Here is a 72089-nt window from a genome sequence, read left to right as displayed (position 1 = left end):
GAATTTTAAAGAGAATTAGTATAGTATATAAAATATCAATTTTTATAGTAATCTTCTAGTTTTTTAGTTGCAAAATCATTTATCAAGATTTGTATAATCAAACAATTTTAATTTAGGTGGTTGTATCACGTTGTCACAGTTGTCAATTGTATCTATAGGTAGTTGTTCCATCACGTTTTCACAATTATCAGTATTATCTATAGGTAATTATACTATCATATTTTCACATGTTTTTTTATATTTTAGTTGGCTAAAGTTTGTCAATAAGTAGTAACTATTTTTTTAGGCCTAAGTAAAAAACAATTGGGACCTAAGTAAGTATTTTTTCGGGTGGGGGCTTAGGTCATTGCCTATTTGGCCTAAGGCTCTCCACGGCCCTGATCTTCCATAAAGATGAGGTACATGGCCTTTTGACTCGACTGACTCCAAGATAAGGAGATGCATGACCTTGATTGATGCCTTGATGACCGACCGAGAAAGATGGAACAACATAAAATTGATTTTGATGAAAGATAAATTATGATTCATTATAGACTCAAAATTTTAACATAACAATATCATTGAAATTTCTAAGTGATTAACACGTGAAACCAATGTGTTCAATGATAGCCTGGAAAATGTAGGGCAAAATGGGGTTAGAAAGTAAAGGGTAAACACCATGGTCACACGTTTTCACTTCAGACATATTGTGTAATATTGTGTGTGTATTTTGTAATAAAGAAATCAAAGTATTTATTTTTTTATTTATTTCAGAAAGATAATTATATTCTTCATGGAGTGATTTCCGGATCTTCCTCTTCTTAACACTCAGCTCATACTACTTGAGGTATTGAGCTATCCATCAAGATGAAACATTTATATTTGAATAATGAAATAGGAAATTATTAAAAACCAATTCATCATGAGGGGATATGAGGATCGCTTCCCACCACATTGAACAATTAAAGAAGACTAGGAAAAAACAAATACCACATCTTTATTGAAAATTTGAAAGAATTGGGTTTTTGAGTATCTCTCTTATATAGTTTTCAAATCTTTGACTTCATCCAATTTGAGATGTTCTCATTTGTGAACAATAATATAGCCAAATTCTAACTATCACTTCAAAATTTTGTCTATGAATGAGAAAAAAAAAGCAGAATTTTGGAAGAAAATCTTCTATTTGTCCCATTATTGATAAAACACATGTGACAACTATGGACTTATACATGGTCGTGGTCGTCCAACTCCAATGTCGATTCCACATTGTTTAGTTATTCAATATTCACACATAACGTGTGCGGATGCCGTAGATGGTAAGGTTTTCCCTCACAAAGTTTTATGTTTTATTTTTACTGCATGGCTATATGTTAGTGAACAATTTAAAGTACATTATGTTACGAGTGTACACGGTCGGGTAATTTAATGAACCCGCTCAATCCAATTTGATCCAATAGAAAAAAATACGAGTTAATTGAATTCGACAAATGACTTCTAAAAGCAAATTATAATTTTTGGGGGGTTTTCTAAATAACCCATGAGCAGTGGCGGAACTAGAATTTTTAGGAAGCCTAGGCAATTTTATGATTAAGTCCCTAAACTTTGTCTTTCCTTATAAATTTTGTCTTTTCTCTAATTTTTTTTGGAGCAAAAAAACCTATCTAGTCCAAAGAAATTTTTATTTTTTTTGCTTTGAGCCAGGGCATTGGACCTACCAAGCCCTGTGGTAGGTCCGCCACTGCCCATGAGAAAGGTTGGGTTAAATAATCCATCATTCAATCACATTAAAGATAGGTGAGTTGGAATTTCTATATTTTATTTATTAATTTATTTCCAACTCACTTATCTCCAATTCGATTGGATGTTTGAGTTCTCATGGGTCATTTAAACAACCCCTAATTTTTTAGGTATGATCAACTTCGTTATTAGAGTATACTATATAGTTAGATATAGTTTATGATAAGTAACTGTTAAGTTACTGTTATGAAGTTAGTTATCCTAGCTGTCAAGTTAGTTGTTAGCATAACAGAATTAGTTGTTAAGCTTAGCTGTCAAGCTGAGCTGGCATAACTGAATTAGGTAGCTTTCTATGCAAGCTTGTTAGCTCTCTATAAATAGAGAGATCATCACTTGTATAATTCAGTTTTACAATCAATGAAATTCAGTTAAACATTTCAGTGTTTTCAACATGGTATCAGAGCTCAGTACGATCCCTGAGATTTTTCTTTGGTTTTCTCTTCTTCTTCTTCATCACCATGGCTGATGAAGAACCTGCTCAGGAAATTGAGATTCGTGCTACTCCAGTCTAATTTATGTTGGTGCGAGTTCTTCTTCTCTGGTTCACAAGCTTACTCTTCAAGCTTACTTTGAAGCTTGATGACACTAACTTCCTTTCATGGAAGCAACACATTGAAGGCATTGCTCGCACTCATCGATTGCAGAGCTTCCTCAACAGTCCAGATATTCCACCTCGCTTTCTCAACGAAGTTGATCGCATGAACGCAGTCGAGAATCCTGCGTATCTTGTTTGGGAGCAGCAAGATTCTGCTCTATTCACATGGCTTCTCTCCTCGCTCTCGCCATCAATGCTTCCTACGGTGGTCAATTGCACCCGGTCGTGGCAGATCTGGGAGGTGATGCTTGATTTCTTCCAAGCGCACTCACTGGCGCAGAGCACGCAACTCCGATCTGAGTTGCGATCCATAACCAAAGGATCAAAGAGCACATCAGAATATCTCTAACGCATCAAATCGATCGTGAATGCGTTGATCACCATCGGTGATCCAGTCCCCTATCGCGTTCACCTTGAAGCTGTCTTCGATGGACTTCCCGATGACTATAGTCATCTCATGACGATTGTGTACAATCGTGAAGCTACGACTCCTGTTTCGCAAGTTGAGGCGATGATTATCGCACATGAAGCGCGTTTGGATCGTGCTCGATCTCGTCAGTTGAATGCGAATCCACCTTCAACGCTTTTGACTCAGGCTGCGCCGCTACCAGCGCCTCCGCCAGCACCGTCGACTGCGATGACTTAAGGGAACTATGCTTCCAGTGCTGTGGATTCCTCCTTTGATTATCGTTCTTACGAAGATCACAGTGATGATCGCAACCGTGGTGGTTACAATGGACGTGGCGGTGGTCGTAACTCTCGCGGTGGCTATGGTGATGGACGTGGACGTGGTAAAGGAGGTAATCGTAGTGTTCAATGTCAAATTTGCTATAAATATGGTCATGATGCAAGTATTTGTTATCTTCGCGGTTCCTCTTCAGCTTCTACTGGAATGGTTGGTGGATATCGCATGAATTTTCCATTCAATATGCCTAATATGTCTGTGCCTTCTCCTATGATGCCTCAGTTTGGTTTTTCACCTTTCTATGGCATCCCACAATTTGGCACACCTACACAGTTTGGTCACCAAGCTGGTTGTGGTTTTGGCCAATAGTTTGGTCCTGGTTTCTTCTATGGACAAGGCTCTGGCATGGGACTTCCTTCTCAGCAGTTTGGATTTACTTCTGCTCCTGGTTCACAGTGGAACAATGGAGATTCACAGTTTTCTGGTGGAGGCCAAAGGCCTGCAAATTCTACAGCTAGGCCTCCTCAAGCTATGCTCACTGGTCCACCTTCATCAATTGGTACCTGCTCTGCAGCAGCTAATCTTAGAACCTGGTTTCCTGATTCTGGTGCAACTCACCATGTCACAAATGATGCTTATGTGCTCTCTGACAGTGTATCACTTACTGGTAATGATCATATTCTTATGGGGAATGGACAAGGTTTGCCTATTCTCTCTATTGGTTCAGCTTCCTTTCCTTCTCCTTATCACACCAACACCACACTTACTCTTAGTAAACTTCTCTTAGTTCCAAATATTACCAAGAACGCTGTTAGTGTTAGCAAATTTGCTAAGGATAATAATGTCTACTTTGAATTTCACTCCTCTTATTGTGTTGAAAAATGCTAGGAAACTTCTAGGGCTCTCCTTCGAGGTAGTGTTGGTCCAGATGGCTTGTATATATTTGAGGGCATGCATACTCCCAAGCAACCTTCAGTCAAAGTGTCTTCAGTTCCTTCAGCTGCTGTTTCTTCAGTCCCAACTATTGATATTTCTTCTGCTTACTCTACTGTTTTACCTAAGTCTGATGTATCTAGCACTATTAGTACCTCTCTTGTATGTTCGACCTCTTATGGTTTGTGGCACTCTAGGTTAGGGCATCCTCATCATGAGGCTTTGCATTTTGCTTTGACTTCTTGTAATATTTCAGTACCTAATAAAGCAAAATTTCAAGTATGTTCAGCTTGTTGTCTTTCCAAATCTCATAGATTACCTTCTGCTACTTCTACTACTGTCTATAATTCACCATTAGAACTTGATTTTGCTGATTTATGGGGACTTGCATCCCTTGAACCATCTAGTGGTTTTTACTATTTCCTTACTTGTGTAGATGCCTATTATAAGTTCACTTGGATTTTTCCAATGAGAAGGAAATCTGATACTTGTTCTACTTTTCTCCAATTTCAAGCCATGGTTGAGTTAAAGTTTGGTGTGAAACTTAAGTCTGTTCAAACTGACAATGACACTGAGTTTAAGCCTCTTACCTCTTACTTTACAAAGTTAGGTATTGTTCATAGGCTTACTTGTCCTTACACACACCATCAAAATGGTAGTGTGGAAAGGAAGCATCACCATATTGTAGAAACAGGTCTCTCATTGCTTGCACATTCCCATTTACCCTTTCAATTTTGGGATCATGCTTTTATGGCTGCTACATTTCTTATCAATAGATTGCCTACTTCTGTTTTGGGGAATGTAAGTCCTTATTTCAAGTTGTTCAAGACTAAACCTGATTATAAGCTTTTGAAGGTGTTTTTGGTTGTGCTTTCTTTCCCCATCTCAGGCCCTACACACACTCAAAGTTGTCTTTAAGATCTAAGGAGTGTGTGTTTATTGGGTACTCCTCATCTCATCAAGGATATAAGTGCTTGGATAGTGATGGAAAGATTTATGTGTCCAGAGATGTGGTGTTTGATGAATTTAAGTTCCCTTATTCTGATAAGGTTTCTCCTTCTCCTCCAAGTTCTTATGCACAGGGTATCACTTCTGCTATACCAATTGTGCCTTCTAGACCTATTGTTGTTCCAACTCAGCAGCCTACAACAGTACCTACCACTTCGATTAGTTCATCTCCTCCACATTCAGCTTCAGAATAGCATAGTTCTGTTCAATCTCCACTGGTTTCTCAGGCTTCTTCAGGGCACTCACAATCTGTTCCACATGTGCAATCTTCAAGTTCTGCAACTCCACCAACTAGGAATGCTCATCCCATGCAGACAAGGTCTAAATCTGGCATTGTGATGCCTAGATTATTTCCTACATTGCTATTAACTCAAGCAGAACCTACAACAGCCAAGCAAGCTCTCAAGGACCCCAAATGGCAAGCTACCATGCAGGCAGAATTTGATGCATTGATGGCCAACAACACCTGGAATTTGGTTCCCCTTCCCAAGGACAGACAATCTATTGGCTGTAAATGGGTTTTTAGGGTGAAGGAAAATGTTGATGGCTCTATAAACAGGTATAAAGCCAGACTTGTGGCCAAGGGCTACCATCAAGTTAAAGGTTTTGACTACTCAGAGACCTTTTCTCAAGTAGTCAAACCTGTTACAATTAGGATTATCCTCTCTTTAGCCATTACCAAGCAGTGGCACATCCATCAACTTGATGTGAACAATGCATTCCTCAATGGTGCTCTTCAAGAGGAAGTCTACATGACTCAACCCTCTGGTTTTCAACACTCAGATAAGTCCTGTAAGACCAAGATTTGGTCATGTAGTACAACTCTATGTTTTGATGATTACAAGTTAATTATTGTATATGAACAATTATGGTACTCTGACGTGAAGGTATGAAAAACGATAGAAAGGGGGGGGTTTGAATAGCGTTTTCAACTAAAAACTTTTCCTTCTTGAGATTTAGACAAATCTCTCGAACAAACAACACAAGGTATGTAACATCCCGATCTGACGACTGACCTCACGGTAACAACACGAGTCTTTTCAGTGCGCTTTGTCCTCACTCGCACACTTCCCGGGAAAACTTCCCAGGAGGTCACCCATCACGATATTGCTCCAAGGCAAGCACACTTAACCATGGAGTTCTTATCAGTTGGGCTCCCGAAAAGAAGATGCATCTTGTTGTTATGGGTAGTACAATCAAATCATATATGCCTCCTCAACTGTATAGTCCATCCCTACACAGTCTCGGAATACCTCTTGTTCGGGGGTGAGATCGGCTCATTTCTGTGACCCTCTGCCTAAAAGCCTGCCAGGAGCCGCTCCTTGTCCATGAGTCACTGCACTGGCGATCACTCCCCGCCCTCGTCAGCCCCGGGTGTCACAGGCCCACCTGTTTCCGCTTGGTTCGTCCTCGAACCACACCGTACTGGGAGAGGTTGGCTCTGATTCCACTTGTAACATCCCGATCTGACGACTGACCTCACGGTAACAACACGAGTCTTTTCAATGCGCTTTGTCCTCACTCGCACACTTCCTGGGAAAACTTCCCAGGTGGTCACCTATCACGATATTGCTCAAAGGCAAGCACACTTAACCATGGAGTTCTTATCAGTTGGGCTCCCGAAAACAAAATGCATCTTCTTTTCAGGAGTCCAACTCATAAACACAACCAAAAGGATGAAAATAAGAAATGTTGGGCTTTATATTCTTCCACAATTCATAAGGAGTCTTATTCAGAATTGGTCTGATAGAGATCCTGTTCTGAATGTAACATGCTGTGTTTACTGCCTCTGCCCAGAAGTGTTTTGCCATGTCAGTTTCTTGGAGCATGGTTCTAGCCATCTCTTGGAGAGTTCTATTTTTTCTCTCAACAACACCATTATGTTGATGAGTTCTAGGACAAGAGAAATCATGTGATATCCCGTAGGTATCAAACAGACTCTCAAACTTGTCATTTTCAAATTCTCCACCATGATCACTTCTGACACGCACAATCCTGCAACCCTTCTCGTTTTGCACCTGGGCAATGAAGGTAGAGAATACAGAATGAGACTCATCCTTGAGGCTTAAGAATTTTACCCATGTCTAGCGGCTGAAGTCGTCAACAATGACCATCCCATATCTCTTGCCACCTGTAGACTCAGTTTTCACTGGTCCAAATAGGTCGATATGCAGAAGTTCCAACGGCCTTGAGGTGGAAACAACATTCTTTGCCTTGAAAGGGACTTTTGTAAATTTGCCTTTCTGACATGCTTCACAAAGAGCGTCTGAAGAGAACTTCAGAGTGGGTAAGCCCCTGGCAAGGTCAAGCTTACTCAACTGAGAAATCTTTCTCATACTGGCATGCCCTAACCGTCTATGTCATACCCATTGCTCTTCATTAATAGAAAGAAGACACTTTACTTTCTGAGATTCCAACTCAGATAATCTGATCTTATAAGTGTTGTTCCGCCTCTTGTTGTTAAACAGAGTGGAGCCATCAATCTGACTTACAGCCCTGCAAGACTTTTGATTGAAAATAACATCATAACCCTTGTCAGCTAATTGACTTATTGACACTAAGTTATGTGTTAAACCATCTACCAACAGAACATTATCAATGCATGGACTATTGTCAATACCAATAGTACCAGAACCAACAATTTTACCCTTCTCATTGCCTCCAAAACCAACTTCGCCTTAAGTTTCAGGTATTGGAACATACGTCTTTCTCCCGTCATGTGTCACGAGCATCCACTGTCCAGATACCATGATTGGTGTTTCAGTGGAGCGATCAAGGATATTTGCAACATAGATGATCTTTTCCTTAGGTACCCATTTTCTGGGTCCTTTCTTGTTAGTTACCCCAGAGGTTCTGACGAACTTGGGTTTCTCAACATGGTAATGCAAAGGAATCTGAGCATGATATTTAGACATAGAGAAAGTTCCCTTTTTGAGAGGGGGGGTTAGCAATTTTATCAGGCAATGGTTCAGGCAGTATAGTACCAGAGGGTACAAAATGTTCATATAAAGATTTTGCCTTAGGCATAGGAGGCTCACTTCTACTGGGTTTAGAATAACCAATGCCATACATTCCATTTCTGCTTACGCCATAGATCATTGAAGCCATTAAGCTTCTATCTACGCTCTTAGCTAGGAATCTTTGAAAAGACTTTTCATATTTAGATTCATTCTTAACATCAGAGGCATCACAAGTAACAACTTCTTCTAATTTAGCAATTTGATTTTTGAGCACAGAGTTAGAATTAACTAAAGCATGATTACTCACATTTAATTCAGAAATCTTTATCTCATGTTTAACAGAAGTTTCAGAGGCAGCAGATAAATTCTTTTTCAACTTTTTATGCTTTGTCAAAAGAGAGTTATATTTATCCATAATATCAGACAAGGCAGTTTTAAGTTCAGAAGTTGAGAAAGAAGCAAATACCTCATTTTCATCGTCAGAGTCTGGCTCTTCCTCTGATGCAGATTCAGCATTAGGTGCATCCTTAGACTCTGCATCTTTGTTCTTGACAATTGTCATGAGTCCTTCAACGATCTCGCCATCAGAGTCTACTTCTTCTAACTCTGAGTCATCAAAAGTAACCATGAGGCCTTTCCTTGCTTTGAAATGCTTCTTTGGCTTTTTGTCCTTTTTCAGCTTTGGACAATCACTCTTGTAGTGTCCTGATTCTTTGAATTCAAAGCAAGTGACTTCTTTTGATGAGGACTTCTTCTGACCAGATGAAGATTCATGCTTTCCTTTGTCCTTTGATGAGCCTTTGTACTTGCTCTGCCTGTGCTTCCAGATGCGGTTGAGCTGTCTGGAGATCAGGGTTAGCTCATCTTCATCAAAATCACCAGAGGTTCCTTCAGACTCTTCAGCTGCTTGGAGAGCTTTTGCCTTTTCAGATTTTGATTTCAAGGCTATGGACTTCTTTCTGTGAGTCTTATGCTCTTCACGATCTAACTCATGACTCTTCATCATGCTTATGAGTTCTTCCAAACTCAACTGGTCAAGATCTCTTGAAAACTTCAAGGAAGTTATCAAGGGTACCCAGTTTTCAGGAAGACCTCTAAGAATCCTCTTGACATGATCAGCAGTGGTATAGCTTTTGTTGAGAGGCTTTATTCCAGCAATAATCAACTGGAATCTGGAAAACATACCTTCAATGGATTCACCAGGTTCCATCTGGAAAGCTTCGAACTTCCTGATCAAAGACAACGCCTTTGTCACTTTTACTTCTTTGTTTCTTTGATGAGTCATCTTTAAGGAATCAAAGATAGACTTAGCATACTCACGATCTGCTATCTTTTGATATTCTTCAAAAGAAATAGCATTGAGAAGAATAGTTCTAGCTTTGTGATGTTCTGAGAATTTCTTCTTCTCCTCAATCCTCATATTTTCTCTTGAGAGTTTTTTGCCATCAGCAACAACTGGACGCGTATAGCCATCCACGATAATATCCCAAAGATCAGCATCGAAGCCAAGAAAGAAGCTTTCGATTCTATCTTTCCAGTACTCGAACTTGTGTCCATCAAAGATAGTAGGCTTTGCACTGTAAACATCCTTTTGCGCATCACTGGTGGTAGCCATCACAGTTTTTCACACCGGCCCGAATCACTGAACACTGTTAGGTGTGGTAATCAGAACTTGCGCTCTGATACCAATTGAAGTTATGAAAAACGATAGAAAGGGGGGTTTGAATAGCGTTTTCAACTAAAAACTTTTCCCTCTTGAGATTTAGATAAATCTCTCGAATAAACAACACAAGGTGCAAAGATAAGAGATGAAGAGAAGCACACAAGTATTTTATCCTGGTTCACTTGATAATCGCTCAAGCTAATCCAGTCCACCCGTTAAGGTGATTTCTTCCTTCTTAGAATGAAGGCAATCCACTATTCAATGTTTGTTACAACTGCACTAGCAACCTGCTCAGTGACTAACAATACAATGAACTAGCAAACACTAAGATTCACTCTCTTAGTCTTCTCAAGGAGCTGACCAACCTTGGTCCCTTAAGGAAATCAAACTAACTGTTTGAGGGTTTTGGGTTTACAATGAGTGCTTCTGAGAAAGCTAAGGTAAACACAGTAAGAACGATTGAAGAAAGATTGCTAAGAGAATATTGAATGGTTGCTTAAGCTTGTACAAAGTTTCTTAGCCTCTTCTTCCATCTTCAGCCTCTATTTATACTCCAAGGATTAGGGTTGTATTCGTTGTTTGAAATGCTACCGTTGGAGGGCAAATCCGGAACTTCCAGATTCTGTTGTGGCTGAACATCTTAGGTAAGGTCGTCAGGATAGTACAATTGCTTTTGTACTTGGACAGCGACGTGAGCCTTATCCTAGTTGACTTCTGATCAGACGACGCTTCATGTTTGAACTTGTGAAGCTTGATGATCAGAGTCAGAGGGAAGCTTGGATCCTCTGACCTTCGTATCTTCTACTTCTGGACATCAGAGTTGGAAGTACTTGGTCTTCAGAGCCAGCTTACTCTTGGATTTCAGAATCTTCACTTCTTAGCTTCTGGACCTTCAGAGCCTCTGGACCTTCAGAGCCTCTAGACCTTCAAAGCCTTTGGACCTTCAGAGCTTCTGGTCTTCAGAACTTTAAGTGATCTGAATCCACATCAGAGCTTATCATCTTCAGAACTTCTGAAGCATTTACTACTGTTCAATCAGAACATAGTGAGTGCGAAAGCGTTGCGTTGGTTACTCTTGGGCTAAATGCTTCTGATAATTGTGAGTATTGACCAGAGTCAGAGTCTGTCATTCAAACACTCAGAAAACAATGTTAGAGTACCATAATTGTTCATACACAATAGTTATCATGTAATCATCAAAACATAGAATTGTACTACATTACCAAATCTTGGTCTTACACCCTCCACTTGAGAACCGGTTTCTTCTTTCACCTTTTTAATTCTCCAATTGCTAAAAATTGAGAATTTAATGCTTGTGGTCGTTTTGAGTACTTGCGAAATCTCACTTGGATATTAGATGAGAGAAGAGTAATGAAAATAATAAACAAATAATTTTTTGTACTTTTCTTTCTCATTCCATGAAATCTTCAAGAAGACCTTGTAATTTCTTCTTGTTTGTTTTATGAGTCCATGATAGATATCACTGTAGCTATGACTTTATAGTTGTATGTTGTGGATTTGATCAGAGACGGACTATAAGACAAAAGCATAATCTTTGAAGTATTGGACGAATTGAGCTTTGTAGCTTGATTTCATCAAGTTCTTTTTGGATTGAAGAAGATTCTTGCTTTGCTTATCATGTTTGGCCATCTTGAGATTAGCATTGATACAAGGAAATGATGATGAAGCGGAGTAGCTTAGAAATGTTTTTTCACTTAAGTGCAAACTAAGGATTGACCGGAAGTAGTGTGACTCTTTCATCTTTGGATAGTTCTTCACTTCTTTGAATATTCCTGCATTTCTTTGGCCTTTTGTCCTTGTAGTGCCAAAGAGTTGGATGAAGCAACTCTTTCGTTTCTTCTTAATCAACTAAAGAAATGTAATATGTGAAAAAGTTTGAATAACAATAAATAAGGTGTAGGTATAGTACTATAGTACTCATACACATACTCTATATATTAGTACTCCAACTCATTTTCCTGCATTTTAGTCATCTTGAATATCCAATAACGTGTTTCTTTAACAAATTCAAAAAAACATTAAAAATTAATAAAAGTATATAAGTATTAATTTAAAAGTATAATTTCAAGTTGTAAAAAAAATACAACATATAATTCAATTAACAAAATAAACATGTTTTGGCTCGAGCTTTGTTTGCTAGGAGCTGGGACGTAACGCTTAGCTATGTACCCCGGGATCGGAATGTTGTGGCGGATGCGTTAGCGAAACTTACAGTTTAGGAAGGATGAGATTGGAAAGTTTGGAGTTTACCCCCATCATCGGTGGTGCCTTTGCTTTGCCATGATTTAGTTTCTTAGTTGTTGTTGTTCTTTTCTTTCATTGATGTAACAAAAAAAAAACATGTTTAAAAAACAAAATAAACACAATAATTCCACTAAACTAATAGCTTGATCAAAATATTTTAAATTCTGGCTATATAATAAGAAAACGTATAGTATCGGAAAGATCTGACCGAGAAATATACCCTTGATTAAGCTTTTGCAGTAATATAGTATTGTTATAAATAACGGGTAGTTGGTTCAAGTAGTACATGTTTGATTCTCCTTAACTAAGGTCTCGGGCTCGAGTCTTGTGGATAGAAAAAATTCCGCAGGGAGAGTTAACCTCACCATGATGTGGATGTTTCCGACTCGAACAAGACTACCTCCGAAGGAAGACACCTGTCTTACACCAAAAAATAGTACTGTTATATTTGGACCCAAAATTCTTTTGACCGATAAATACCATTCACATACTATGAGTAAATTTTGTAAGTTTTTTTTTTTTAAATCAACTTTTGTAAGTGATATTGAGATAAATGAGTTACATGTGATTTTCGATCCTACTTGAATGCATAATTAGGCCCCGTTTGGGTAAACAACTTAATTAAGCACTTATGGTCACTTATGACCATAAACGCTTATGACATAAGCGCTTATTCATAAGTTATTTTAAAATTTTTATTAAAATAAATTGAAAATAAGTTATATATAAGCATAAACTCTTTTTCATGACCTATCTTGAGTAGTTTATGAAAATAAGCTCAAAACAGCTTATGGTAGGTCATAAACTGTTTGTATAAGCTCTCTCAAACATTTGCACAAGCGTTTATGCTATCAGATAAGTTTTCTCAAATAGAGCATTAATGATTACGTTGTGCTGAGCTTTACGAGGTTTGAGTTTGGTTTGAAAGAATTGAAAAAAAAAACTAATCTATATATCTATATATATATATATATGTAAAGCACACTTGAGTTTTAGCATTAAATACTTAAGTAAAACTCAAGTGTTGCATTGTATTAAATGCATTCAAACAAAAATAATTTTAAAAAATATATTAAAAAATAATAAAATAAAAATTGAAAAAAATTACATTGTCAAAAACTATTCAACTACTTACATTAAATAACAACATTCATAAACTTAAAATTTACTTGAGTTTTTTATTTCACAAATATTAAAAATTAAATTCAATAAGAATAATATTTATTAACAAATAATTTAGATAAAATATTTTTCAAATTAAAAAACTATTTTATATGGAAAGGAGACTTGATTTTTTACATCAAATACATTAAACCATAAAGCTCTCATACATTTATAAAATACAAATAACAAAAAAATTAAAAATTGTATATATAAATTTCCTTTGTAATTAAGGAGTTTGAGAGTTCTTCAAGATATGAAAATTATTTTGATATTTATTATTTATATAATTACACTATAGTATTTTTTATATAATATTTAAAAATATTACAAATAAACTTATGCAACGCACGAGTATATGTAAATGAGACTTGAGTATTACATTAAATACATTAAACCATAAAATTCGCATACCTTTGTATTGAAATACATTAAAAAATAATAAATTTTCTTTGTAACCAATATATTGAAATAATTAAAAACTGAATAAAATAGTATTGTAAAAAACTATTCAACTACTTACATTAAATAACAACTTCATGAACTTCAAACTGAAGTTTTTTAACATTAAAATAATTTTTTCATAAATAATTTTGATAAAATAGTTTTAAAATTAAAAAATTCCGCTAATAGGTATTTAATATTAACTATAACATATATATGCATTATCAAAAGAATATTTAAATATTTATTTTATATCCATGATATATTAGTAAAAATTACTCGAGGAAGCATAATACTATAAAAATAATAATAACCAAAGATGTATAAATTTTTGTTGTGAGAGACCTATCAACTTAATATGATCGTAGAGTCTCGAGGGATCAGTCCCATGACTATCAGCGGTGAGGAAACATTCAGAAATCAAATAACTTGATTAAATTTAAATTCGCTAGATAATATTTTACGCTATTTAAGTTAAAACTTATTACAATTTCAAAAGTTAAAATTAATTTATTCTTCTTGGTCTTGACGGGTCACAACAAATGACTTTTACGATAAAAATTATAAAAGATTATACTAAAACTTATTTCACGATATTAAAAACTTATTACTTAACATTTTATTTACCTAATTTAAAACTTAACTTCATAATTTTACATATTATAAAATAAAGGCTTAATACATCAGAAGGCTCTTGAAATTATAAAGGGAATCAGTTCCAGGGCCTGTAAAATTTTCGCATCAAATTGGGTCCCTAAGAATTTTTTTTTTAATTCAATTAAGACCAAATCTCAATTTTGTCCTAGTCATCAGTGACACCTGGCTTTTATAATTTTTTTTAATTAAAAAATATTAAAAAAATAATTTTTAATTCCAAGTCAACAAAATCATCAGAAAAAAAAATTTAAAAAACTTAATAAAAACCTAATCTAATAATCCTAAGCTAAACAACCTAATAATCTAATAAACCTAATTTAAAAATCTAATCTTCAACACCATCATCTTCATCCTTCTCATCTTCAACACCCAACACCTTCATCTTCTAAACCCAGCAACATCCACCCCACCTGCAACCTCAACATCCACCTCTCTTTTTCCACAAAACTCTTTCTCTTTCGCTGAAACCGCTACCACCTCTCCGATCTGAAGACTTGAAGCGAAGGTGAGGATTCGATTTCCCCTTTCTCCCAGAAACCGCTACCACCTCTGAGATCTGAAGCTTCACGTTATGGTGATGGAGATTACATGAAGGTGATGAAGATCTGAAGCTTCGCAAATGTTCTCTCTGTTTCTCCACTGCAATTTCGTTTCTGGTTCTGGAATTCTCATCCCAACGTCACTTGAATTGTGAAATCTGAAATTTTCAGTTTCGTTTTGTTGAAAAATTCTTCAGAGAATCAGAGATAGAAATTGCAAGAGAGATAATAGGGTTTTTGTGCAGAAGAGAGAAAGGGGCATTTCCATTTCAATGTGATTTTAGCTGCATACTCTTGGTTGGGGTGGTGGTTGGGTTGAAGCTGCAGGTTGGTGGAGGGTTAGGGTTGAAGGTGGTGTCGGGTTGAGTTTCTTGGTGGGGTGGGGGTTGGGTTTTTTTTTGTTAATTTATGATTTGGAATAAAAAATTTAAGTTTTCAAAATTTTCAATTAAAAAAAATTAGAAATGCCACGTGGAAAAGCTGAGTAGGCTAAAGTTCGAGCCACATCATCTGTTGGACCACTTTGTCCTTAATTGAATTAAAAAAAAATTTTTAGGGACCCAATTTGATGCGAAAATTTTTCAGGCCCTGGAATTGATTCCCTTTACAATTTCAGGGGCCTTCTGATGTATTAAGCCTAAAATAAATAAATTTTAAATTGTTATAATTATTTCTATGCTAATAATTAAATATCAATAATTAAATTTGAGTAATATTAATAATTTACACTAAAAAGAACTCTAATCATATTTATTAACACACATTTTTATATTTATAAATAAAAACTATTTTAATTTTTATGTATTTAATTCAAAACCAAAAGATATTTTGATAGGAAAGTGACTATGAAATACAACCCTCTACAAGAGGACCAAAAATTAATTTTTAATTTTTATTTATTTAAAATGTATTAATTTTTATAGAATATTAAATTATATTGTAAGTAAACCCGTGCAACGATGTAAAGCTCACTTGAGCTTAGTAGCTTAGTATTAAATAGATTAAGCAATAAAGTGTTTTTAAGCTACATTAAGCAATGAAGTTGAACAAAAGACTATTCATCTTAGTATTTCATAATAGCTTCCATAACTTGCATTATGAAAAAAAACTATTAAAAGGCCGTAACCTTCATTATGTAATAAAAGGCTATTAAAAGGATGTATTTATAGAACACATGTTTGAACGGTGAACCATTTCGTAACAACTTCAATAACTAAGCTATTCAACTTATTAATTAAAAGATTGACATTTCTAGAACAGGATGTGAACCATTTCTTAACAATTTTTGTAACTGAGACGGGCTATTCATATATTAACAATTACCTCCTTGAGGAAATCACTCAGATTTCGTAACCTGCACTATACAATTATATGGCAGTACTGCAACTTCCAAACTGATAAAAAAAATTAAAGACTTTTTAGCTACCTACATTAAAAAAAATACAATGGATTAAATTAAACTATGCATCTATTGTATATCTCTATATAAACAAATCACTCACACACTTAAGTCATACATATCGACTCCATCAAAGTGAGAAAAAAATGGAAACCGTCACTAGCTATTTCAGCAAGTATGTCATATTTTATAACATTAGTTGATTGAAATTGAGAAGATTTTGATCAAGAATCGTAAGTAATATCTCATTGATTTTGATGGAATTCCATTGCCAGAACTCAGCAATAGAAACATTGGACAACACACTTGTTAGAGAAGAGAAGCACGAAAGATGTCACTCATTACCAAATGAGCAACAAAGAGAAATATACAATCATGTTATAAATTCGGTAACCGCCAATACTGCAGGGCTCTACTTTGTTTACAACATGGAGGTACTAGAAAAAACTTTCTCTACAGGACAATAATTGCAAGGCTAAGGGCTGGAAAAAAACAAATTTGTGTTTGCTGCTTCATCAGGTAGTTAACTACTTTATAGTCTCTCTTATGTTTTTCTATACTATTTTGTTCATCCAATTGAATCATTCAAATACATCATCATTTGTGTATCTATGTGACACAACTCATTAACATAAAAAAAAAAAAACTAATACACAACACCTAACAAAAAGGAAACTTTTGCCAAGTTACCTTTCCAGCCAACAACAAAATGTGAATCACAGAAATTTCTATGATCACTGAATTTGTAAGTGTAAAATATAATACATCACTGTACTCTTCACTTAGGATTTCATAAGAATATGAATCTTTCACTCCTCAATATTGTCCTACATATTTGTCATTATGGCTAAGTGGCTTGGTTACTATTTATTGTTTAACCTATTTGTACTTGGGTATAGCACCCCTTGTGCTATTATATATGAATTTTTCCTTTCAAAAAAATGGACAAAAAAATAGCAACCCAATTCAATCCATCAAAGAGAGCAAATGTCCAACAACATAGAAATATACTTTAGAAGTTGGTGCAAGTGACTTTAAAAGAACTTCTATCTTCATGCTACCAACACATCATTGGCCAAATTTGGAAGTACGTACCACTCAAAATATTCCCTAGCACCAAATCTGGATCTATAAATAACTACAATGACCATAAAATGAATGAACAATTATAAGAGAGAATAGGAAACAAATTTTAAAGATTTCAATCAATTGAAAAATATGACTTCAAATTGGCTCCAATTACATAAGTACTGAAGATACTTGCTTGGATTGCCACTGGCATAAAATTAGAAAACCATGCGGTCTCAATGCCCCAAACCCAAAAGTAGTTACTTTTTTTTTTTGAAAATCCAAATTGTATAAAAGAAATTAAAGGAAGATCCAGTACATTAGATGGTGGCATCAAGCACACCTAGCAAAGTAGAAAAACAGAAACTAACAAGTTAGTTTTTCTTTTTAATATGCCTCTTCAACCAACTAAAGTATGAGTTGTTTTTCTTAACTTTCCAAAATATGGGAACTGGAAAAAATAAGAAAAGAGGTAGCATCCTTACACTGACTACACCTGTAAGAGTAGAAAATGATAACGTAGCTAGAAACTTTAGTTGAGTTTATGTTTTTAAGACAATGGAGTGAAAGAAATTGTTACAATAATGGCACATTTTGACAAGGGAAGTTATTAAAGCACCTTTTTCAACTATGTTCTCAATAAGTAAGAAACTAAATATATAAGGGGTACAAAACCGTGGCATTTACACATCAGAACATTGAAAATGAAGGTTTATCTGGGATTTAGCAAAATGGGTTGTAAGAAATGAGACTAAGGGAAAATAGGAATAGAGAAACTTAACATGGATGTAGAGGGAACCGACAATGATGGTGCTACCAGGTATTTGAGGTACATGTTGATGGGTTTGGAAGGGTTTTTGGATTCGATGAAGAGGAGCAGAGCGATAACGACGTGGGTGGTGTCGTGGGAGACAGATCCTTCGATGCAAATGATGCGCACCTTGATTCCAGTCGATTGTGCTTGTGCAATTCAGTTCTCCTTCCATGTAACACATTTCTTCCAAATAGTTGCGTGCTTTACAGGATGCCTCACATGGCTGCCTCACCACCACTAGATTGAGGATTTTTCCGCTTTTTTATTTGATTAGGGCTTCTGTTGTTTTCTAATTCTATTATGTATTTTTCTAATGCTTCATTTACTTAATGATTTGTTAAAAAAATCAATAGTTAAGCATTTTAAATTTTAATATTTGATAAATATAGTAATTATAAATATAATTAAGAAAAACTAAATTATATCAGTGATAACTAACTATGTAAAGTTATCACCTTGTGTTTTCTAGAGTAACACCACCAAATTGAATATACTTATTGTTGAGAAAGATGAAAAATATGCACAATATACTAAAAATGTAGTGCATAATAAAGTTTTAATGAACTTCTTCAATATAATTATAATTTATATGTATTTTGATAATCCAAAGCTTCTTCCATTTACATTTTTTTTACCTCTACATAAATTTAAATATCACAATTAAAAATTACTATTTAAAAAAAAACCCGTGCAACGCATGGGTTTAATTTCTAGTAAATACTAGTATTTCTTAAGATATGTTTTTTACAAAAAAATAATTTTAAGCTCTTTTAAACACTTGCACAAAAGCTTACACTATCATATAAGTTCTCCCTAAGAGGGCCTTAATAATTATATTGTGTTGATCGAGCTTTATGAGGTTTGAGTTTGGCTTGAAAGAAATAAAAAAAACCATCTTAAGATATTTTCTTTACAAAAAATCAATTTTATATTAACCTACAAAGTTCCAAAAAAATAATTGACTGGTAGGTTGATTAGTCAATTCCCACCATAGAAGATACAATGGTTTTTCTCTCATTCTAAATTTCTGAGCCAACAAGTACGAGTCCATTGACCTTATATTCTTCGTACCAATGGCACCTCGTCAGCCAAATGGCCAAAATCGCATCCACAATCCAGAATCAAGAAAAACGCTCTTTTATGACTTTGGGTCATTTCTTCCACTACCACCCAAAGTCAAAATTCCTATTTTTACCTTACCAAACGTTAAACATTATCAGTTCATGGGTGAACATAACAAACACCTCAACATTTATAGAATTATGTAAACTGCTGCATGTTGTGGCGATTGTTTTTTACAAGCAAGGGGATTGACCCTTAGACCTCCCCCGTCATGGTTTAACGTTTTTTTAAAATTGGTTTAACGTCTTTAAAGTGGGTTTAAAAAATTAAGTTATTTTACCATTGATTGAAGTTTTTTATTGACTTTTTAAAGTATGTACACCCTCCGGTCACTATTATAAGCAAAAGTTAGTTTTGTAGGTTCATTCAATAAATGATGTATGTGACCATTTTAATGACTACATACATCATTTATTGAATGAACTTAAAAAACTAATTTTTGCTTATAATAGTGACCGGAGGGTGTAGTCACTATTCATAGTTGTGATGACTTATTTTGCGCGTTAGAGTAACTTTCTCACTTTAAATGAATGAGTCAAACTCTTATAAAAGATAACATCATAATATAAGATACTATCTAATTATTGATTTAGTGATGAAATTGAATCCAATAAGTATAGAAAACTATAGGCAGGAGAAGTTCAATTTTAACACATGAGATTTTTTTATTTTTAGTTACGGTTACTTTAAAAGTTCAAAATATATTAATTATAATTATTATTTTACTTACTATATCCTTGTATTGATTTAATTCTTAATTATTTTACATAATAACATCAAATTAATTAATAACACATATAATGAAACTAAATAACTATTTAATACAAATAAAAATATCAAACCAAAAATTTAAATTAAAAGTGATAAAATTTAGAATCGAGATATGAATCACTTGTATATTGAATGAAATTATTTAGATAAAAGATACATCATTAAATAGACAACTATCTATACACAACACTCTATGTAGGCTAACAACTAGCTGCACAATAGAATAGCACATTCTTGTTGAGCAGTCAAGGCAAAGACTCGATTAATGTTGGGAAAGGGGTTCATTAGCATGATTAGAGAGCGAACTCCAGAGAATTATTCGCTTAATCCCCGGCCAAAATAGATCATGTGATATAAGTTCTAATCTTGCTCAAAGAATCACACGTACCAGTAAGGGCTCTGATACCTCTAATTCATCAATTAGGGTTTTCATTATAGTGATATAGTGCCACTTTGAAGAATCCCCCTGTATGAGAGTGTAAATCTCCTCTTGAAGCTCTGATATACAGAAAAGACCTGCCTGAGAGAACATTTCCTTCAATTCTTTCCACACATCCACAACTTTTTCTCTCTACGTGCAAAAATGATTATGTGTTATTTTTGAGTTCATCGATCTGATCAACCAGCTCAAGACCATGGTATTGCAGCGTTGCCAAAAAGGAAAAATCGCATGGTTCTACGACGGTTCTGCTATGCTTCCATCTATGAAACCTAGTTTATTCTTGGTGAGGTGACTCATCAACATTGATGTGGACCACCTATGATCTAATAATGGTGATGAAACCAAGATCATCAAAGAGTTTTCATTGGGGTGAATGTAAAGGGGGCAACCTTGCTCATTCTCGATCATGTAGGGATAAGGTGCTGCCATGGTTGAATCATAATTTAGGCAATAGAGCTTTCTTTACCATATTGAGATATGAATCACTTGTATATTGAATGAAATGAATCACATAAAAGATACACTCTTGACTGTAAGCTTACAACTAACTACATAACAAAATAATTAATTATGTTCTAACTACTAGTTACTCTAATATTTATAAGACTTTACTTATTTACTTAATTAACATCCGATATTAATTAGTAAGGGTAGTCTAGGTTTTCATGAGTCTTGTACTTGGCTCCTAAGTTTTCATGGGAGTATTGGATTTGTTGAAATTTCAAAGGCTGACTAGGTCATTCATCAAGGGCTTCTTATTTTGTAAGAATGCTAGTTTCCAAAAGATTTTAGCTAGTATGCTCTGATTCCCCTCTAACTATTAACCTCATTTTTAGGAGGTGGATACACTTCACCACTATAATGCTATTTTGAGGAACATCAAGACTTTGGTTCATCTCCTTTGAAAAAGTGTCATTTGACAACATTCATAGGGAAATGCCCTTGCTAAGATGGGCATCCAAACTGCTAATGAGTAATGAACTTGTTGTACATTCAACTCTCAATTGGAATGATTGAGTTGTTGTTTTCAGATGCTCCAAGCACCCCTTCTTTGAGGCATTAAGCTGTTGTTGTTATCTTAGTTTTTAAACCAGAAAAGATAAAAATTACAAAAAGTAAAGACAATGTCAATTGGAAAAGAACAATCCTTAGCCTAGGTAATGTCGACATATATAATAATGATAATAATAGATAAATAACCAATAAAAATAAAATTGATAATAGCAAAAAAAGAAGAAAAAAGAAAAAGGGGCGCTGACAATAAAACTGCGTGGAGTGTCTAGAACGATTAGTTGTTCTCTTCTTCTTTCTCTCATCCCAAATTGACTTTTCTTTCTTTCATTCTGATTTATACGAATCGAATCGCTTCTGAATTCTGATTCTCAATTCTTCTCTTCCTTTTTCGTAACAACTAAGGTAAGGTAAGATCCTCTGCAAACCGTTTATGTAGTATGATCCATCCTTGTCAACTCTCAACTCAACTATGAAGAATCTGAAGAGGTTTTAGGTTCCTTAATTTTTCATCTTTCGATCTATCAATTTCCACAAACAATCCTGATTCATTTTCCATGTGATCTGCTCTTTTGTCCTTTTGTTAATTTTCCCTTTTCATTCTGATTATGATCTTGCTCTCTGGTCAATTCTGATTCTGATTCTAATTACTTTCCTTTTAGTAAATATTGAATCTTTTTTTTATTTTAATTTCTTTTACCTGCGATTAAATTGATGGGGTGAGCTTTGAAATTTCAAATTATAGATTATGATAAGTTAAATGCTAGCTACTGTTTGTTTGGTACATGCACTATATGTTATTGGTTTTGTTCTATGGTGATTTTGTTGATTTGTTACTTTTTGGTTCTGGGTTTGTAGAAAAGTGAAGGACTTTACATAGTGAAGCCGGAGAGACATGGCTAACAATGCAGCTGCGTTTGTTGAGAGAGCAACCAGTGACGCGCTTACTGGTCCTGACTGGGCAGTCAACATAGAGCTGTGTGATGTCATTAATATGGATCCTAGGTATTCTTCTGTTATCCTGGTTTGCTTTTGTTCAAGGTTTTAAATTGTGGTCGCGGTAAAAGTGGTTGTGTTGCGGTTCTTCATATTTTGGAAAATTGTGAACAAATGTGGCTGTCGCGGTCGAAATCGCAGTTGGTTTTGGAAACCTTTAAAGGCTTGACCTTGCGGCCGAAATCATGATTGCGGACCTTGATTTATCATTATTCATTTATAACCATGCTTCTGTTACTTATTTGTGCTTGAGACAAGCCTATTGCTTGGAGAGTCGTTGCATGCTGCTTCGTAAATGCAAGATGATCAGAATATTATTCTCTAATCACTCTAGACTAGTTTCTTAGTTTGACCGTACTATTAATATTATCCTGAAACGTGCTTGTACTGTGGTTTAGTAAGTTCATTGATCATCCTACATTCCAAAGATTGAGTTAGAATTGGGGTTTAAATATTCTGTCACTAAACATGATTCATGATAAGATACTGGGTCATTGTTTGTATATTAGAAAAGGCTTTTTATTGTTATTGTATCATTGCTGACAAAAAAAGGGTCCCTTGAATACGGATAGAACACTGTCAGAAGTAGATGAGAAATTTTGTTGTATCAATTTGAATACTGTGGACATATTATAGTTGGCATTCAAAAATAGGGAGGGATTAACTAGAACTTGATCAATATAGGAAGAGTGGAAGTGTAATAAAACTATTTTTAAATATGACCTTGTTTTGTAGTTTTGGATCTCAAATACATGATTTTGATTCAATTTATCCTTATTTTGATTTTTCTCATTCTTAATCTTCTTCGGTGAACTTATCAAATTTGCAGGCAAGCAAAGGATGCATTGAAGATACTTAAGAAGCGTTTGGGCAGCAAAAGTCCCAAAACACAGCTGCTGGCTCTTTTTGTCAGTATTATATTCTTCTACTTTTGCATAATTATTGCATATTTCATGTACTTCGATATAATAATTAATGAGGAATGCTAGCGGAAAACGCTTTCTAATACACTTTTTAACACACTTTCTATTATTGATCCTTTTTTTTTAAAAAAAGCTCACTCTTTAAAAAGTGATCTATTCACAATGTAATTAAAGTGACATTTTTCAGGGAGTTTGTTTGAAGTTATAAAAATATATTCCAAAAGGAAATACTTTCCCAGGACTTTGTGGTGATAATGATACTCCTATGAATTCAAGAGAAATTTTGTTTGGGGATGTGGTGGGTAATGAAGAGGATATGCGGGTGAAAGTGAGTATTATTGAGATTTTACAGAAAATTTATTCTGATGATGTGGGAATGTATCTTTGCCAACCATTTTCATGGAAAAATGTCTAGTTTTCATACCTGGGAATAATTTCTTTTAACCTTGACATATATGAGAGTATGCATTCTCAACATGTCTGTTCCCTGGAATATGTTTACTTGAAAACAACACCCTCTTACAGAATAAAGCAATAATAAAAAGTGTATTTCTAGCACATCTCATTGGTTAAATTGTGTAATTATTATTTTTTCACATGTAAGTTATGTAAAAATCCTCAAAGTGATAGTCTTTTATTGTATTCTAGTTTGAATATATTAGACATAAAGTACTTTAAAAGGATCTTATCCATAGATTTGTGCTGGAGGTAATGAAGAAGTGATTATCTGATGTGGTGCTTCATATCTGCTGTAGGTTCTGGAGACCCTTAGTAAAAATTGTGGTGAAAATGTATTTCAGCAGATCATTGAGCGGGATATCTTAAAAGAAATGGTAAAGATTGTGAAGAAGAAGGTATTCATTGAATTTAGGCCCTGGAATTTTTTTTTTCACTAATGCCCTTCTGTGAATGTATCTTTAAAGCGGAAGACTTATGACTGTTGCACTTTTATTTAATTGTACAGCCGGACTTAAATGTGAGGGAGAAGATACTGATTTTAATTGATACATGGCAAGAAGCGTTTGGAGGCCAAAGTGGAGTTTTTCCTCAATACTATGCAGCATATAATGAACTAAAGGTGATAGCCCGTGAATCTAGTTGTTACTTTCTGAGGATAGTTTGTACTTTGCAAGCATTAATTATACTGTTAATTAATATGCATTCACATTTCTATTGATGCACATTTTGTATTGTGATATGTTAAACTTAATTAGCTATAGGTCATCATTTTATTTTTCCTGTATTTTCAGTAAGCTGTATATTGTTGCACAAGCTGTATACAACTGTGTACTTGCACTATTCATGTTTTGGCAAACAATTGCGGAAACACCCACTTCCTTAAACACACAATTTAGTAGCACTTACTGTTCGAAGCTAATTTATCATTAAGTTTTTGCTTTTGATATTACCAGTCTGCTGGAGTTGAATTTCCTCCACGAGGAGAGGATAGTGTGCCACTCTTCACGCCTGCTCAAACTCAGCCGATTCTTCATTCTGCTGTAGATTATGAAGATGCTGCTATTCAGGCTTCTCTCCAGTCAGATGCATCTGACCTTAGGTGCTGTTTATTTCATCCCGTTCTTAATGTTCTAATCCATATTTAGGGGCTAACGGTGTTATTGTACATGCGACATATGTGAGAAATTAACATGCTGTTTAAGGACCCATCTTATGCAATTCAATTATATACAAGAGTGTTAGAATATGAAAAAGATATCTTATATATAATATCTTTTTCATATCTTAGATTATTCTTTATTTAATTAGAATAGGAATCTGATTAAGTAAATATGAAAAAGATATCTTAGATTGTTCCTTATTTAATTAGGATTAGGAGTCTAGTCATTGCTATAAATATGGGTAAGTATTTTATCTTTCAATCAAGTCAATTATTCACAATGTAATCTCTAGACTCTAGTGCGTTCGGCTTCTCTTCTTCCTCTTTGTCTTTTCTTTACATTGCTTCTCTTTACAGTTTGACAAATTCTACACAAGCTAAACCTGCTAGGGGATTTTTGGCATGCTTATAATTGATAGTATTGAGTTCTGTATATTATTGGTTTTAAATTTTTTTTATTCACACATTTTTGCACAAGTTCCCTGCTATGTAATGATATTTTCGGTAACTTGGATATATATTTCAGGGCAGTTCACCATTGGTAAGAAACCTGCCTAATTTGCCATGAAATTTTAAACTAGGAAAAATAATATAATGAAACCAAGATAGTTAATGTGCTATTTTTGAACTTTGTTGTGTAAATACCCTATGTCACATTGATAATAATGATGCTATGCTGTCAGCATTTATGCGGTCAATGATTTCTATCAAGATGGAAGTTAAATATTTTCTTTGCCTTGTACCTTTTTGGAATCTGTTCAATTGCCTCTGGTGCCTTCGCTCGTAACATTTCCCTGTTTAATTCTATTTTAATCATTAAAATGTGGTTATTGTGAGTTACTTATAACATATAACTGATCCTGTGGTAGTTACATGTTAACCTATGTATCTGTGAAGCAATCATGTTGAAATTACAATTTATGCCAATGTTATATTTTATTATTTATTTTTCTGTTTCTAAGTTTTCACACCCAGTTAAATATGAAGATCATAGTTATATGGTTTAAAAAGTATAGAAGAATTAAACTTTCTGATAGTTTTCTATGAGCGTACTTGGTTGATGCGCCATTACCTCCATAATTGTTACTCTCCATTTGGATACTTCTCCTGACTAACTTTAGAATGACATCTTGTAGTAAAGCTTTTTCTAATCAATGCAGAGTAGGATCTAACGTTCACCAAATTAATTCTTCAGGCATATCATGTTTTTTTGTGATTTTTTTTTTGGGGTTTCTGGGTTGAACAGTTAGGATATTCAAGTTCCTCTTGGGGTAAGCTTGAGGGTGCATCCCTCACGCTGGCCTGGTTCAGTTAGGAGTATGAGCTCCCCTAGTTGTTGGCTCAAGGTTTAAGATATACAAGTGATTAAAATTTATTTAGGGGACTTTCTCTTAAAGATATATGCATGGGGATTTTGGAGCTTTTTTTTATTATATATTTCTCTTTTGTTTATTTCCAGTTCTAGGATTTTCTTAGGTACTTTTCTTCTTTATCACATTTGTTTTATCCTTCTCTAACTAAATTTGTTTATAATCAGTTTACTGGAGATAAAAAATGCGGAAGGACTAGCTGATGTATTGACGGAAATGCTTAGCGCCTTGAATCCTAAAGACCCTGAGGTGATGTTACTTTTTCATTATTATTTTTTTTTTGTGCTAGCTTCATGCTGGTACCTCTGTTTAGTTTTTCATATTTATGGAAAGCTGTGTTGCACGGGTACGGGTACGGTACCCGGTACGGGTACGGTATTGGGTACGCGGTACGCGATTTTTGAAAAAATAGGGGTACGGGTACGTTAGATATATGCATATTTTTTTAAATATAATATATAATAAAATATATATAATATTTAAATATAAATAAATTATGCAAAAAAAAAGGCAAAATGTCGTCGTTTTGAGCAGGAAAAAAATATATAAAGGCCAAAACGACGTCGTTTTGAGCCAGAAAAAAAAAAGGGGGCAAAACGTCGTTATTTTGAGCCCAGGAACCTTTTTTTTTTTTTTGGAACGGGTAGGTACCGGGTACGTACCCATAGTGTACCGGGTACCGGGTACGTACCCGGTACGGGTACGCGGCCAAAACAGCCGTACCCATGCAACAGAGATGGAAAGTATACTTTCAATACTTTGAATTATGAGTCATTGTACTTCTGCATCCATACTTTCATGTTCTGCTCGTTGTTGTGTTGCACTAGGGAATTTTGGATATGGGATTTATGCCTTTTTATCAAATTGATTTAAGAAAGTAGTTATGAGAATTATAGTAAGATTCTGATGAAGAGTTAAAGAAGTATGCCTATTATTTCTTTTCTACGCTGGCTCAGATGAATTTAGTCTTTAAGCTGATATTCCTCTAAGTTTCTCCGTGACTCCAAGGATTTCTAGTCATTTATTCAATCTTTGGCCGGAGAGGTCATATTTCCCTGTTCTATTTTGAGATCATTCATGATTTTTCAGAACCCTTGTAAGGCAGCAATCCAACATCAAGTTACTTATAATATAATTGGTGTACAAAGATCTTGTAATGGAAATGTCTAATAATCAAACATCAAACATCAATTTACGTAATATGAAAGAATGAAAAAACTCAGGGTACATTCATAGCTTTGAATGGATCCCTGATGGTTAACTATGCATACCTATGGATCCCAAAGCTATTGGTTAATTGGTTTAACCGTGGAAGGTCCGAGGACTGAAGTATATTTTCATATGAAGTGATGTGAAAATGTTTCGGGCAGTAGGGTCCAGAACATATTAGACATATGAAAATGCATACCAAGTTATAATGCAAACCTGATGCTTTCCTTGCTATGATATGTAATATTTTTGTTCATAGAAATTCTGTCATGACAATATGTTATTATTCAGTTATTTCTTAACATTCTGGAAAAAATATGCCAGGGTGTGAAGGACGAAGTGATAGTTGACCTTGTGGACCAGTGTCGTTCTTACCAAAAGCGTGTAATGCTTCTTGTGAATAATACTACGTAAGTTTTTTGCCATGACTAATTTCTTTTCTTTGTGCATTTAAGATGAACGAACTGTAATGGTTGCTTGTGTTGCTTCATTTTCAGGGATGAGGAGCTTTTGAGTCAGGGATTGGCACTAAATGACAGCCTTCAGCGAGTACTCGACCGACATGATGATATCGCAAAAGGAACTGCTAATTCAGGTGCAAGAGAAGCTGATCTGCCTCTTGTAAACGTAAACCATGAAGATGATGAGTCCGAAGATGATTTTGCTCAACTGGCCCCCAGGTGAAAGCTCTAAGTTCTATGTTTTGTTTCAATGGCTGACATTTTTATTTGCTACATTATACTCTTTATACTATACTTATCCGTTATCCCCATGTGTCACCATGAAAAAGAAAACAAAATCCTCTATTTCCCTCCCCTCTCCTTGTCTTTCTCTTTTTCTCTTAAGTTTTATTATTGTAATCAACATTAAGATACCATGATTTCAGGTCATCTCGAGATACTAATGCACAGAATCGGAAACCAGCCTATGATGAGGCAGAATCGGGGAGGGTAAACTCATTTTCCCCCCCACCACCAGCATCAAGGAAACCAGTCTACTCTGGCACTGGCGCGGTTGACTACCTTAGCGGTGATGCGTACAAGGCAGAGGGATCCCGTGAAAACTCAGAACCAACTTCATTAGCAGTTCCCCTAGATTCGAGCCTCAATCCTACCGCATCACTAATTTTTAACAAACAGCCTGTGTATGATGAACCATCTCCTATGAACAAATCTTCAGAACATCTGCCTCCAGCTCCCTGGGACACACCATCTCCTGTCGTCATTCCACCCCCGCCTTCAAAGCATAATCAGAGACAGCAGTTTTTTGAGCAACATGGTGGATCTCATTCTAGTAATGGATCCAGTTCCTCTAGTGACGGCTTGGTGGGACAAACTCAAAATCTCTCTCTGAATTCGTCCACCCCACCCAAACAACAGAAGCCTGAAGATGCCCTTTTCAAAGATCTTGTTGATTTTGCAAAATCCAAAACCTCTTCATCTTCCAGGCCCAATAGTTCATATTGAGATAATAAGTTTGTATTGCTTATGCTGGTATAGTTTATGAATTTATTTTGCTTCATCTCAGTGAAGCGACCATTTCGTGGCTGTGTTTAGGAACCTTCAGATATGACTTGTCCATGCGTGTATTTAGTTCAGTTAATACCTTTTACATAAATTGCATATCTTCATGTATATGTTTCATACTGAATTTGATGGCTGGCTCATGTTTTCGATGAGATCATATTTCTTTGTAACTCAAGTGGCCTCAAACTCAAGTTGGGGTGGTGAATTGAGTTTGAGAACCTTTGGAAAACTTCACTTAAAAAACCATGTGGTGGCTATCTCTTAATAGTATGTTTTGATCAGCTTCTCTTTCCTTATAATCAATTATAACTCTCGGAAGTTATTCATGGAAACTTCTCTTCATAATTGATTTTGTCTTTATCTATCAATTCAACTCAGCATTTAATTCTAAAGCCAAACATCTTAAAATCTGAGAGAGGGAGAGGGGTGGGGGGCATCATCTTCCATTAAGGGCTATGCTTAACCCTCTCTATGCTATTGTCAAGCATTTTGAGACTCTCCTTCATCTTTATCAGATGCATGACCGAAAGCTTATTTATGATTTGTTGCAATGAGACTTCTCTTTGCTCAACCTCTCGGTCCATTTCCCTTTGCATCTCATCTATAAAACTCATCAGTAGGCCCATCATTAGTACATTTCCAAACTACCATGAACTTCTTAGAGCCTATGAATCTTACGTTATACTAAGCAATATTGTTGTTATGCCTCAGGTCAACCGATTTCATGTCTCATGTTGACACCTGATTGCTTGATAAAAGCAGTAATTAGAAAACGATAGTAATGTATCTTTCATTTCTCTCTGGACATCAAGTGCCAACATATACTTATTCAACTAATAGAGCGTGATGACCTCATCTTGGAGTCAGAATCTGAGTGACGATACATGAAACTAAGCAATTAGTTTATTCAATATGTAACATCCATATTACATAATCCATGAGACTTTGTTATGGCAAGACACACACAGGAGGTAGTTAACAGAACATGCATGGAATATCATATATATGTATAAACACGTCATGTTACTGGTTTAACATGATGGCTACGTTCATCTGACCAGGTAACCAAGGAAGTGCTGGCTGAAGCTCTGCTTTATCTTTCCACACATGGAGAGTAATATTTTCCTCTTGATGCTTCCTCTAACGGGAGGGAATGAGCTTTTCCTATAGCTCTTGTGTGCAGCTAATTGAGTTTGATGCACCAATTCCATTCCCGTTTTCTTTTCCATGAGAATGAGATAGGCAAATCTGAATTTGATAAGAGTGTAATTGAGAGTGAGTTTGCATAAGAAGTGGTAAGTGATATATTCATATATATATGAACACAAGATTTGCTGCAAGTATGAACTATAAAGTTAGAGTAGGAACCTTCCTGGTTCGTGTCATCACTAACGATTTGCTATTAATTACTATAAACAGCCGACATAGCTAGGTTCATGCAAGCCCAACAATTTTCCGTACTCGCATATTTTATTAGTAGTGAGGGTTATACTTTACCCATGTACTCAACGTATAGCTAACATTTGATTCTTGAACATTGTTTATATCATTATTCACTAACTTTATAAAACTAGAGTGAGATCAGAGTAATGCTAGTCACCACCACAATGATTGACAATACAAAACTACAATGGTGGGTATTTAATGTTTGGATTCATGTCTACTTCGTAAAGTTTGTTTGGAGTCTGATTGTTTTTACTTTTTAGCTGTTTGAGGTTTGGCATCAGCTGATCAGGATTGCCGTGACTTAGCTGCTAGTTTTGATTCTTTAGTTTTTTTTTTTTCATCGTCGTACTAGTAATGTTGTGGTGGATAGGTTGGCTAAGCTTTCTTTTTCTTTGGCTACTATGGTTTGGATGCAGGATCTCTCACTGGGGTCCTCCCTTTGATTCACTCTGATGTAATGCCTTCGATGCATGATCCTTCTTCTTAATGAATGTGTTTAGTTAAAAAAAGTCTGGGAGACGAATCCATGTTAGGGCCTATGAGTCAATTGCTCCCACAAAATTTTAATTGTTCTCTAACAGTTTCTTAATACTATATGAAAATTGTTATTCAAACCCCTCCCACATCTATTTCAACTCCCCTTAAAGTGCAAAAATACTAAAATGCCCTTAATGAAAAAAATTATAAAAATTCCTCACTCAATCCACACATTCTCTCTCCTCTCCCCTCTCTCCTCTTTCCTCCGCCACCACCACCGTCACCAACACTGTCACCACCACCACCACTGTCACCACCACCACCACAACAACAACCTTCATCTTCTCCTCTCTCTCTCTCTCTCTCTCCTCTTTTCTGCTGTTACAGTTCGTTTTTAGAATTGTTCTTTTTTCTGCAACCAATCGCACTTTGAAAGTGCGTTAGGTGTGATAGGGGTCGCACTTTCAAAGTGCGTTTGACAGGGGTATTTTTGTGTTTCTGGAATTATTTTAGGTAAAAATAGATGTGGGGGGTCTGAATAACAATTCTCATACTATATACATAGTGTGTATAATTATTTGCCCCCACTAACCTTTAATCTTTTAATGTTTATAAGTATGCATGTTTATTGTATCCGCGAAATCAAGTAGGTTAGCGTAGTGGTTCAACACTTCATCACATAAGCAAGTAAGTAGTTAAAGTTCAATTCCTAAATATTGTGAGTATTTCTCCCACGACTCAAAAGTTCTAGATATGCGACTTCAATGTACACTACATAACAAACAAAATGTTAGGTTGTGTTTTCTTATTATCGAGTTTTAAAATTAGGAAATAGTTGTAATGTAATGGGTTCTAGACTTCATAAGCTGTTTTAAATGCAATTCAACGTACTAGGTTCTAAAATCCGGAAGCTATCCTAATGTATCTGGTTCTAAAATGTGAAAGCGATTCTTATATACCGAGTTCTGAAACCTGGAAACCCTTTCAACGTTAATTTCAAAGCCTTTTAAATAAGCCATCACAATATTTAGAAAACCAAATCGGTCACTGATGAAGGCAATGATTTAGGTTCAAAAATTCAACTGGAATTGAACCGATAGTAATTAAATATAATATTAATATTTATCATAATATGTAATGTATTTACACAAGATATTAAGAAATTTAGACTACTAAAATTGTAAATTATTATAGATTATTCATCTTATATAGTTTATATGATAAAAGTAAATAGCAAATTGTTAAATATATTTTTAAATTTATAAAATGCAAAAAAGGGAAAATAAAGACATATCCGTTCAACCTAGCTTTTTGTACCGATTTAAAATCGTTTTAGGAACAATTCAACTGGTTCTTGGCCAGTTTAATACGATTCTAAAATAAGCAGGTTTTTCCACTTGACTGAACTGGTCACCTTGCCGATTATCGGTCAGGCCTATCGAACCGGCTGGTCTGTAATACTTCTAGGAATTAAATAATGGAAGTCAAAATTATCATTCTTGAAAATCCATTGCCCGATAAAATGTACTCCCTCCGTTTCAATATAAGCGTCCACTTAGAGCAAAAATATTTGTTTCATAATAACTGTCCACTTAGAATTTCAATGTTGCTTCAATTGATGTTATTCCATATAATACCCCTATGAAAACAATAAACGAGGAGAGATAGAAATACACTTTGAGGGGCAAACTAGGAAAACATAATTTAGTTTTAAAAGTTAACAATATTAATTGCATTTCTTAATATGCGTGTTTCTTCTCTTTCTAGATACATATATTGAAACGGAGGGAGTAGACCTGCTTCACCGATTTCGTCGCTGAACTTCTGGCCAAGGGAAAGTGAAGGAAATTATGGTTAGGAAGAATGGTGGGGAGTGATGGTGATTGAGAGGAAATTGTGGGGAATGATGGTGGGGGAAAATGGTGAGAGAAAATGGTGGAGGGAGATGTTGAGAGAGTGATGGTGAGGGTGAAGAGATGAGGAGGAGGCGTAGGGGGAGATGTTGAGTGAAAAATGTATTTTTGGATTTTCTAGAAGAGGGGGTGTAATTTGGGGTGATGTGGTGTAACAACAACCCCTACCATTTTTCTTAGGCCTAGATTTCTGTAGCGCCTGCACCATCCAACCATGTATGTTAACCATAATTGTTCTAGACCTAGATCTAACTAATACCATAGACTAGGAAACTCTAGCAGAGCACGAATATAGCAATATGATGTAAGAATAAGGATATTGTATCATAAATGAGTAAAAGTTACTTATACAATGAATAACCTCCCTTTTATAGTGGGGAGACCCGAAACCCTATACTAATTGGGTAATTGGGCCTTGTATTTAAGGCCCAATTCCTGACACTGTTGTACAATTATAAGTCCACCACCAGTGTGGGCGACCTTGTCTGTAGGGATGAGGCTGTCCTATGTAGGCAACCTTGTCCTGGCCAACAAGCCTGCCTGAGTAAAACCTGCCCGCCCGAGTAAGACCTTAATGTTTTATAGCACTGTCGCAATGTTCATGTCGGGTCCTATGTTTGAAGGGCCCACCCGGTCCAATAACCAAATGTATATTTATAATAAGCATTTACTCTTTCACTTAAATCAATCTTAACTAATAGAAATCTAAATCAATGGTTACGATTCTGTTATAGAGGAGGCAGACAATTGGCACGAGAGGAGATTCATTTTTTATTTTTAGTTAGCTGAGTGTTTACATAGCCAAATGACATGCGACAAGCAACACAGACAAGGGACCGAAATCCTCTGTCTCCATTTGGTATCTCATTCTTTGTGTCATCCATCAAATTGTGATGTTACTTAAAAACTACTTATTTAAGATTATAGTTGTCGTACTCATGCCAACGTGGCAGAATTTAATTGATGGGACAAGGAAAGAGACACAAAATGAGGACAAAGGATCTGCATTCCACAGACAGTTCACTTGACACACAAGAAGTAGTCACATAAATCATAAGTGAATTGCACTTGTTGCACAAGAAATCTGTCTTGGTCCAAATTTACATTTCCTTTTGGGTCTTCCCAAAAGATTTAGTTTTCTTTTTGGGGACTAGTACATTCTAGCAAGCTGAATTTTGCTTTGCCAAAACCTCCTGAAATTGTGAGCTGTGGGAAGAAATGGGATATGAACAAATCCTCCAAGTTATTGATACATTTCAAAGAAGAAAAGCAAAAAGAGCTTGGAAGATGGACTTTGGGCTCCGACACTTTTCAGGAGGACAATCTCTGCTTATTAAACCTTGGATCTGATCCGCTTGTTTTCCCTTTAACACAGAAGACACATAATTAGAAAAGAAAAGAAAAATGATACTAAATTGTATGAATTTGTTTTCATAAAATGACTAATGAAAAAGAGAAAAAAGTGAGAAAAAGTTGTGTTCTATTGAAATCGTGATGGTAGAAATTTTTTTAGTATGTGATATCAAGAATTTTTTGCAAACAAGTAAAATCACTAATCCAAATCATTGCTTATCTCAGCATTTCTACATTACCTCCATTGCATCCTTTAGAGGCCCCCAACATTCCATTCTGTTGTATTTTTTTGAGCTTGAATGAAAATAAATTCGGACTATGGAATCTAGTAATTCCGGGTGCTCATGGAAAAGTACAGAATCTCCATATTGAATTGCTTTGAGTACCTGGCATGCTCAAGACTATTAATTCAACTATGTGTCATACATTTAGGCATAATAACACCCCATAAATGTTTTTGACAAAAAGCACAACTTAAAAGGTGAGAGATTCATCCTTGCAAGTAATAATACAAGGACAAGAGAAGCCAATAATTTTAAGCAATGATTTAGATGTTATCTTCAGAAAACAAAAATCTGAATTAACCAATATGCAATTAAGCAACAATATGTTCATATACCAGATATAACTCAAGTTGCACAATACAAGGTTTAAGTGGAAATTTAGAAGAGAACCTATCATTAGAATCTCTTCCTTTTTTTCATATTCTGTTGGGAATCTCCTTTACAAGGTTTTATGTTCATTTTGACCAATGGCATGGAACAGTCTTAATGGGGATCTTTATGAAACTATTTGACATTTCCATGTAGAACACCTCTTGGACAGTCCTAGTTTACAGATATTTTCTGTTAAGATATTGATGCTGAAAGGGATACTATAAATTAAATGCAAACATACCAAAGGCATTTCCTTGGAGAATATGTGATATCTAAATTCAGCAGCCAGATCCAGGAAGGGATTGGGACCACTGACAAAGCAATGAACATGGAGACACATTTCATTTTTCACTTTCTTCCATTCTGCTACAACATCATCCTTCTCATACCACCCTCTCAACTGCCAGTCACAGAAGGAATGGTATAAATCAAATATGCATTAATTGAGAAAACTTATGTTTCTTTTTAAATGTGAATCATGCACTGATTATGTGCCAATCATGCATAAAGTAAAGACACAAACCTGCTCTAGTTTGATTACATTGGACACAGCTAAAGTCAGATTAGCTGTTAAGTCACAGTGGGATAGAATGTAGGTTCTCGGAATAATACTTGCATATTTGTTCATCTGATCTTCCAATAGAACAACCTTCAGCTTTGAAGCTTCAAATTTTGCTGGAGGAACCAAGAGTCTAACAGCCTAAATTCAAAAACAAAAATTACTCACACAATGATAACCATAATGCATTAAATAACCTTTTGTACAGTTATATGAAACAATGAGGTCCAGAGTTGTAACCTAAAAAGAGAAGGTAGCTGGTATGAATGGAGAACAGCAAAAACTGCATTTATAGAACTGTGCCTAAGTTCTGTCCTTTTTTTATTCCAACAATGAATTTTTACTACCATGTGCAATGACTTAGGTGGATCTCAAATTGCAAGGAATTATCTTTTAAAGCATATTGGTTTTCGGCATGAATGAAGATAAGAAATCATAATTTTGTAAATTAGAACAGGAAGCCAGAAGCCAGGTCATACATCAAAGCTGTTTATCCATAGTTCAATGACAACTTAATGTAGCCAAAGTCAAAGAATGCAATTGCAGCAAGCCAACAAAAATCTAAATCTTCAATAGTATACTATCCCTATAGAAAATATACTGGAAGCATAATTCCAACTACACATTGACATGTGAGATAAGAAATTGAAATAAAAGAATCACTTCAGGAAATGCGAACTTCTTGCATACGAGCTAAGAATTGCCATGTCCAGTGTTTATTATTAAGATGGCCAAATTGACTTCAGATTTGCATATCTGTTTATTTAAGCCTCAAGAACAAGCAAGGTTATTGTATATAAGGAAACCAACTTGCAATAAATCAAATCTTTTCAGTTCACCATTCTGAATTACGACATTTTATCATAGATAGTAGGTAGACTTTTTTACAATAAGAGGGCTCTGAGTGAGTGAATAAAAGGGTTAAATCTACAATATATAATAGAGTTTGCAATTAGCAATGAAATTAGATCAGGCCATTTGCGGAGGCCTATAGCTTAGCCCACATGAACCTTGGTCAGTCGAAGATTATTTAATTAACAAATCAGGCCAAAAACCTATTTTGCTAAAAAGGTTAAGCTTTGACCTATTTAAATATTTAAATAAGAGCCTATATAAAGATTACGTCTATAAGGCTATTTAGCGAAAGATTTATGACATACTTAAATACCTTATTATGAGGTAGGCTTTTAAAAAGGCCATGCAGGACTTACAAAGCTTATCTACATCAGGCCAATAGGCCAGACTTAGACCTTAAGTTTGGTAAGTAGGTCACACTCAGACCATCGAAAACCTAAACCATTGCTAGTTCCATCCAATTTGCCAAATACAATTGAAGCACAATAAATCTGGAATCATATCGAGTTTATCTGGAAATCAATGTCAGGTTATGTCATATTACAGAGTGCTAAAAGCTAGACTTCAGAGAATGTTTTCTGCATTATTTGCAATGCATGTTTCCATCAATACATTCTTGGAATATGCAATTGATAGGATAAATGCATGCATATGTAAGTTACTTCACTCTGTGAACCATTAAAATGGCACATTATATGGTGAAACAGCATTATGGGACCAAAAGAAGAAACCAAAAAAAAAAAACCCTCTTTGGCTCTTTGGCATGAGATACATACAAGCATACAACAATGTCAGACAGACAGAAAGAACATTGCATGACCCTGTACATTTTTTGTTATGAAACCAAGCAAATTCAACAATTCATGACCTAAAATGGCAACAAAACTAGCCACATTAAACAAAGTTAAAATATATATGACCAAAAAACCAACAATATCCTTCAAAATGCTGGAAGCAGGACACATCAAAGTGAAAGAGGGGCACCTCAGAAACAAGGGTGTTGTAGGATGGAGTGGAATTGTTGATGGAGGACAAGAGAAAGGGTCTGCATCTAGCTGATGGCTTCAACAACATGTTATTAGGGTTAGCAGTGGAGAATTCTTTGGTTGATGATGAAAATGTAAAGGCAGTGTAAGCACAATGACATGCCATTGAGGATGCATAACACTGTGCTCCTCTTCATCTTTCAAACGCCATCACCATCATCTTCTTCTTCTTAGAAGAGAAGAATAGTGTGATGGAGAAGAAGCAAAAGAGAAAGCAAAGAGTGATGTGGGAAATTTGTGTTCTCAGTTGCATTCGTTTGTGGACAAGGTTTCAGACCCCACCCACACACACTCTGAAATCTCTGTCAATCCATTTCTTCCACACGATTTATTATTTCTTTGTTTGTTTTGTTTATAGAAATTTGAAATCCAAGTATATTATATTTATAAATAATTTCGTGCCACGACATCAAACAGCTCAAATTTTTGATAGCTTGTTGTGGATAATGTAATGATGTGGCTTTATTTGGGGCCAATAGTTCAGTCTATAGCGAATCCGAGCCTGATTGGAGTTTCCTCTCAATTGCTTACTCTTGCCTACTTAACTAATGTAATGCATTTTAGTTTCAATTCTAGCATTCCTGCATGCGGATTGGATTTTCCAAACACACTCATAAACTTCTTCTAAAATGAGGCGGTGTTTATACTTTGATGACACCAACTCATAACATTCACTCGACATATATGTTTAGGGCCCGTTTAGTGGTCAGGATAGAATATGATAGGATATGATATATGAACAGGATATCAACAGGATAGGATAAGAGCAGGATAGACTCTTATCATATCCTGTGTTTGAGGTGCACATGATAAGGACATGATATGATAAGGAAAAATGTATCAGATTTATATTTGAATAAAAAATACATTTAAAATTGATCATTCTATTAAATTTAATTTCTTTACATTTTCATGAATGAGACTATATTTTAAAATAAATAAAATTAAGGTTTAAATACTCTACAGGCCCCTGCAGGCCCCTGAAATTGTACGCCGTATGAAAATAAGTCCCTGAATTTTTTTTTCCGATTCCGGGTCCCTGAAATTGTTTTTTTAATCTAAATAGGTCCTTACACGTGTTTTAAGCTGAGGTGGCTCTAATTTTGCCTACTCATTGTTTCCACGTGGCCTTTATTAATATTTTTAATTACACATGGATTAATTAATGAAAAATAAACATTTTAACACTTAAATTGACTCCCTAATTCTAATTACCTTTTAATTACACATGGATTAATTAATGAAAAATAAACATTTTAACACTAAAATTGACTCCCTAATTCTAATTACCTTTTATCCCTTCCCTTCTCCCCTCCCTACCTGCTCCCAAGTTACCATTGATGTTCCATCTTCTGCTACAATGGTTCTCCCGCCGACTACCGCCACGACCCTCTTATCCCCCACCCCCACCCTCATTTCCTTTCCGCCCTTCCCCCCTCATTGTGACAGCCCCAAAATCAGCCACATCTGCTTTTCTTGATCTGAACTAGAAATGTTGCAGCAAAAACACAGTGACAACCATAAAATCAGCCACCTTAGGTTTTATTTCCACTAAAAACGCAGCAAGAGGGAACAAGAACAATAGACCCTCTGTCAACACACTCACTCACGTCTAGTCCTTGATTAAAATATGCAAAAACATCCGTAGGTGACTCGTATACAGATAGTCTCCACGTAACGGACCTATGATAACCTCTAATACATTATTAGAATATTAGAGATCGAATTCAACGCAAAAGCTATTTCAAGATGAGAGAATTATATTTCCATACAGTAAGGTCTATCTTGGGTGAGACTTCTCAATAAATCATATATCACATCCATTTCTTAAAATCAAATTGTATATAACATTTATTACTTTTCTCACCAATTGAGTGTATATCTGATATTTACATCTCTTTTTCTTCCATTTTTGACTTTGAATATTTATACCAATTACACCAATTGAGTGATTAAGTTATCTTCACACCTTTTGAATATGTGTAAAAGGTGGAGTAAAGAGAGATATATGGAGAAAAGAAGAGAGAGTAAGATGCGATAAGTGATATGATTGAAAAAGAAGAAAAAGATAAAGAGAAATGAAGATGAAAATGAGGTGAGAAATGTGATGGTATCAATGTATCATAACTCATTAGTGTGTCTATCCGATATTTACCCAGCCAGTTTGATCTTTTATTATCCCACTGTGTTCTCTTTTTCTTCAATCATTGGTAATTAGACACATTACCACCCATGAGTCCCCACAGTGTTTGGCCTAAACAAGCTCCCCCAAGTTCCCTTTCAGAATCAAAATTGCTCTCTCATGAAAACATCATCACATTCTTTCATTTTAGTTTCCTCGGACACTCAGAGAAGCTTTTGAGGAATCTCTGTCTAAAGAGTTCATTCATTCTTAAATGTTTCTTTACTGTCTGTGTAGGATGCCATAGCAATCTCACCCGGGAAACAAGGTAAAGAAGTTCTACACAGTCCCCACCCTTTCCTTGTTTTGCATTTTGCTTCAATTTCACAGTAGGATCTCTTTCAGGTTCTTGTATCTGTGAATTTCTTCATGGTTTCCCTCATGATGCATGTTCTGTGTTGTGCAATTACTGAACTTTGCACTAGATTTTGTTCAGTTTTTGCTCCGACACTCGCACCCTTGTGTGAAATGTTTCTTAATCGTTGTACTGTTGGGATAAAGTTTAGATTTTTTCACAATATAAGTTGACCCTTTTCTAATGATTCGTGAAAAATTCAATTTTTTTCCATTCGTTTTAGGAAACAAGGAAAAAAGTCAAGGTTTAAGATGTCCCTTCTATGAAGCTTGTTAGCTTGAGCAATTTTGGTTGAAACTTTGAAGCTTGTTAGCGTGGATCTGCTGATGATACTTTGCTCCCCTTTTTGTATCCATTTGCCTTGAAATAGGAGTAAACAAACATGGCGCTGGGGAAGAATTCCCGAGGCGAGAGGAGGAACTGCTCAACGGTCTCTGTAGCCGTGTTCGTTGCATTTTGCTTAGTTGGTGTATGGATTGTAATGTCATCCATTGATCCAATTCAGAATTTAGTCATGCAGGTATCTGAGACTGAGACCATAAATGAGGTGAAAGATATAGCTAGTGAAAGTGGTTCCAGGCAATATGAAGAGGGGTTAGGTGAAAATATACCAGAAGAATCAACAAGGGTAGATAGCCAGAACCATAAATCTCAGAGTGAAACTAGTCCAGGAAATCAGGATGACCGAAAAGGAATTGAAAATGTGTCTGATAATAGATCTGAATATAATCAGCATGAGGTTGTAAAGGACGTCTCAGGTAAAACAAATGATTTGGATAAGGGTCCAGGGAGTAAAATTGAGGAGAATGATCAAATTAGGCATGTCAAGCCAAGCATCGACAAGAAGCAGGAAGAATCACATGGATACTTAAATTCAGAATCTAGAGAAACAGAAACACTAGATGGTCAAATTAATGAAGAAGTCAGAGGATCAATGGAAAGTTTAGATGAAAGGGAATCTGATAAGAGCATAAATGGTAGTGAATTAGGGACAGAAAGTACTGCAGGTGAAACCATACAGCTAGATGAGAGGATTGGTGAGTCTGAGGAGGAGAAAGTCAAGGAAAATCTGCGTTCAAAGCCAGAACAAAGTGCTGGAGAGGATAACATGGAAAGCCATGAAAAAAGTCCAGCTTCTAAAGAAGTTTCTATCACCGGTATACAAACTGAAACTTTGATTGAAGCTAGCACTGAAAACACTGAAAAGGGAACTTTTTCAACTCAAGCTGCAGAGTTGCAGCATCGGAAGGATCCACACAAGTCTTCAGTCTCCATTGAAAGCACCAAATATGACTGGAAACTTTGTAATACAACTACAGGATCAGAATACATTCCTTGTCTTGACAATTGGCAAGCAATTAGAAGGCTTCACAGCATAATGAACTATGAGCACTGGGAGAGGCACTGTCCCGAAGAAACTCCCACTTGTCTTGTTTCTCTTCCTGAGGGCTATAGAATCCCAATTAAGTGGCCCAAAAGCAGGGAAATGGTATGTAACACATAAACTGGGTGAAAGCCACAAGTGATTGCATAATTTTGAAATTCAATAAATGATCCTTTGGTGCCTATTGCAGATATGGTACAAAAATGCTCCACACACAAAGCTTGTAGAATCTAAGGGTCATCAAAACTGGGTCAAAGTTACCGGTCAATACCTTACTTTTCCTGGTGGCGGAACGCAGTTTAAAAAGGGTGCTCTTCATTACATTGAATTCATTCAGAATGTAAGAGCCTTCCTCAGCTAAGTAGCAATACTGCAATTCTCTTGCTAATATGTTATTTCTCATAGCCACTTGATCTTACATTTGTTATTTTTATAGATAACATAGAACCAGATTGTTAGTTATAGGAAAAGAAAGGCCTCCTATTTGAGTCATGTGTCGTGCACATAAGTATATCAATGTGATTCTTATTTTGGAGGAATCATCAATGTTTATATTTTTCCTACTCTTGTAAAATACTTTTTCTGTTTTGGGATTGCAGTCAAGCTCTGAATGTTTAAGAAAAAAAATAGTAAAGCAAAGGGACTTTGATATTGAGATGAAGCTATTACTAGTTAGTTTTGTGTCATTGCAAAAATATGAAGTACATTTTCTAGGTTTGGAGAGAAGGATTTTTTTATAAGATGTATCCAAGTCCTTCATTCCAAATTTTGTCGGGAGTGATTGTATTAATTTGATTTGTTTCTAACTAGTCACCAATGGTAAGGATTATGTCATCTTCATATACAATCAATACGTCAACCTTCCTTTCAGTTGAACGTCTTACACACAAAGTGTGATCTGCTTGTCCCTGTGTGACCTTGGCCTTTGATAAATGGGGTGAACTTTTCAAACCAAGCTCTAGGTAATCACTTTAGTTCCTATAGAGACTTATTTACCTTACATATTTCCGTATAACGCACTCTTCAAAGCCAGGAGGTGCACCCATGTATACTTCTTCCTCCTAGTTCCCATTTGGGAATACATTCTTCACATCCAACTGTTGTTGAGGCCAATCAAGGTTTGTTGCTAGAGACAAGTGTATTAGGTTTGACAGTTACTGACTCACCCAGTTAGTAACTGGCTAACTGCCCCATCTCTCTATCTCTCCCTCAGCTATATATTGCTCATTGTATCACTATTTCTCTCTAGTCAATACACTAGATATTCAAATGAAGTGCTCTTTAGTTTTCTGTCTTTCTATTTTCTTATAAACTGCCATGAGGAGAGACACCAGTGGGATGAAAATGAGTGTTAAAAATTAATTATATCAGTTAGCTCTCTTGAAAAATACAAGGCCAATTGGTTTCCAAATGTTTCACTCAAACCTATGGCATAGATTAATTAGAGACTTTCGTATCTTGGCAAAGCTGAAATGCCAGCTAGCCTAACTGACTACTAACTGCCCCAGATCCGCATAAGTCTAGTTTGCATAGTGCACACTCAAGATGTCCAGCCCTGAGCGTAAGGAGTGTTTGTTAAGGTCTCATATTTACAATGGTGACTAAAAAAGTCCTTATAAATGTTAGAGCGTAACTGAATTCACAAGCTCTCTATACCATATAATAAGGTTGAAAGAAAAATAAAGCACTTCATCTGCATATTCAGTGTATTGAATTGAGAGAAATAGAGATACGATGAACTAAATCTAGCTCAGGGAGAGATAGAGGGATGGGGAAGTTACTAACTGAATTGGTTATTACCTGCTAAGCCTAACATATTGCTAGCTGGCCTAACTAACTACTAACTTCCCAGAGCATATGACAAGCTACAGCTAACGATTATTAGACAACTACAATAAAATAACAACACTGACAGCTCCACCATATCCCAAGTCTGATTCTCTTCAAGAGCTTTCATCTCTATCTAAAGACTGATTCTTTTGAAGAGCTTTTGTCTCTTCCGATACAACCTCTTTTTACTCAGTAACCTCTAGAACATCCTGTATGTTTTTTGGAATTTCCTTACATGAAAGCTTTGGTGTAAAGGCACAAAAAGAAGGTGAAAGATTTTCGTATGATACAAAATTAGTCTGCGGATTTTTAGTACATGACCTTACACCCATTTGGATGACAATGGGGAGATCAAAATCAATTATATTCAGAACTCCTGGACTCAAAAACTTAATCTGATCCAGAGTCGACCGACTGTGCAGTTTCATGAACATTATTGTTTGTTGGGTTCTTGGACTCATGTTGGTGCTTGGGTTCGAAAGGATGTTCCTTCGAGTGGTTTGCCTCCTTGAGCAGTGTCAAAGGGTTCTATGCTATTGTGAATGGTACCTGTTGTTAGTTATTTCAGCATCATTGCTATAGGTAGGCATCAAGTTTTCATCATCTAAAGAACTTGATTCACTCTTCAATTTCTCTATTTTCAAGAAAAAATGATTTCTGAATCAGAAACATTAAGTTGAAAGTACTGAGTTGAATCTTCAATTGTGATTTGCCCATGAAGTTGAAGAGTGAAGAGAGGTTTTGACTCATCCATAGTGACAGATTTTTTTTAGTACTATTATTATTATTATTATTCTGGATCTTGGATTAAAGCACTTCTGTTGTATCCCTTTTGAGTGGGAAGATACCTGGTGTACACTTTTTTTTGGCTCAAGGGTCTAATTTACTTTGGTTTTTTTCATCTATTTGGATAAATACCGCTCACCAATTATCTTTAGGGGTAGAGAAGATGGCATCCTATTAGTTGGGAATAAAAACTTAGATCCATATCAAATGGGGGCAATACGGATCGAACTCTAGACGACTTGGTCATGGATGCTTTGATACCATGTCATGAACCAATTATCCCAAAAGCTTATGTTGTTTGATTGAAGAGACATGAATAGTTTTATATTATATTTTTTACTGTCTGTAAAGCACGACCTCACCCTCTAGATTTCTTCTTCCAGTTTGTTGTCCATGGTTTTCTACAGTGGTCACACCTTGGCTTTGTTCGTTTATCTTCTCCTTGGTTGAACCCTTTAGTCACAAGGGCTGAACCCTCAGTATCCTGACTTGTGGCGAGTTTGGGAGTGTGCAACGTAATCGTTCTCCTAGATTCCTCTTTTTAAATTTCAGAGAAGAGTTCCTGGATGGAAGGGAATGGTTGTGGCTGGAATATATCCCAAGCCTTGTCCAAGTTTCAAACAAGACCAGTTAGAAACATGTAGACACCATCATTTCCTTTCCTTCTTTTGTTGTTGAACCGAGCTTCCATCCTCGGGGTATTCAAAATCATCCTTGTAACATTGATCAATTTCTTGCCAAGGGGTCACCTTAAAATTGTAATAAGTTTTGACATCCTAGTCACCTTGTTTGGATTGTCAAAGTCGTGTCTTTAAGTCAAATTTTGTATGAGTTGTCCAGATGTGAAAAGCATTCATGTACAGCTTCCAGGTGTGAAAAAAAAAATCTGAAATTAATTCAGATTTTATTCTATTTTAAAAGATCCTTTAAAATCCTTTACCAAGTAATTCCTAACAAACTAAAATACTATCTTATTCCTGGCTAGGAAAATTGGTTTTTATTGTTTTTCTTTTCCTTTTTTTGTTATATTTACACTCTTCTAATATGGGGCACATAAGTTCCTTGTGTATTATTTTATCATCTTAAGATATGGTGATAGTTTCCCTAACTGACCTGCTTCCTGTTAGTCATGCAACCTTTTCATGTTAGCACCTACTTCACTTTGCATCTGTTGTTATGCTTTGCTATCACAATATCATATCACAATCTAACCTTCTTTAGTTTACAAGCCTTCTCAAGTATATGGTCTACATCGTGAAACAAATCATCTCTCTAATTTTTCTCATTTTTTATTTTTATTAAGTCAACATAAGGCATCCTTGTTTTTTGATAAATATGTTTCCATGACCATATAATCAATGCAGTGAGTTTGACAAACTTGTCAATACCTTGTCTTGAAAATTAATCAGTGTCTTAGTGTGTGTTTGAATACCAGTTAAGTGCAATGTAAACAGACTTTTAACTCAATCCATAAGACGAGTTCCATTCACTTTTTGTCTCGAAGTGAGTGTTAACATCTGAATACACTGATGCTAACGGGTATCCAATCACTGGCTTAGCCATCTTGTTCTCATTTGATTGATATGTCCTTTTTCCCCTAATTCGAGTGCTTGTTTAATGCTACAGGCTCTTCCTAATATTGCTTGGGGGAAGAGAAGTCGTGTGATATTGGACGCTGGGTGTGGCGTAGCCAGCTTTGGAGGCTATCTGTTTGAAAAAGATGTTCTGACCATGTCATTTGCTCCTAAAGATGTGCATGAGGCCCAAGTGCAATTTGCTCTGGAACGTGGAATTCCCGCCATATTAGGTGCCATGGGCACCAAAAGATTGCCCTTCCCCGGTTCTGTCTTTGATCTTATCCACTGTGCACGTTGTAGAGTCCCTTGGCACATAGAAGGTATCGTACTTATTTTGATAAAATTTTATTTTTCTCAAAATTTTTATTTTTGAACTTATGCTTGATACTCCTAGCAATACTCTATTATTTTTACAATGTAGGTGGCAAGCTACTCTTGGAGCTTAATCGTGTCTTGCGACCTGGAGGTTACTTTGTATGGTCTGCTACTCCAGTGTATCAAAAGGATCCAGAAAATGTTGGGATTTGGAACGGTAAAACCATCAAAACCAAATTCCTTCTACTCTAAGTAATGAACTTACTTATTTTATATAAAACCATTTTGTTGCAGCCATGGTTAAAATTACAAAGTCAATGTGCTGGGATCAGGTGGTGATTAAAAAGGACAAGTTGAATGGAGTGGCAGCGGCAATATATAGAAAACCAACTGACAATGAATGCTATAACAGAAGATCAACCAATGAGCCGCCATTGTGCAATGAATCTGATGATCCAAATACTGCTTGGTACTCCTATTTTTTGTTTTATTTTGGGAAATATGTATAAATTGCTTCTTAAATAAGGTGGAATGGAAATAATGTTTTGAAAAATTCCTAATAAGAATGCATGGAAATTTAAAAAAAATGTAATGATTACACTGTAATCCCAAAGAGCTTGAGTCTTTCTACCAAGATGAATGAGATTTGTCATTGCTTATGTTGATATATAATTAAACTCCTTTTCTTCCTTGTCAATTCGTCACAAGCATTCTTTTGTTTGGAGATTGATGGATCTTTGTTAGAAGTTTTACAGCACTAATCTGTTGGTATCTGGAGAGTACCATTCTGCAACATCAATCATCTAGCACAAGATTTGAAATATTTCTCATATTGTTATACCCTAAGTCAGTCAGAGGTTACTCATAAAGATTGTAAAACTCCCTATGATATTGATTTTGTGAGTGTGAAGCTTGAGTAAAAGAATGAGATTCTTAGTAATTAATAGTCAATTGAAATGGAGTATTCGTTTTATTCAAATATTTCTTCCCTTGTCTGGACTTGAGTCACTAGTACTATTTACTTTTTCTTGTTTCATTGAAAAAAGAAATGGGATTAAACATCTCAGAATTTTTGCTCTTGTTGAAATTGCCTTCTATATGCTCAACAAATTCAGGGGCTTTGGTGGTTCTTAGATTAGTTGGTGATTATTCCCTTTTGATAAAGCTACTCTGCTAATTTTTATGTTCCAACTTCCTTATCTTCAGGAATATATCACTACAGGTTTGTATGCACAAAGTGCCTGTAGGTTCATCAGAGCGTGGATCAATCTGGCCTGAGCAATGGCCACTGAGGTTAGAGAAACCACCCTACTGGTTAAACTCTCAGGCTGGTGTTTATGGAAGATCTGCTTCAGTGGAATTCACTGCTGATCACAAGCATTGGATTAACCTTCTTTCCCACTCATATTTGAATGGAATGGGAATCAATTGGTCTTCAGTAAGAAATGTCATGGACATGAAAGCTGTTTATGGAGGGTCAGACATTCTTACTCATTTATATTCTTGGAAAATGATTCTTTGAAATTCTGTGTCCTCTTAATAATGTACTACACTGTGTTTTTTTTTGGGGGGGGGGGGGGGGGGGGGCTTATGATCTTTTTATAAAATTTTAACCCTGTTCACTGTTGTTTTTGTGTTTTCTCATGTCTTCAGGTTTGCTGCAGCTCTTAAAACCTTGAAAATAAATGTTTGGGTAATGAATGTGGTTCCAATTGATACTCCAGACACATTGCCAATAATATATGAGCGTGGCTTGTTCGGTATTTATCATGATTGGTGTGAATCTTTCAGTACCTATCCTAGATCTTATGATCTTCTCCATGCTGATTCCTTGTTCTCAAAACTGAAGGAAAGGTAGGTTAACTATGAAAAGTTTTCAACAAAGAAATCTCTTTAATCCTTAACCTTCTTATCTTTTAATCCTTAACCTTCTTATCTTTTAGCTGATATTTCTTTTTGATTCAGGTGCAACATAGTGGCAGTGATTGCAGAAGTTGACAGGATGCTGAGACCACAAGGATATTTGATCATAAGAGACAATGTTGAAACTATTGGTGAGATAGAGAGCATGACTAAATCTCTACATTGGGATATTCAGTTCACCTATTCAAAACTTGGGGACGGATTACTTTGCATTCAGAAGACATTGTGGCGTCCAACAGAGGTTGTAACCATTATGTCAGCCATTGCCTGATTATGTTGCTTCACTCTTTCAATTTCTAAAGGATGGCACCCTCTTGTTTTGGCGAAATGGGTAACATCTATATTCTTTTACTTCCATGTGTATCATTGAAGAATGTCATATGTACTACTCTATGTTGTTAGTTGTATCTGTAACTATTTATCACTGTTATTGTTATGATTATCATTATTAATGTAAATATGTTGTGTATTATTCTTTTCTCAGACACTTATTTTACTTTTCTCTTATAGATACATGAGGGTTTGAGGAAAAGAATGTTGGGAATGCAAGTGAGATAGAATCCAAGTGTATGTAAGCAGTCTCGCATTGGATTAAAAAAATTTGTTGAACAGTATATACGTGAAATTAGCCATAAATGTGATGTCCATATATTTGTGTGGTTTGCTTTTAGTCCAGTGTGCGGAGATCTCCTTGCCCCCCTCATGAGTGATAACACTGGTAAATTCAGGGACTGTTATTGAACTGAGAAGAGAGTACACTGCAGATGCTCCATTTGAGCTATAACAGGGGATTTTGGGATTTACAGACCATCGATAGGAGAGTACATGTACTACATGACCATTATTTTGAATATAGATTAGCATTTAGTCCTTAGTATGGATGGACTTTTGTCAGGGCTGAAAATTCCAAACAACCATATCTGAATAAAAATACTAATATTTATATAAAAATAGTAACCCAGGGGAAATTTCTTTCTAAGGTAAAATCCTTTTTACCAACTCAATAATCAAATCCTACTATAACCTAAGGGAAATACTCTAATTTATATAATAAACTAACCGACTAAGCAAGACACTGACCCAACATAGACCCAACTCAACTAATAAAACAGACTAGCCACACAGGCTTTAAACCCACTAACAGAAAACACGATCCCAAGGTCACCCAAGCTCAAACGCTCCAAGCCCATTTGCTCGAGGCCCATTCTCTTGGCTCCGAACCCTTTTTATTTACTATAATCATACAATTCATATCAGTTAATCATCTTCCTCCATAATATGACACTTGCAACTTTTTTATGCTATCAAAGGTAGAAGAACTAACGCCACTTCCATCAATGCCACCTTCAACATTGAAAACAGATGATTCTGCTTTGAGCAAGTTTTCAGTTTCTTCTGAAGGCATATTGATACTTCCCCATCGGTGTTGCTCCATAACTATTATTCCCTCAAGTTCCATTGCCACTTCTTTCATGGTGGGTCTATCCTCTCCATTTACCCTTAAACACCTTTTTGCAATATTGCCAACTTCCATTAGTTTCTCAACACTTGCATCATCTATTATATAGGTATCTACAATGTGAAGTAACCGACCCCCTCTTTCATTGAAGAAACAAAATACACTGCAAGGTTTCTATCAACCTCTGGCCCTTCAAAGGAGAGTGCCTTCTTTCCTGTTAGTAGCTCCGCAAGGACAACCCCAAAGCTATAGACATCACTCTTCTCAGTTAAAAGACTTGTATGGAAGTATTCAGGGTCAAGATACCCCCATGTCCCCTGCACCAAAGTTGTCAATTGAGTTTTATCCATAGGAACAACCTTAGAAGCTCCAAAATCAGAAACCTTTGCAGTGAGATTGTGATCAAGTAGTATATTTGTAGTTTTCACATCTCTATGTATGATTGGTGTAGAAGCAGCTGCAGAATGCAAGTATGCTAGGGCTCCAGCAAGTTCTGCTGCTATTTTCAATCTTGTTTTCCATGAAAGTTTCAAAGAGTTAGTTTGATCATGAAGATGCTCATAAATAGTACCATTGGGAATAAATTCATAAACAAGCAATGGAACTTCAGTCTCTAAACAACAACCCAAGATCTTCACCACATTCCTATGGTTAATTTGGGAAAGCACAATGACCTCATTGATGAACTGCTCAATCTGGTTCGGGTCACTGATTTTGGACTTTTTTATTGCTACAGTTCTGTTATCTTGCAATAGTCCTTTGTAAACTGTTCCCTGTCCACCTTGGCCTAGTATCTTGCCTTCATCAAAGTTGTTTGTGGCCTCCTTTAGCTCCTCCACAGTGAAAACCTTAGCCATTTCAGTTGACCCTCTATGGCTAGATATGTGTTGTAGTAACATGAAGCCACCATTTTGTTGAAAAAATCGTTCTTTAAGTTTGATGTACTTTCTTTTCTTATTGACATACAAGCTTCCCACGAGTAGTGCTAGGATGCTTAAGCTCACAACTGGAAATAAACAAGTAGGGACATAGTCATAAAATATTCTTCTGTTTATTCATGTTAAAGATATGAATTTACCAATAATGTTTAGTGTAGATACCTAGAAGAATGAGATATAGAAAGAGATGATATATAGATAAGTGATATTTATATCATATGATGTGATATGCGGTAAGACAGATTGTTCTATGGTCTACTAATCTAAACTAGTTAAATTCAAAACAGTAAGTTACGATATTGATTAATATTATCAGTCACGAATGATTAATATAGTTAGCATTAGATTAGTAATCTTCATTTCTCTTTTCTCAGCCTTGTGCTTCTTTTGTACATGGATTGAAATACTCCTAGTATTTTTTTTAATTCAACTTTGGCTTACCAGAAAAAACGAATGATTAATATTTTCAACCTTCAATTATATAAATTTGAGTCACTTGTTTTTTAGAGTGAAGCTATCACTCTATCTAGGGGACAATTCATATGAGAGTTGGATAAAAAGTGGTGTTTGTGAGTATGGTTCTATGGTCTACTAATCTTAACTAGTTAAATTCAAAACAGTCATTTACGATATTGATTAATACTATCAGTCACGAATGAAACTTTTAGACTTTTAGTTAAGAGATTAATTTCTATGCACCGACGGTGTAAAAAGTTTTACAGCATCATTCAATCACAACCTTCAATTTCCTATTAGTCACAAATGAAACGATGTGATTGAATGATGATGTGTAAAACTTATTTACACCGTCGGTGCATAGAAATTAATCTCTTTAGTTAAATTGAAAACCAATCATGAATGATTAATATTTTCAACCTTTTATTATATAAATTTGAGTCACTTTTTTTAGAGTGAGGCTATCACTCTATCTAGGGGACAATTCATATGAGAATGAAGTTCTCTTAAGTGAAATTTATTTAAATTCAAAGTCAAATATTTGATAAAAAAAATTAAATATTCAGTAAATTAATAATTTTTCTAATTCAAGCTAACAATATTTCATGTGTTAAAATTTAAAATTTGTAATTTAATATCAATATGTAAATTTTATTTATTCATTTCAAATCAAATTGTAAAATATATTTAAAAAAAAGGGTTTATCATAATTTATATTTAAAATTTGGATATTTTTAAAAATACTTTTTCTTACCTTGGACAACCTAAAATAGTAGAAAAGATCCAAAAAAAACCTAAAATAGTTTTAGTAGTTAACTGTAATCACAAACAATATGGGTGAACCGATAGAGAACAGAATGTTTGATAATTCGAAATAAAGCAGACAACAGTATACTCACTCAAAGCAATTATCAGTATGATATCTCTTTTGGATTTGGTACTAGATTTGGGACTACATCCTGCATCTTTTGTTCTATCATTTTTGCCGTCTCCTTCATATCCTTCCTGACACAAACAATTGTAGCTCCCTAAAGTGTTGATGCATTTTGCCCCCTCAACGCAGTCATCAATGGATTCCTTGCATTCATCAATATCTAAAGTAAAGGATAGTTTGTCAGTTGTGGTATCTGTTTTGACAATGAATAGAAGTTCTGCAATAGGTTTTGATTGATTCACATTTTCACAAACTCTATCTTCTAATTTCTCATTTCTCTATCTCTCACTAGACGTGGTAATTGGAATCTCCAGAAATGCAAAAATTAAACTATGTAAGCATTGCCATATCATAATGACTTATTTCAAATGAAAAAAATATTTGAGGGATCAAAAACTGAAATTTGTTTCGTGGGATCAATACAGAGTGTCACCTCTATTTTACAGTAATATTTAGCCATAAAAAATGAAAATAATATATTTTATTTACTTAATTTTATAAAATTAATTATACTACTTAAATAAGTAATTATACTACTTAATTTTATAACTCACTTTTCTAATTTCTATACATCATTAATACTGGTGTGAATGGAAATAGAGAAAAATTTCAATTAAATAGATGTATTTTTATAAAAAAAATGATTAATACACCACAAACTTCAAATTACTTAAGATGTTAATGGTATGGGGAGTATGAATTAATATACCTTCGCAACCCTCATGGAGGTAAGGGTTTCCTCGAAATCCATCAGTGCAGTTACAAAAGTATCCAGGTCCCTCAGTTGAATTGTAACATTCACTGTGGTTTGCTTTACACACATAGCTGGAATTCATTTTTTGAGCTTCTTGGCACGTTTGGTTCCCCACAGTCCAAGCTAACACCACAGGGAACTTTGTCTTCTCAAACTTGGTGAGGTTCATGATGTAGAAGTTGTAGCCTCCATTTTCCACCAGAAAAGCACGCCCGCATGGGTTATAGTTGTCAATTCCTTCTGATTGGTTTAAGAAGGACGAAAAATAATAGTATATTGATCTCGTTAACCCTTTGGGTATTGAAGTCGCAGAACAAGCAGTGCCAGAACAAGACCCATTAGAGATTTTTAGGATAGGATCGCACATAGCCAAGCACGCCGCAGTGGTGAGGGAGCTTCCCTCAGAATCAGATCCCGCTAAAAGTCCAACGGTATTACAGCCAACGATGGTAAACTTGTTTCGACTTGAGGAAAGATAATAAGGTGTCGTCAGGTTAAACCCTTGAGACGACGTTTCATTTGTAAGTTCGTTTGTCTCACTCAAGCAATTGCTTGCAACTTGCCACTCAACGCGAAGCTCGGCGGGGTTGAGGGAGATGTCGAGGACAGTCATGTTATTTGGTGGCAAGAAAGGGGATGAAGTGATTTGGTTGCAATCGATGAGGAACGTGCTGTTAAGGGAACAAGCCTCAGTGGTGCCAAATGGGAAGGGAATGGGGACATTGCCACACTTTGTTTGGCAGTTTGGGAGTGAAATGGGTTGACTTGATGTTCTTAAGATGAAAAGGGTCGAAACAAGTAGCAGCAGAAGAAGCTGCTGCTGCTTCGTCTTTGAATGATGCCCAGCCATGGCTTTGATATCCTGTGGGTGTGGCCGTATCATTATAATATTGATTGTTGATATACAAGTTGCAAGGTTTTGTTCAGTATTTATATATAGAGATGCGAAAATTCAATGTGTTACACAAGAAATGCAAATATGGGGTTTAATTTCTTTCGAGCAGCTTCCTTATAACTTCTTCCGCTTGTAATAGTCAAAATTCCAAACCACGTGTACAAGTCACAACCATGACTTTATATAGTTTCTCAAAAACCAATTATCACAAAACTTAAACACGGTCATAAGAATAGTTATATATTATTATTTTTAATACGCTCTTCCTTATCCAAGAGCTTATTTGGACAACTCATTTGAATTTAAAATGTGAATAATGCATACGATGTGTTGAAATTTAACTTTTTATTTGAAGAATTGAAGGCACAATAACCTATCATGTGTTGAAACCATTTAATCATAAAGACTCTAATATCATGTTAAAAACTCTCATAAACTAAATAACTTTTTGAGCAAGGGATAGGTGAATTTTTAATAGGCTGAAATATGTTTCTTGTCCCTCTAAATTAAATTTGGGGTTCTTTGGTGTAGGTCCCTCTATTATTTTTTTTGAAAAATACCCCTAAATGAAAAATAATACTGAGGTTTCGGCCTCTGTCATCACCTTCCGTCCATTATCTACTGAATCACCTAACTGACACTGACGTGACATGATTTTAGACGAGCTAAACCAAAAACCCTAATTTTAGAAGACAAAAACATATTTAAACCATTTTAATATTTATTATTTCTAAGAGCATCTCTAATGGTAGGAACTTATTTTGGGACTTTACTCATTTTTTGTGGGTTCAGATTGCCACATAGGATTTAAGACACTTATTAGGTCTCTATGCACATTTCACTCTAATGGTTGAGATTTTATTTTACTTTTGACCGGGCCCACAATACCCAATATATTTATATTATTTATTTCCCTCCTTATTTTTCACTTTGGTTATGGACTTATGGTATTTGAGGAGAGAGAAAAAAATATTATTTTATTTAAGATCCCATATTTGAGAGTACCTGAGCTAAGACACGGATCTTAGCTTTTGCTAAGATCTCATGCCATGTAGGATAACTCTAATGGTGAGATCTAATAAGATCCGGATCTTATTTTAAGATCTCAAAATAAGGACTCCATTGGAGATGCTCTAAGATAGTAAGATAGTTGAGCCATGAACTCCGGTCGTTCTTATGTAAAAAAGAAGCAACGATCAAACACGGTTCTGTTCCTGAAATTGACAGTAGCGTCTTTTAATTTGTAACTAGGTAGTTATTAAACACGGTTTAATTAATTTGTACTATGTGTTGGTACTTGGAAGTAAGAAACTTGTGGCATATATATGCAGTTGCATGCAGGGGTGGAGGAACCGGACCCACGCTCCCTATATATTCGTAGTCTAAAACAGAGTCAACTCATCTAAAAAAAGATAAACCGTACACTTCTAGATTTAAATTTTTCTTATGGCCCCCTTCCACAGTCAATAGAACAAAAGTCTAACTCAAATAAGACCCAAATAGTGCTCTTCTGGGTTCAAAACATATGCAGGCTATATCAGGTCTCCAATAGCATCAGTTACTACTAGCATATATGTGTGTGTATATATATATATATATATTATATATATATATATTCTCTCTTTTGGTCTATAGACTAGTGTTTTTTTACCCGCGCGTTGCATGGGGAATATGTCCATTATATTTGATACGTCAATTCATACCTTGATTATTAAAAATATATTAAACAACAGATGAAATAGAAGAGTTAGAAATGCTAATCAAAGTCGACATAAAGACTTCTCTTATAAGCCTGATTGAGATCAACATGAACTCGTTTCACATTCTTCGTGATATGAAGACAATAGCACAAATCATAGATATCAAAAATTATCAACATATTAATCTTAAAAAAATTATTGTGCTAGTAACACAAATCAGGATTGTGAAAGATAAATCATTGTTGGTCAAGAATCAAGTTCAAGGTTGGAAAGCAAATAAAATTCAGTTTTAGGATCGATTGTTGAGTTGATTAATTATAAAGCTAACAAAGATAAGTGTGTGAAGATCAATGGTGAGAAGGCCTTGGGTTCTTGCTTAATTAATTCAGTTTTAGTCAACGTATTCTATCCACAAAACTCTGAGTCTCTCCTTGATGCTCTAGCCTAATTAATCATCTATCGATGCCTCGCATAGACAATCCTCTCAAGCCAAAAAGATAGGAACAATTCCTTGACAACCTAAACATTTGCTAAAGGCACTAAGCATGCAATTCAGGCCAACATACCCCAACCCTTCCTCTATTCCTAGTAGCAAGCATAGAAGGGGTAATCCCACAACAAGTCCCTAATCTATAACAAACTTCCGTTATGATTATAGAAAAGCATAAAGCTAGCACGCGTTCAAGCTTAAAAGATGAAGCAAAGATATGAGATTCAAGGGTTTACTCAGAGAATTCATGAATAGAAATAGGAATTATAACTAAAACATCTAAAGTCTTACAAAGATCCCAAAGCAAGAAGGAAGACTAACCACTCATGGCTAGTGAATCCATACAAAGAAATGTAAAGAACCTGAGAAAGGAAACAAGATGGAAGCCTCTCACAAGCCCCAAGGTTCTCCTCAGCTTCTAAACTTGATCCCAAACGTGTAAAATGTCTAAGTGTATCAAAGAAAATGACCAAAGCCTTATTTATAGGCAAAACATACGAATCTGGGCGCTCAGGCGCCAATTAAGCACGCCTGAGCGCCAATTCAAAGTGAGAAACGTAGCTTCTAGAGGTAATTGGCGCTCAGCGCTCAACAGGAACGCTCAAGCGCCAATTCCTCTCTAGCATGATGTAAACATCGAACCAATTGGCGCTCAGGCGCTCAGCACGAGCGCTTGAGCGCTCTCTACATGCTAGAAAGCCTCTTGACCTTCTTTTTAACTCCTCTTTAAGCCTCCCTTCAATTCTCCAAGCCTTTGACCTTCTTCCTTCATCAGTTTTCAGACCTAGCTGCTTGGGAACAAAGCAAGGAAAATATCTAGGAACTCCAAGAGATTATTAGCACAAAAGACCCTCAATTCAAGTAGAAAAGATATGCAAGTCCTAAACTTACTTAAAATGCAAGAAATGTCCCTATAAAACTATAAAATTATCAAAACAAAGTAAAAACACAAAGAAAGATAAAAATGCATGAGAATGCATGAAACACTACATGAGACTCAATAAAAGACTCAAAATTAACAAAGAAATGACCCTAAAAACACTACTAAAATAGGGTCATCATACCACTATACTCAACGACAACACGTCCTCGAGCGTAAACAGCACTCGCTTGCCCTCAAGCGCAAGAAATGCTCCCGAAACAAGTGCTCAACAAAGAATACTTATAACAAAATCGGGGGATTTAGCAACTACAGCTGGTTCCAAAAGAAAGACACAACAATCCACTTCATGCAACTTTCGGACAAAGAAGAGTGTAGAGTCCATCATGAGAAGCATATAGATCTAAAATTCCTAGGATGAGATATATATTTAGTGCACTGAGCACACAAGCAGTTCATAGGTTCTGGATATCATTCACTCAAGAGCAACCAAGATCAAACATGCACATATTTAATGAGACTTCAAAGGGTTGAAATGTTGGCTTGGTGAAGTACAAGGTGTTTGGTCCCTAAGGAAGACTAGGCTTCAAAACATATTGAGTGTGGTCCAATTAGTAACCCCGGAGCTTTCATAAACAAACTTTACAAGCACAAGTCTCTTGACCCCTTTCTCAATTTTTTTTTTGCACTCCAACTTTGATTAGGAGTTCTTTTCTTTTTCTTTTTCTTTTTCTAACATTTTTTTACTTGGGGCAAGAAACTATTTCACAAATTTCTTCAGCTCCACAACAATTCAAGGACCATCACTCCCCAAATTATGACCAAACATCTGTCCCAAACATTTGGCTACAACAAATTCTCCAATAAGGCTCAAATGGGACGACTAAGGGTAATGTACAAGCCAATAAACTCATAAGCTCAAAAACCTATAGGTCTCAAGAATTGTGAAAGTATCACAAAGCATGCAAATAGTGAAATCCATACAGAATCAAGAAGTAAAAGTGAGTCAGGATCCTCCAGGGAAATTATATGGTGAAGGGTCAAAGATGGACCCTTATGGACTCACACCAACTCTATCCTTAAGAAACAGTCGGAAGACCGAAGTTTCCTCCTCTCTTCCCCAAAGCATGCAATCACTCATCCCCAAAAGACAACACAAGTATTCATAAAAACATTTTCAAAAGCAGCACAAGTAAGAGAGCATAACTACGTGCAAAAACATGTGAGTATAGGGAAGTAAAGACCCAAAAACGACTCTAACAAAACAATGCATGAATAAAAGAAAAATATGCAAAAATGCATGAGCTAAACTAAGGGAAAGAGTCGACCTCCTTTACCAATTACCATGGAGGCCTTAGATACACCTCCTACTCCAGAATTCATGCTCTCATTCCCTGCAAAATGCAACAAACAAACAAGTAAAGAAAAACAAGACTTAGGTTGTCTCCCAAGCATCCCTAAGTTATAGTCTTAGGTGGACTCTCCTTCCTTTGGTGTTAGGAAGGAAATTCCTTACCATCAATCTTTCTTCCACATGTGCAAGGTAGGAACCTTGCACAAAACCTTTGGAACATCTCCTCCCAAGAGAGGGTATCATCTAAACCATTGTACCAAATCCTTGCTCCCCCTTTCAAGGAGTGAGAGAAGAACTTAATCTTGAGCTCATCACTAGTCACACCTTCCATCTTTACAAGGTGACTAGCTTGAGTGAACCCCATGTGGGCTTGGAAATTCTCATCTTTAGACCCCCCCATACTTACTTTCACTAACAAGCTTGATGAGAGCTTGATTAGGCTCAACATCTTTTTCCTTCACTTTGGGGGTCTCTTTTGAAGACCTGGACAAGCTTTTGATCATATCACAAACAAAATCATCATTAAGGTTAGTTTGAAAATTAGGATTGAAAACTGAAAATTTTACCTTGTCCTTACCAACTCTGAGGATGAGCTGACCCTTATCAACATCAATCTTAGCCCTGCCAGTGGCTAAGAAGGGTCGGCCTAGAATGAGAGGAATCTTTTCATCCTCCTCCATGTCCAGCACCACAAAGTCCACGGGGAACACATACTTGTCCACCTTCACCATCACATCCTCAACAATCCCATATGGTGTTTTTAGGGATCGGTCCGCCATTTGTAAGGAGAGCATGGTCGGGGTGACCTCTCCTAAGTTCAGCCTTCTAAACATGCTAAGCGGCATCAAGTTGATGCTCGCTCCCAAATCACACAATGCTTCAACCTCCGACAAACCCTCAATCTCCACTGGAATAGTAAAGCTTCCGGGATCTCTCCTCTTCCTTGGCATTTTCCTTTGCAAGATTGCACTACATTCTTCGGTCAACATCAGCGTCTCATCAACCTCCTTCAACTCCCTTCTCTTACTTAAAATGTCCTTCATGAACTTAGCATAGATAGACATTTTTTCCAAAGCATCGGAAAAAGGGATATCGATATGGTGTTTCTTAAAAACATCCATAAATTTTGAAAACTTTGTATCCAAATTCTTTTTAGCCAATGCTTTAGGAAATGGAACTTTGCCAAGTTCAGGAATAGGACCATTCATCACTCTAGTTTTAATAGGAACACTCTATTCCTCCTCAACTATCTCCTCACTCTTTTCGCCCTCTGCTTTCTTTTCTAACCCATTCTACACTCTACCACTTCTAGTAGTCATAGCAGAAGCACTTTCTTGTTCGAGATTGGGGAAAGTATCAGAAGGAAGTTTACCTTGAGGCATTTCGGCTATTTTCTTGGCTAGCTGGCCAAGTTGGTTCTCCAAGTTCTTGATAGCCGCCTCTTGGTTCTTATAGCTGTTCTTCATGCGGTTGATGCAGCTTTCCAATAGCTCCTCTAAGCTCTTCTTGCCACCATCATTTTCACCAACTTGCTCTTCGACTTGTTGAGAAAGTCCAGAGCTTTGATCTCGGAAACCTTGACTAGTCATGGCACAAAAATTACTAACATGAGGCCCTCCACGAGTCACACACTCCACTTTTGCTACACTAGCACCAACCAAATTGGTCGCCTTTATGTGATTTTGAATCTCCGCCATTCGTTCGGAGAGTTGCTTGTTGGAGGCCAAGAGCTTGTCGTAAGCTTCAACTTCAAACATACTTCTTCGGGTTTGGCGATCATTTTCAGAGTTCATGGCTCTCGCTGCCATCTTTTCTATCAAGTCATACCCCGCTTGTGGGGGAAGAGCATCAAACTCCCCATTAGAAGTCGTGTCCAAACCAAACCTCCAAGAGTATTGTAGACCATCATAAAATGTTGCAACCAATTCAGCTTGGGTGAGATTGTGTTGAGGGCATTTCCTCAAGAGCTTCTTGAAGCTCTCCCAAGATTCATAGAGATTCTCTTCAGCGGTTTGCACAAAAGTCATGATGTCTTTTTTTAATTTCCTCAAAAGGGCTCTTGGGAAGAACCTTATTGTGAATTTTTCAGATAATTCATCCCAAGTAGTGATACTCCCTTGAGGTTGTGAATTCAGCCATTCCTCCGCTGCATACTTCAAAGAAAATGGAAACAAGCTCAACCGAATTGCATCCGTCGGAATATTGTTCACTCGGTAAGTGTTGCAATTCCGGATGAACCTCTCCATAGGTGCGTGAGGATCTTCTAGGGCACCTCCACCATATTGGCTTTGACTCACCAAGTTGATGAATGCCGGTCTCAACTCAAAGTTTCCAACTCCCTCGGGAAAAACAATGCTCCCGGGATAGTCATAACTCATAGTAGCTGAAGTGAGTTCCCGAAGAGATCGGTTGACATTCTCAACTTCTTGTTCTCGTAATCGGAGGGTGATCCCCTCTTGAATTCTTGCCTCAATGTGGGCTTGCATCTCTTCCTCCGTCATATTGCCACCCAAGAAGGTGTCTCCCGTGAGACTAACCTGAAAGTGTCCCGGTTCAACCGGTCCAACCGGCCGGTTCGAGCCGAGTTTAATAACACTGGCAGCAAGCATAGAAGGGGTATGTAAGACCCAAGTTTTTAAGCTTAGAATAAGTGGAAGAGATTTCCATTTACGATTAGGTTTGACGTATCGTGAAGGGAAAACCTGAACAAGAGTTTATCGAATGGAATAAATTTGTGAAGGAGAAATTTCAGGAAAAGTCAAAGGATTGTATCGAAGTCGATTTAAGTTATAGCACGACTAATATTCGTTTTAAAACCTAGGACAAGAACCTTAGGAAATAAGACTATGTTCCACCCTTGGAACACTGTAGGAATTTCTTCCAAAAATCTTCAGAGAAATGTTAGAACTTCTCTTTTTCCATATATCACAATCGTTTCGAGGCGAAACTCTAGAATCTACGAACGTCCGATTCCAATCATCGAAAGTTTTCCGAAACTAAAACCCTGGTATTTCAAAACCCTAGAATCAACCGACGATGAAGACTTTTTCTATTCGGAGCTTCAAATGAAGATTCCACACGCGTACACCCATTTCTCTTGATGTTTTCAATCTTTCTTCAGAAGGAAGTTTTCTATTCCGACATACGATGCAAAAAGTAACTTATCGGGTAAAATAGTTTTTACACCGACTTTGCATTAGTCACTTAAAATACAAGGAGACCTCTGTTGAGTTTTGGTATTATGTCGCCAAAACCTATCTTAGAATTCATGGAGAATGAAGCCGGAAAAATCGGAATCGCGAAACTTTCATTTTCCCGCGTTTTGCCAACCTCTATATGTAAGATCAAGATTTGGTCATGTGGTACAACTCTATGTTTTGATGATAACAAGTATTTATTTGTGGATGAACAACTATGATACTCTAATGTTTGTCTTGAGTGTTTTGACAAACAGGTTCTGATTCTGACACCAGAAGATATATTCGTCAGAAGTTCTGAAGATCAGAGGATCAGAAGATCTGAGGATTAGAGGATCAGAGGATCAGAAGATCAGAGGATCAGAAGATCTGAGGATCAGAAGATCTGAAGACCAGAAGCTCTGAGGGACCAGAGGCTCTGAAGGTTCAGAAGCTCTGAAGGTCCAGAAGCAGAAGTTACGAAGGTCAGAGGATCCAAGCATCCCTCTGACTCTGATCACCAAGCTTCACAAGTTCCAACACGAAGCATAACTCTGATCAGAAGTCAATGGTTAAAGGCAAATGTCTCTATCTAGAAGTACAAGAGCAGTGTACTATTCTGAAAAGCCTACCTACCAAGGTTCAGCCACAGCAGGTTCTGGAAGTTCCAGAAATGCCCTCCAACGGTCATATTCTCTCAACAGAAATATCCTTTGCACCTTGGACTATAAAGGCTGAAGAAAAGAAGAAAGCTGAGTAAGAGAAATCAAGAGCTGCAATACAAGAAAAGATTCAAGCTTCTACTTTCTTCATCTATTCTTATTTAGTTTACACTCAGCTTATTTAGAAGCAAACCTTTGTAAACACCAACCTCAAACAGTTGTTTGATTTTCCTTAAGGGACCGGGTAGGTCAGTATCCTTAAGAAGACTAAGAGAGTGAATCTTAGTGGTGATTCCTTTAGGAGATCAAGGTTGATCGGATCCTAAAGAAGACTAAGAGAGTGAATCTTAGTGGTGATTCCTTTAGGAGATCAAGGTTGATCGGATCCTAAAGAAGACTAAGAGAGTGAATCTTAGTGATAGCTAAGTCAGTGTATTGTTAGTCACTTGTAGGTTTCAAGTGCAGTTGTAACAATTATTCTGATTAGTGGATTGCCTTCATTCTAAGAAGGAAGAAATCACCTTAACGGGTGGACTGGATTAGCTTGAGGGATTTATCAAGTGAACCAGGATAAAATACTTGTGTGCTTCTCTCTTCTCTCTATCTTTATCCGCTGCACCATCTATCTTAGAGAAACCGAAAAGATTTACTTTAAATTTTAAGGAGAAAGTTTTTATATTGAAAACGCTATTCAACCCCCCCTTCTAGTCGTTTTTCACACCTTCACTATATATAGCATTAAAAACAAGCCTCGAAAACCAAAAATCATACCGATATTTCTTTGAAGTATTAGAAGATTCAGCGGGGAGAATATCGTGTCTAGAATACATTGGAATCAGTAGGATGAATCGGAAATCACTCTCAAATTTTTATCTTAACTCTATGAGCTAAATCCTCCGATATCTAAACAAATCTGTACCAGTTTACAAAATATCTTTTGAAAATATCTTTACTAAATATCTATCCATCCTATCCTCATTCTGTCGACATCTCTCTCTCTCATTACACTTTTTCTTCATTTTTCTTCCTTGACCCATTTCCTACTTCTTCTTCTATATATATTATGTCCCTTCTCCTTTCCTTTCTACTTCTTATTCTGCTTATTTTCCAAAAGCTGCAGCAAACACCACCACCAACATATATCAATTTTATCTCCATTCTTTTCTTTTTCCAACGTGCACCCACCAGCGCCCATTCCTTCTTTCTTCCTCCTTGTGCAGCCCCCACACCACCATGGTACCTCTCACTCACGTCCCCTTCTCCCTCTCCACGAGATGCCACCGCTGGCCACCATCACCATTTCTTCTTCCTCTCACCATGGACGAACCACCATGGCAGCACCCCAACCATCATCTTCTTTCTCCATGGCCAAAAGCACCACAACCATCTCCATGGAAGCAACGAAGACAACGTGAAACAGAACCAACGACGCCGTCGACATCGCAAAACTTCAACCTTCGATTCCGGTGTGCTCGGACCTCCGTTCACAGCGAGGTTAGTACCGTTGGAACCCTTGCGGTGTCCACAACAAAACCCATATTCCGGATCGTCGTTCCGTCGTCGTCGACCGCCGCCGCTGCCGCCTTCGGGAGCTCTTTCCGGTCAACTCCGGCGACCGATGGAAAAACAGAGGATACTGCTACGATCTTGCCGTGAGGAGAGCAAAACCCTATCTTCAATTTCGTATTTGGGTCATTTTATTCGACGACCCCGACAACCACCGTCGACCTTCGGCTGAACTTTCTGGGCAAACCGTCGACTCTTTGGGGAAACGGACAGCGCCGTTGAGTTTCTGGCCGCGAAAGGATGAAGGAACAACCTTCCTTTATGTCTCTGGCGACAGTTCCTCCGTCAACCCCGTGAGCCGCAACTTTCTCTGGTGACTCTTCGCCGACAAGTTTCAGAAACTTGATTTTCGTACAATGAACGGAAGCACCTTGCATCGACGCTACACAATGGGAGGAATCGAGCCAACATATGCAAATAAAGATGTAATCGGATCGGAGTTGCACCTTAGTATGGAAATTGGCTAAGGTGAGGGCTTCTCACTGAATACTAGCTAATGCTTTAGGTGTCGACGAATTCGACTTGATTTATTGTTTATGCACTTATTTGTGTTTGACTGATAAATGTTTTCTGAGGCTACGGCTGACAATTGATAATCATTTATCGCTTGAATTGCTTTTGAGTTTGAATCACATGCTATGTGCTAAATGGTTAATCTAGGATGTGTGATATCTGCCCTATATGCTAAGTGTTATGTGGTTAACTTAGGTTGTGTTGATATATGAGCTATGATTGTTGGATTGTGCTAATTTAACTATGCTATTACATTAATACTTGTGATACTGATGAGTGAGAATAAGGGGCAGGTCATGCCGATTTTATTTTGAGAGTTTGAGAAAGTTTGACGGGACGAACGGAGTTCGGGCCTTGTTATTGTTTTAGTGGATCGAGACATTCTCTGGGATTTACTTGGGATTATGGGATCTTTGAAACTCGTAGGAAATACGATAAGACTAAAAGGAAACTATTTTTACAAGGAAAATTCATAAGATATTAAACAACCTCTAAACCTTTAAATAATGATAACAATCTCGGATGCAAGCTTAGGATCAAATCTTAGTTTTGGAAAATGAGAAGTGTCGTCGAGTCCAAGTGTTGAGATATCGATAAGGTTTGAGTATGTTGGTACTCTGGCGCTCTGGGAGCAGTCGTGTTAATGGGCTATCCGAGAGATAAGCCGGGAAATTGATAGTTTCCGAGTATGTCGATACTCTTTGCTCGCTGAGCAGTTTTTGACCATCGGATGGAGATGTGTCGGATGATTTGGAGATCATCATGAGATACAGTTATGCCTTCGGGTACAGTTTATGCCTTCGGGTACAGTTATGCCTTCGGGTACAGTTTATGCCTTCGGGTACAGTTTATGCCTTCGGGTACAGTTATGCCTTCGGGTACAGTTTATGCCTTCGGGTACAGTATATACCTTCGGGTACAGTATATCTATATGCCTTCGGGTACAGTATATACCTTCGGGTACAGTATATCTATATGCCTTCGGGTACAGTATATACCTTCGGGTACAGTATATCTATATGCCTTCGGGTACAGTTTATGCCTTCGGGTACAGTATATGCCTTCGGGTACAGTTTATGCCTTCGGGTACAGTTTATACCTTCGGGTAATTCGGACATCGACGGGGGATATGATCGACCGTGAGGTTAGGATCGACCTGTTGATTGTCGGGCATAGCGGAGGGAAAAGTCGACCCGCAGGGTTAGGACTGATCCGGCTATGTCAAGGTTGTAAGTGACACTCGAGGGTTATGGTCGACACAATGCCAGTGTTAGGACCGACTCGATCGTGCCCAGCCTACTTTTTCCGGAACCGTAGAATTTGACGTTGCATTGACATATCATGCACTTTAACTATATTCGTTGATATATTGCTTATCGAGTTTTCTAGATATAACTTATTGAATCGCTGAGTGTGATTGATAATTGTTAATCTTATCTGATGCATGCTAATTGTTTCGTCTTTTATATTCATTGTGAAATATACAACCCTAGGATGTTATCCCTAGCTATAAGCCTAAGTGGCTATTCTCTTATCTATATCTATTGGTGGTATTATTTACATAATTCTTTGGAGTTGACCCTCGCGTCTTCTGTGTGTGCTTTGGCGGACAAACGCCCTTTGTCAGATGTCTACGGCGGACTGATTCACGATGGTTCACCCTTCGGGGGGGAACTAGGTTCGAGATGCCGGGATAGGAGCGCATCGCGGTAGCGAGAGGAGGACGGATGGTGTACATAGACTTGGTCGTTCTGGATTCAGATTCGGACGGCGATCATGCTAGCACGTAGGTTTGAGTGCTGGTGTGAGCTCCTCGAGATAGGATTAGTGTAGGAGTAGAGTCTTAGCTCTGACCGTCATCATTTTCTTTGGGGACAGGGTAGTTTCCCGCCTATAGCTTTTTGTGTGGTTTCTTTACGGGAATCACAGAAAGTTGGTTGGACTTAGGAGGTATTCTTTCAGACCGTTTGGGCTAACTTATTCTCATTTTTGAGGGATAGTGTTGCGAACACTTGACCTTCCTTTTGGATTTTACATTTGCCTACGGGCGTTACTTTCAACTACTTTCCGTCACTGGAGGTTTACTCGTGACGTGGTTTGCTACTTACAGCGGGGGCTGTATTTATATTATACATTAGTTCTGTTATCTTTTGTTGGGAGTTTATTTCTTTCAGTCTTTGGTTCTATTATAAAAAAAAAAATATAATTCACGTTTTTCCGCTTAAACTTTCTTTTTGGTTACTAAAGTGACGCCACCGAAATCGGGGTGTTACAGGGTAATCCCACAACAAGTCCCTAATCTATAACAAACTTCTGTTATGATTATAGAAAAGCATAAAGCTAGCACGCGTTCAAGCTTAAAAGATGAAGCAAAGATATGAGATTCAAGGGTTTACTCAGAGAATTCATGAATAGAAATAGGAATTATAACTAAAACATCCAAAGTCTTAGAAAGAACCCAAAGCAAGAAGGAAGACTAGCCACTCATGGCTAGTGAATCCATACAAAGAAATGTTAAGAACCTGAGAAAGGAAACAAGATGGAAGCCTCTCACAAGCCCCAAGGTTCTCCTCAGCTTCTAAACTTGATCCCAAATGTGTAAAATGTCTAAGTGTATCAAAGAAAATGACCAAAGCCTTATTTATAGGCAAAACTTACGAATCTGGGCGCTCAAGCGCCAATTAAGCACGCCTGAGCGCCAATTCAATGTGAGAAACGTAGCTTCTGGAGGTAATTGGCGCTCAGGCGCTCAACAGGAGCGCTCAGGCGCCAATTCCTCTCTAGCATGATGTAAACATCGAACCAATTGGCGCTCAGCACAAGCCCCTGGGCGCTCTCTACATGCTAGAAAGCCTCTTGACCTTCCTATTTAAGCCTCCCTTCAATTCTCCAAGCCTTTGACCTTCTTCCTTCATCAGTTTTCAGACCTAGCTGCTTGGGAACAAAGCAAGGAAAATATCTAGGAACTCCAAGAGATTATTAGCACAAAAGACCATCAATTCAAGTAGAAAAGATATGCAAGTCCTTAACTTACTTAAAATGCAAGAAATGTCCCTCTAAAATTATAAAATTACCAAAACAAAGTAAAAACACAAAGAAAGATAAAAATTCATGAGAATGCATGAAACACTACATGAGACTCAACAAAAGGACTCAAAATTAACAAAGAAATGACCCTAAAAACACTACTAAAATAGGGTCATCAATCATAAAATATGACATTATTGTGTTTATTCAAATTCATCCAAGTTTGAGTCAATATTGCATGGTACCTACAGAATCAAATAATAACAAAACTTGATATCTTTATTAGATAATGATAATCAATACTCACTTGGTCATTGTTGTGGTCTTGCTCAGACAAACTCAATCATGCCACATATCCCCATAGGTCGTAGCCCTGACTACCCACAAACGTCATCAGACACATCAACAGTATCACCGCCATACCATTTCAGTGTTAATCTTAAATGAAAAGTTCATTGGTCGAGCTTAAATTATCAATAAGTTTTTTTTTTAGGAAAGGTCAATAATATTATTAAGAAGAAATAGTTGCAACATCCATGGATAGGATTCCCTCCAAACCCGGAGGAGCAAAATTATCAATAAGTTTAAAGAGACACATTTATGTACCAAAAAAAAAAGAGACACATTTGACTAAAATTATCGAAAATTGAGAAACCTCTTCCTCCACTTCCTTCTTCTTCCATCAGATATAAACATATTTTTTGTTGCTTTCAACTAATACATATTAAATCATCATGCCATATTATGTCTAAAAAAATATCAGCTACAAAGGCAACTATCTAACACCTCAAAACTGAGAATTAGTTTCAATTCAGAACAATCTTAAAGAATTCATTCTTGAAATTTTTAGACAATTCAATATCATTACATGAAGCTCTTCATCCTTGCCAAAATCTAAATCTAAAGGTCATTGCGGCTCATGCTCTTATATCTTCATAAATGAGAGGTCTGCTCCAGCAAAAGAACCTTATGTTTCGAATCAGCAAAGTCATTATGTATTAATGTTGGCTCATGTTCATTGCCTCTGGAAAAGCATCACGTATTTGAACCAAGCTTTGAAGATGGTGGAGAATGAAATGCGAGATTGGTGGGGGTGAACTTCTGGCAACATCGCCGAGCTTCAAGCACGTTGAGAAATACGAAAGTTAGGTTTATTCTTTTGAAATCGTATCAACCAAAAGTAAAATTTGAATAGAGAGAACATCGAATCTAAGAAAAGAAATGGAAGAGGAAGCTCACCAATTTTGCTTATTGAAGGAACTGAAGAGTAGTCTGAACTACTATGACCATTTGATCATGTCCATTGTATATATTTTATACTTGGACTACTTTGTTTGATACATCTATATTGGGAAAGTGATAAGAGACCTTTGATGTTTACTCTTATATGACAATAATAGATAAAGGGAAAATGAAGTTGACCTTAAATTTGTGTGTTTCACTTAAAGAATTGTAGCATTTTGGTAAAGGAGTGTGCAACTGTTGGACCATCCTACAGTTACATAGTTGATGTAAGTAAAAGAATTGACCACTGAGTACATAAATGGATCAACAAAAAACCCGAAGCCGTTTTTACAGAATTGGTGTATGAGGAAAAACATAGAACACCTACTGAAGTTCTAAAGGTAAGTTCCATAGATAGAAAAAAGAAGAAGTTAGAGTACTCTTTGCAGATGTTTTTATTCTATTTATTTGCAACTCTTAAAACTTAAAAGTAATGGAAGAATCAAAGAATAGAGATTGAGGTGGTCCTTCTCATGAATTAGTAAATGCTTGACTAACTTCACTAAGTTTAACCAGTTAATAAGCAAGTATGAGCAAAGGTTTTACCTTGTTAAAAACAGGGAACTCGGTTTTGAAGCGAGTTCAAAGAAACTCTTGTAACTGTTCATTATCTCCAGGTTCCTGTGCCCAAAACTAATAACATGGGAATGCTAAAATTTCAAGACCTGAATAAAGAAGACCAAGTTTTTTAGATAGACAAAGAGACCCCACAATTTGTGAGTTGTTTGAACCTTGAAAAGATGAGAAGCTTATATTGTTATGTGGTATATATAGCCAAAATCTCGAATCAATCCATAATTAAAAACTGTCCTTTACTAAGGATGTCAAAACTCAAACAAATGTTAAAAATTAGTAGCAAGCATTGTGTCTTATTGGTGATATGCAATTCAGAACTTGAGTTGTTAGAAAACTGAAGAAGAAGATAACTCAGCAATGAAAGGGACAGCAACAAAGCAACATATGAGAAGGAAAAAAATTACAACAACATAAGGACACATATTAGAAAACAAACCTTTTGATTTGTATAATTAATTTTTAAGATATTTTATTGAATTTTTTGGTTTTTTATTTAATTTAGGTAAATCTTAGATAATTAGGGTAAATCTTTTAAAATTTTATTATATTATGAAAAAAAATTCTCAGACTTAAACATTAAAAGCTATCTAACAAATTGAAAACTATCTAACAAATTGATACGTGAAATTATTTTTATGAGAATTAATCTGGTGATGCAGGTAAGTTCCATAGATAGAAAAAAAGAAGTTAGAGTACTTTTTGCAGATTTTTTTATTCTGTTTATTTGAAACTCTTAAAATTTAAAAGTAATATAAGAATCAAAGAATAGAGATTGAGCTGGTCCTTCTCATGAATTAGTAAATGCTTGACTAACTTGACCAAGTTTAACCAGTTACAGAATCTAGGTGCTTTTAAATTGCTTCTTGATCTTGCTTATACTAATTCTGAAATGACAACACTATTGATAGAAAAGTTTTGCCAAACCTATCCTTAACATCTATATTTACCTATTGACGCTGAAAGCAACTTCCATTGACATATTGACACTGAAAGCAACTTCCATTGATATAATCAATAACATTAGGAATGAAAGCATAGCAGCATCAGTAACATGGTTCAGTGAGCTCTAATTGTTTCTGAAATTCCAACTAATGAACCCAATAAATCTTCTATTGATATATAAATTCTTCCCAACCAAAAGTAATCTGTACAATAAAAAATTGATAGAATCAATTTCAATTGCTTCGAATTCGACTAAACCAGTGCTGGAATCAATTTCAATTACCAAAGAAAAGAAATAACAAATTGAGAATCGGAAAAACGTTTTGGGACACAGGGGTTATGATTATATACACATCATGGTTAAAATTGTACGAAATTGTAAGATCAAAGTTTGATCAGTGGTTGCATCTCTATGTTTTGATGATTACAATTAAGGTTTGTGATGATGAACAATTGTGGTACCCTAACGTTTGTCCTTTTAAGTTGTGACAAACAGGTTCTGAATCTGACCCAAGCCTATTCGTTCAGAAGAAGAAGAACCAAGGGTTACTAAAAAGAGAGCTCATTAACCTACCATGTTCGTCCTGAACAGTGGCAAATACTTCAGAAGCTCTGAAGATGGAAGCTCTCAAGAAGATCTGAAGAACTCAAGTCAGAAGTTCTGAAGACCAGATGTTCCAGTGGAACGGTCCAGAAGCAGAAGACTCAAGTTCTGAAGACTTGCAAGAAGTTGGTTCTGAAGACCCCAGCTATTCTAGCTCTGACGATCAGAAGTTCTGAGGAAAGTGTTCAGAAGCAGAAGTTGCAAAGGTCAGAAGAATCCAAGCTTCAATCTGACGATGATCAGAAGCTTCACCAACGTTCATCTGAAGCTCCTTGATCTCAAGTCAACTGGTGAATGGACAGGTCGCTTTCACAGTACAACGTCGTACATGTCTCAGTCTGTCCGCCACCTACCTTGTACAGCCTAGCAGTCTGATATCACGGAATTGCCACTCCAACGGATAAAACCTAGCAACGGCTACATCACAAGTCTTGGAGTATATAAGGCTGAAGAAAGAAGAAAGAAGTTAAGAAACTTTGCTGAAAATATTCAACACATACGAACCATTCTCTTAGCATTATTTCTTCACTGCTCTTAAACATCTGAGTTTACTATTCGCTTGTTATAAGCACTTATTGTAAACCCGAAACCTTTTACATCATATTGTAAAGTTCATCAAGAGACCAAGGTTGGTCGGATCTTGAGAGGACTGAATCAAGGCTGATTCAGTATTTAGCTAGTCTTAAGAGGATCGGTAGATCAGCTTCTTAAGAGGATACTAGTGTGAAAATCAGTGTATTGTTAGTCACTTAGCAGGTTGCAAAGTGCAGTTGTAACACTCATTGATTTTAGTGGATTGCCTTCATCAGAAGAAGGAAGAAATCACCTTCACAGGTGGACTGGATTAGCTTGAGCTTTTATCTCAAGTGAACCAGGATAAAATACTTGCGTGCTTGACTTCCCATCATTCAGCACTTAGTTTTTATCTTTGAGTTTTGAAAAAGCTTAAAAGTATACCCGTGATTCAAAAACTCTATTCAAACCCCCCCTTTCTAGTGTTTTTCGCACCTTCAATTGGCATCAGAGCTCCGGCTCTGATTTTAACACCTAACAGTGTTCAGTGATCCAGAACCTTGTGTGAAAAACAAACAATGGCCCAAGCCAATACTTCCGCTGACAACAACAACAACAACAATCAACTCAGAGCACCAATCTTTGATGGTGAAAAGTTTGAGTACTGGAAAGATAGAATAGAATGTTATTTCCTTGGCACTGACCCAGATCTCTGGGATATGGTCATTGAAGGCTATACTGATCCAGTAGATGATTCAGGAGTGAAGATCCCTCGTTCTGAAATGACTGACGCTCAGAAGAAGCGTTTCAAGGATCATCACAAGGCAAAGTCTATGCTATTCAGCTCAATATCATATATTGAGTATGAGAAGATCTCTGACAAAGAAACTGCTAAATCCATCTTTGACTCCTTGGTCATGACGCATGAAGGAAATGAAGAGGTCATGGAAACCAAGGCTCTTGCTCTCATACAACAATATGAGCAGTTTAAGATGGAATCTGGTGAAACCATTGAGGAGGTGTACTCAAGGTTTCAAACTCTGATTGCTGGAATCAGAGTGCTAAACAAGGGCTACTCTACTGGTGATCATGTCAAGAAAATTATCAGAAGTTTGCCTAAGGAGTGGAGAGCTTTTGTCACTGCCCTGAAACTCTCCAGGAATTTGAACTCGTTGAAGTTAGAAGAGCTCGTGAGTCATCTCAGAAGCCATGAGATTGAACTCAAAGGAGACAAGCCTCAAAAGAAAGACAAGTCTATTGCTCTTAAGTCAAAGTCTGACAAAGCAAAAGCCTATCAGGCAGAAGAGGAAAATTCATTTGAAGAGCTATCAGATGCGTTGATGATGAAGAGCTGTCTCTTTTCACAAAGAGGTTAAGCAAACTCTGGAAGAACAGACATAGCAAGGGCAAAAGACCAAAGAAAATTTCAGAAAGATATGAATCTTCATCTGGTCAGAAGAAATCATCTGGAAAGGAAGTCACTTGCTTCGAGTGCAAGGAATCTGGGCACTACAAGAGTGACTGTCCCAAGCTTAAGAAGGACAAGAGACCAAGAAAAGTCTTCAAGAAGAAAGCCCTCATAACCTTTGATGCAACTGATTCTGATGAAGCTGAGTCAGAAGAAGATGAAGCTGTGGAGGCTCTAATGGCTACCACTAGCAGAGGTGCTGAAGCTTCAGAAGATGTTTCAGACTCTGAGAATGATGATGAGGTATTCTCTGATTTTTCTCTATCTGAGCTAAGAACTGCTTTAT

General features: G+C 36.3%; 3 protein-coding genes, 1 non-coding gene and 1 pseudogene across 7 annotated transcripts; 3 read left to right on the top strand and 2 right to left on the bottom strand.

Annotated features, from left to right (window-relative positions):
• The first annotated feature begins 21555 nt into the window (after nucleotides 1-21555).
• LOC130739847 (TOM1-like protein 3) lies at nucleotides 21556-29236 on the top strand. Of its 2 annotated transcripts, none has more exons than XM_057592283.1 (10): nucleotides 21556-21723; nucleotides 22172-22318; nucleotides 23139-23217; nucleotides 23988-24086; nucleotides 24197-24310; nucleotides 24645-24790; nucleotides 26388-26469; nucleotides 27754-27839; nucleotides 27927-28109; nucleotides 28316-29236. In XM_057592283.1, exons 2-10 carry the CDS (start codon nucleotides 22209-22211, stop codon nucleotides 28893-28895), a joined length of 1479 nt encoding a protein of 492 aa, XP_057448266.1. In that variant the 5' UTR covers nucleotides 21556-21723; nucleotides 22172-22208; the 3' UTR covers nucleotides 28896-29236. The 2 variants fall into 2 exon arrangements, with proteins under 2 accessions (XP_057448266.1, XP_057448275.1); XM_057592292.1 differs by having other exon boundaries at nucleotides 21563-21718.
• Nucleotides 29237-33830: 4594 nt separating this feature from the next.
• On the bottom strand, nucleotides 33831-37576 carry LOC130739837 (magnesium dechelatase SGRL, chloroplastic). Its single transcript, XM_057592271.1, has 5 exons — nucleotides 37199-37576; nucleotides 35324-35500; nucleotides 35042-35200; nucleotides 34384-34530; nucleotides 33831-34155 (listed from the first exon to the last, which is right to left on the bottom strand). The coding sequence occupies exons 1-5, from the start codon at nucleotides 37364-37366 to the stop codon at nucleotides 34048-34050; spliced, it is 759 nt and encodes a 252-aa protein (XP_057448254.1). The 5' UTR covers nucleotides 37367-37576; the 3' UTR covers nucleotides 33831-34047.
• Nucleotides 37577-39493: 1917 nt separating this feature from the next.
• On the top strand, nucleotides 39494-48282 carry LOC130739816 (probable methyltransferase PMT24). Of its 3 annotated transcripts, XR_009019958.1 has the most exons (10): nucleotides 39494-39710; nucleotides 40021-41286; nucleotides 41372-41521; nucleotides 45424-45694; nucleotides 45796-45906; nucleotides 45984-46158; nucleotides 46896-47165; nucleotides 47343-47543; nucleotides 47655-47943; nucleotides 48123-48282. XR_009019958.1 is itself a non-coding variant. In XM_057592245.1 (9 exons), the coding sequence occupies exons 2-9, from the start codon at nucleotides 40180-40182 to the stop codon at nucleotides 47881-47883; spliced, it is 2514 nt and encodes an 837-aa protein (XP_057448228.1). In that variant the 5' UTR covers nucleotides 39494-39710; nucleotides 40168-40179; the 3' UTR covers nucleotides 47884-48084. The 3 variants fall into 3 exon arrangements, 2 of the variants coding, with proteins under 2 accessions (XP_057448228.1, XP_057448217.1); XM_057592245.1 differs by lacking the exon at nucleotides 48123-48282 and having other exon boundaries at nucleotides 40168-41286; nucleotides 47655-48084; XM_057592234.1 differs by lacking the exon at nucleotides 48123-48282 and having other exon boundaries at nucleotides 47655-48084.
• Nucleotides 48283-48533: 251 nt separating this feature from the next.
• On the bottom strand, nucleotides 48534-53099 carry LOC130739827 (putative wall-associated receptor kinase-like 16; annotated as a pseudogene).
• A 6311-nt stretch (nucleotides 53100-59410) lies between these two features.
• On the top strand, nucleotides 59411-59517 carry LOC130734777 (small nucleolar RNA R71). Its single transcript, XR_009018121.1, has one exon. It is a non-coding gene; the product is annotated as a small nucleolar RNA R71 (small nucleolar RNA).
• Nucleotides 59518-72089: the final 12572 nt, after the last annotated feature.

The sequence above is a fragment of the Lotus japonicus genome, chromosome 1, assembly GCF_012489685.1.
Source record: "Lotus japonicus ecotype B-129 chromosome 1, LjGifu_v1.2".
In the NCBI taxonomy this organism is placed as follows: domain Eukaryota; kingdom Viridiplantae; phylum Streptophyta; class Magnoliopsida; order Fabales; family Fabaceae; genus Lotus; species Lotus japonicus.
Note: the sequence above shows the minus strand (reverse complement) of the source record. Positions and strands in the feature narration are given on the sequence as shown.

Coding starts and splice junctions, on each gene's coding strand:
- LOC130739816 (XM_057592245.1), top strand. CDS start 40,180: ATGGCGCTGGGGAAGAATTCCCGAGGCGAGAGGAGGAACTGCTCAACG. Junction 41,522..45,423: donor ACATTGAATTCATTCAGAAT/GTAAGAGCCTTC, acceptor TTAATGCTACAG/GCTCTTCCTAATATTGCTTG. Junction 47,544..47,654: donor TTCTCAAAACTGAAGGAAAG/GTAGGTTAACTA, acceptor TTTTTGATTCAG/GTGCAACATAGTGGCAGTGA.
- LOC130739847 (XM_057592283.1), top strand. CDS start 22,209: ATGGCTAACAATGCAGCTGCGTTTGTTGAGAGAGCAACCAGTGACGCG. Junction 22,319..23,138: donor GTCATTAATATGGATCCTAG/GTATTCTTCTGT, acceptor TCAAATTTGCAG/GCAAGCAAAGGATGCATTGA. Junction 24,311..24,644: donor CAGCATATAATGAACTAAAG/GTGATAGCCCGT, acceptor TGATATTACCAG/TCTGCTGGAGTTGAATTTCC.
- LOC130739837 (XM_057592271.1), bottom strand. CDS start 37,366: ATGGCATGTCATTGTGCTTACACTGCCTTTACATTTTCATCATCAACC. Junction 34,531..35,041: donor TCTCCAAGGAAATGCCTTTG/GTATGTTTGCAT, acceptor TGAGCATGCCAG/GTACTCAAAGCAATTCAATA. Junction 34,156..34,383: donor CTCTAAAGGATGCAATGGAG/GTAATGTAGAAA, acceptor TCTGTGTTAAAG/GGAAAACAAGCGGATCAGAT.